The sequence below is a fragment of the Rutilus rutilus genome (genome assembly GCF_951802725.1).
Source record: "Rutilus rutilus genome assembly, chromosome: 6".
Lineage (NCBI taxonomy): Eukaryota > Metazoa > Chordata > Actinopteri > Cypriniformes > Leuciscidae > Rutilus > Rutilus rutilus.
In genome coordinates, this window is record NC_140214.1 from 50,072,559 (window position 1) to 50,144,647 (window position 72,089).

A 72,089-nucleotide genomic window follows, 5' to 3' on the forward strand; every position below is an offset into this window, starting at 1 on the left:
CCTTGATGGCAGTCTATAGCCGTTAGTGAAGCCTGAGTGACATATAGTGTAATCGGCATGGTCATGATTGCATGATCTTCATAAAAAATTATGATAGCCTAAAAAAAAAAATAAAAAAAAAAAAGGCTTTAAAAAAAATGCTTTACAACATTGGGTGGCTTGGAAATGCCAAAAAAAAGACAACCTAAAACTGTTTTTTAAACCTAAAAGCGCCAGGTAAATTCCGAATGACACAACAGACAGCACTTTCCATCAAGTTCTCCGCATCTCCAATAGTGTAAAGGAAAGAGCCACTCGCAAATAATCTTAGGGCAATGCAAACAGTTTGTGCTGTAGTTAAAGCCCGACTCCGACAAGTCGAAAATAAATGTGCGTTTCCAACAAATTAATAATGTAAACGACAATCTCACGAGTCACGAGAAAAAATATATCTCAGAAAGTGCACTATCGCGCTGCGCTGGACTTCCCGTATCAGCTCCGCTTATGAAGCTGCGGTCTAATCCTGTTTACATGAAATAAGCCTGCTCCCGAGCAGGTTTAAGATTGCGCACCTGTTGCTATGACAGCAAGTCCAGGATGAGCTTCGAAGAACCAAACAATCCAAGATCATGCCAAATCCCCAACAATCAAATCCAGCTAACTGAGTTAGCAACGTACGAAGAACGGGCCCCTGCACCACTGGCAGCCATGTTGGATTTAGGTCAGGCTGACTAATCTCAAAACATTTTAAACAAATCATGTGACCAGCATACTCAAGACAGACCAGGCTGTGATAAATGATAAAAGGATTTGATGAAAAAATCATTCTTACGCCCCAAAAAAGACAACAAAAACTATGTTACTCCCAGATCACATTGCCAGTTTTAGGGTTAAACCCTGTAGTGCAGCAATATAATATGGATCAAATACTCACTTCTAAATAATTACAATACTCTGAACTGATTTGAAACTTACTGTAGATAGCTTCAACTTTCAATTTATCAAGAGTCTGGCGTTGTGGCCCAGAATCCCTGGATGTTCCTCGAAGATTGCTCACAAGTAGCACATCAATTGGGAACACTGCAGTCAGGAGCGTTCTCACAAAACAGGAGGCAGAGTTTGCATTTTGGGCCACAGCCCAAGCCAATCTATCAACAAATACATTGGATCCAGGAGAAATTTCCACCTGTTTTTATGAAGAGTATGAAAACAATTAATTATGCAGTGTTGCAATAGTTTTATATAGATACTGATTACCAAATGGTTTATTGAAAAGTGCAGTCTTTATTGTCCAGAATAAACTACTACACTACCTGTTCTGTAGACACTGCTTTCGGTGGGAAGGGCTCTGCATTACTCTGTGGCAAACATTGTCCACCTTCAAGGTCAGAGCTGACTGATGACGACATTGATGAACACTGAGACTTCAGGGCCATTTTCACGTCATTTATCATATTTGGTAGCTCTAGCAAAAAAAAAAAAAAAAAGATATGATAAAGAAATAGCTTATACCGATTTACCTACTCAACTAACTCCTACTGTATGTGTACATATGCTCATGCATGTTACAGAGGTTGAATGTTTCAGGTTTCTTGTCATATAAATATAATTATGAACTATTACCAGTTATTATTATTTTTGTCTTAACTGTACATACCAAGTTAAATAATAACATTGAAACAGAATGGTAGTTCAACAATAATTTAAAGTCTTAAAGGTGGTATCAGTGATTTCAGGCCCAAAAATATTTTTATCACATTCATCTAATCTTTCCTAACGATCCGCTAGCTGCCCGTCCCATAAGCATGCCGTCAAAAAAACGCGTCTCTGTAGGCAGCCTAGGCTCTGAGATCTGCACACAAAAACAAATGGTTTCACCAACCACTCAAAACCAAAACAAATAGTGTTCCAACCAATCACCGACAGGGGGAGGGTGTTGTGAGGTTTTGTGCTCGTGCACGGCTGCACACGAAGTCAGAGCTGAAGAAGAAGCTGGCTCAAAACCTCACAACACCCTCAACGTTAGTTGTGATAAAATAACACGATTAAAATATTTTAACTCAATTAGCCCACCTGCCCCTGACCGATAGGTAGATTTGTGTAATTAAATAGATTCAAAACTTAATCGCTTGACAGCCCTAAGGTTAGAAATAATATAAAAAAGTAAAAGTCGTCTAATGTTAATGGTATAGCCTAATACCAATTCAACATAAACCAAAAATACATCCAGTTAACGTTACCATACACGAAGAAAGGGCAATTTCAAAGTTGTTGCTGGCTGTTAGCTCCTAGCAACGTTAAGTTAACCTTAAAGGGACACTTCACCCATTTGCATTAAGCTTTGCATTGTTAGAAACCCAGTCATACTATTGAATGGTTGTGCAACACTCTCTCATTTTCCCCTGAGACGGGAGAAATCCGTTATTTACCTCTTACACTTCCTCCTACAATGACGCAAAAATCGTCATTTTGCGTCATTGTAGGAGGAAGTGTAAGAGGGGGGGATTTCTGTTGAGACTACAAGCACTCGTTCCTCATCTTTCCCAGGGGGCGGGACCCGCTCACGCTACAGACCTATTACAGATCAGTGGGTGGGACTTTACTCTCTGAAACTGAAAGCAATATCCTCCATCTTGTTTGAAGCTAAGCTAACAGGCGCTGTGGAGACAGATGTAAAGTTATGACAATAGCGGAGGAGAGTGCTCAATATGATATAGAAGAAGAGGATTTCGGAAGTCTGATGCTTGAATCAGGTGTTTGTGGCTACCTTTACAAGCCGCATTATAGCGAAGAGCCGCCGAGGCAGAAGACCTGCCTGCCGCGGACGAGGAGCCCGGACTGGCTCGGGTTAGGGCGGACTGGTGGCGCCGGTGATCTCACTATGCAACTACGAACCGCTACGAACACAGAGATAGAGTCCGTCTGTGGCAAAGAATTTCAACGATGACAATTTCTCCTGGACGAAATCTCTGAATCAGACGAGGACACGGACGTTTGTGTTGAGAACTATCCTAGTTTCGCACCGCATATGTTCTGACTGAACATCCAGGTACCATGCAATAATTCACCTTTTCGAAAGAAATACAAACGAGGAGTAATGCACTAATGAGTTCGCCAACTAACTAGACATTTTGTGTGAATGTGAAATGAATTTCAAGCTCTGGTGGTAGCTAGCCTTGTAGACGGAAGAGTGATTTCTCTTATAGGCAGATATGCGCTTTCTGGATTAGTGGGAGTGGCTTGCGGAGCTGTGCAATGTGGTGCATTGTGGGAGTTGTTGTCTTTCATACAAATGCGTCCTAAAGTTATTTTTTGTCTTTCCTCGGTCACAAAGGCACCAAATTCAAAATTTCTTTTACATTTCGACTACATATATGACCCACTTTAAATAAAAAACAATGTTCAAATGGGTGAAATGCCCCTTTAACTCTTGCAAGTCTTATAGGCTAACAAATTTGAACAAACCAACTTGTTACTTTGCTTAGAAATTACTAAATGAACCAACCTGAATCAACACAAATCACTGAGTAATAACTTACTTGTGTAGTAGGCCTATGTCTTCGGGTGACGCTAGAAATCCACATTTACTTGATCTAAAAACTCTGTTGAAACTTGAGCAATGGCCCGTTTTAACGCTCTCTGGGAGCTTAAATTAATCAGTGATCTGGATTTCTATTGGATCCCGCGCAGCAGTTCAAACATCAACCAATCGGCATATTTTACCGATTCACATGGACCTAATTCACTTGCCTGTTCAGAAAATAGGCTAATGCAAAATGCCGAAACGAAAATTGTATTGCTTTAACAGCCACGGAGGAGAAGAAAGAATGATTCCTATTCGTACTCGGACCAGGTGGAAAAGAAGGTAAAACTTGTTTTTCCATCAAAGTTTTTTCCCTATAAATGTGTGTATTAAATATGATATAATATATTCATAAATATGCATTATGCTTATTGTTTAACATAATTGTACAAATAATGTTTAGTTATGTTATAGTTTTAAGGTTCTTTGATTAAAATGTTGTAACATTTATTGTTGATTATTATTACAGGCATTCTATAAATTAGCAGCCTAGCATTAGTACTGTCAGTAAATTATTATGCACGGCTAATAATTTTATGTCATAATAATATATTCATCTGTAGCCTATGAAGATGGTTTCCATCTCAAGACAACAATATAACTTTAAGCACAACAGCAATGCTAAAATCTAATTTATTATTCTGTCAGTAAAAGTGAAAGGAGCATACAGGTAAATGGTGGGTTGGGTTGTGAACACTAGCCTTAATCTGATTATCATTCTCAGGGGTTGTTACTCAAAAAAGGTTGAGAACCACAGATCTAGACTAACAATAAGTAGTGTAGAGTTGTAAAGCTGTCTCTCTTATATTATGTTGTGTCTGAAACTGTACAGGAACATTGAAAACTGTCTGCATGACTTGGAGGAGGTACATTTCCAGAGTGCCAATAATGATGTAAGTACTAAGTCAGAAAATAAATCAGACATTACAAGTGAGGCTACAATTAAAAAAAAATGGGGGGAATTGTAAATTGATGCAAGTTTTATTAGGCACAATTAAATTTAAGGGTTTCTCATCTTTTTAAAAGAAATAAGTCAACTTCATCCGCATTTAAATTGATTTTAATTCCTCTTTTGTATATTTCCTTCTGCCCTATATTAGGATGATGTTTCACATTCACCAAAAGGGACTGAAGAATCCAGCCTCACATATATAGATCTACAGGTAGAAATGATTGGAGTAAATTACATTAATCTATTGATATGGGCCTATTGTTTTTTCTTTCACATAAATGAATAATGTTTTCTCCTCTTTCAGGACCATATATTATTACAAGCAGAGACCACAAGAGATTTGCCATCCATAGAAAAACAGGTGAGGAAAAGTTTTGTTTAAATGTCCTCCAGCTGTCAGTAAGGCATATGGATACTGAGGATGACCAAAGGCTATTCTTTTGATTTTTATGAGTTGATTTATTGTCTTCTTTTAGGAAATGTTACCCCTCCCAGAAAGGAAAGAACAGTCACAATCACCAGACACTAATGTAAGATTTCTTCCTTTGAAAATAACTCTTAATACTTCAAATGGTTTTTCTTAATGAACCTTCTCTTTCACATACACATTTATTAGTTAATTTTGTCATTTAGTTCATCCAGGTCAATGTACCGCTGAGGACAGGGCAGGTTATGTCCAAAGAAATACAGGTAAACATGGCCTATTTCTTTTTTAGTTCAATTTCTATTCATTTTTATTGCTATATTTACTATTGATAGTTCAAATTATATATATATATTAAAAATTCTTGATCTTTTTAGGATGACAGCCCTATGTCACATTCACCAGAGACTGCAGAAGAGGGAACCTCTTCAGAAATACTGGTAAATGAGTCATTTACCCCAGACTATATGTAAATAAGGAATGGTGTATGTCATTTTGGTTTAAATTGTGTTGCGTACATGTGTATAACAATTGTCCCTAAATGTGTAGAGACAGCTGAATTTGAGATCAGATGCTTAAATCAGTACGTAGCATAATTCATTGTTGATAACAGTTTCGATTTTTTAATCATTCGCAGGATATGAATTATTGATATCAACAATTACATTTTCAATAGTAAAAATGCTCATTCTTGATATCAGTAATTAGATTTCAACTAGAAAATTTGTAATTCTTGATATCAGCTATGACGTCATTACTCGCAGAAATACAAGTTCTAGATATCAAGACTAGAATTGCAAATAGTAAAAACTATAATTCTTGATATGTTCAATTGAATTTTCACTAGTTAAATGTCACCATAGGCTGCCATTCAAAATCAGTTGTTGATATCAATTATTGATTCCAATTTCACATATCCGAAATGCAATTGTAATAAAAAATGTATAGTGATACTTTGTTACTAGTAAATATATATATTTCTGTTATCAATAACTCAATTTCACTAGTTGAAATGTTAATTCTTGATACCTGTAAATGTATTTTAACATGTTACATTAGCTAGTGTCAGTAAAATATTATGCATGGATAATAATCGTATGTAATAATACAATATTCCTCTGTGGCCTATGGAGGTGGCTTCTCAGAAAAAGTAATGTTATACCAACTTAAGACACCAATATAAATCTAAGCCCTACAGCAATGCTAAAATGTAATGTATTATTCTGTCTGTAAAAGTGAAAGGAGCATACAAGCAGATGTTCGGGTGGGTTGTGACCACTAGATTTAATCTTGATGAACATCCTGGGTATTAATAAAAGTCAAAACAGCTTGCCATATTGTTGAACAAGAATATCAACATTTAGAGTAAAACATGTTTCTTTTGGTACACACTTCGCTTATGATCACTCATATTTGGATTATTTCTTATTTGTTACAGAATACCAACCAATCGAACCATGCGTCTTCAGGTCCCTCGAATGACCATGTCACAGATGCCAGTTGGCTGAACATCCTCGCATTTTCCATGAAGCACAATGTAACAGGCGCTTTAATGGAGGACCTACTGAAGCTGTTAAGGTTATGTAGTGAGGACCCTCTAAGCATCCCAAGTAGCAAATACATGCTAGAGAAGGAGTTTAAAGATTATGTAGACAAATCAGAATACCATCATTATTGTGGTATTTGCAGCTCTTACATTGGCCTCTCAGTGTCAAAGGACGGTGAATTAAAATGTCAGATTTGCTCATCAACCCAAACTGTGAGACAAAGTTTAGAGTTGGGTAATTTTTTTATTTGTATACCTTTGAGGCATCAACTTAAAGCTCTTTTGGAGAATGAGGCTATTCCAAATATTTACAATGACCAAAACAGAGATGGAATAACAGATATTTCAGATGGGAAGTTGTACAAATATCTGAACTCAGTTAGTGATCCATTCTTTCCCCTGTCATTCAATTGTGACGGAGTGCCAGTGTTCCAGTCATCTAAATACAGCATATGGCCCTTACTATGCTCTGTTAATGAATTACCCCCAGATGAAAGAGATAAAAATGTCATACTATGTGCCTTGTGGTTTGGGTCATCAAAACCACAAATGACTAGCTTCCTCAAACCTTTTGTGGAGGAATGCAAAAGTCTTGGACAAACAGGTCTTCAGTGGCAGGATCCAGTAGATCACTCAATCAAAATGACAAAGGTCTATGCATTATGTGCCATATGTGATGCTGTTGCACGACCTTTACTGCAAAATTTCAAACAGTTTAATGGAGAGTATGGGTGTGGGCACTGTCTTCATCCAGGTGTTCAAGTGAGAAAAGGCAATGGGACTGTGCGAGTGTATCCTTGTTTAGAGGAGATGCCAGACCTTAGAGATCATGACACAACTGTGCAAATAGGTGAGATTACCAAAAATAATGAACAGAGCATTTTGGGCATAAAAGGGCCATCTCCAATTTTGGACTTGCCAGATTTTGACCTTTTGCTAGGTTCAGACATTAGCCAAGAGGATATTGACCATGCTCATGAGGCTCTTTAGCTTTATGTTAAATCAGTACAGTCTTTGTACGGTGAAGATCAGATGACCTACAATATGCATTCACTTCTGCATTTGACTAAGACTGTGGAGAATTTGGGTCCTCTCTGGGCCCAGTCTGCTTTCATGTTTGAGAGCTATAATGGCTACTTGCTCAAGCAAGTCAAAAGCAGTAATGCAGTGCCTCAGCAGCTTTGCAAAAGAGTAGCATGGTCTCGGGCATTGCCACGCATAGCTAAAGCCTGCTTATCCAATGATGTCTCACCTGAAATTAAATCTTTCTACACTGAAATGACCTCTGGTAAACGTCATGTAAGGAACTATGCTACATATGATAGCGTGACTGCACTTGGAGTGCCAAAGATCAGGCAAGTGTCTGAAAATGATATGAATGCATTGCATGCATTGCTAGATGTACCTGAGACCTCTATTGGCAGGTACTACAACAGAATAGTTGTCAACGGAGAGGTCATTCACAGCCAAACATACACAAAGACAAAGAAAAGGAACAACTCGGTTGTGATATTGAAAGATGGCAGTATTTTCAAGGTTTCACACTTTCTCTGTGTCAGTGATGACCAACATCACTTGTATGCAGTTGGCAAATTTGGAAATTGTACAGTGCAGAAGCTGGTTCGAGGATCTGCTGTCAAAATATCACTGACCTTTATGCGGACTGTTCATTTTCCTACAGGATTTGAAAGAGCAGTTGACAGCAATGACATTGTGAGGCCGTGTATTTACATAAACTGTGAACAGTTTGGGTCTGTTATTTGTGAACCAATCAGAACATATTATTGCAAATGAATTGAGTCAAATATGTTTCATGAATCGTGATTAAAATGTTTAAAATTGGCTGGAATAAATTGTTGTATATGTGACATGTACTGGTGGTGATATGCATAACCCCCAATTTCCACCGGCTGCGTTACGGCTGCGTTACGGCTCCGGCACGGCAGCGGAGTCAATAGGTTTCCATTAAAGTCAATGAGTGTATTTCCACTGAATGCGGTACAGCTGCGTTCCGACTCCGGCGATCCGCAGCCCTCCGGAGCAGATACGCAGAGCTTCTATTTTTGCCGGATGCCGGAGAGCTACGCAGCACTACAGGGCAGAATGCGCAGGACAGGAAGTCGAGCAAAAAAACAGAACAAACCAAAACAAAATAAAAGATCCGGTTAATTTTCTAAATAAAATACACCGTGATCATGGCGGATCATATTTCCCTACACTACACCTTGAAAACGTCATAATATGCCATTCCTCATAACGTTCTGTTTATAGAAACTATATATCGCGCGATCATACGTGAATTAGCGAGATCTCGTGGGTCCTCGTGACTTCAGCTGTCAGTCATGGACGCAGCCGTTCCGCAACAAATACGGACCTGGTGGGTATTGACGGACGACGGAACACGGAGCTGTCACGCAGCGGAGCCGTTCCGCAGCCGTTCCGCATCTGGTGGAAATTGGGGGTAATAATCACTTCACATTTTGGAAAGATTTATGTTTGTAGGTTAAGAATAGAACTGTTGTAACGTAACTTAGTAATTAGTACTAAAGTTTAGAGAAATTGTGACAAATGAACATAAAAAATCTGGTGATGCAAGATTTAAAATGAAAACTGTTGATATATGAAATATGAAACTGTAGAATACACTAATAAATAATTTTCTAATTAAAATGTGTGCTTGTGTGTAGTTTAAATGTGTTTTATCTAAGATAGATACAGTATATGACCATGTTTAATTATAGGGGCTCAATTTAGGACATGAGCATGAGTTAAGTACAGCCTTATACTGCTAAACTGCACTGTTTTATACAAGTCTTAATACGCTGGACATTCATATTAAATTTGCATTATTTTCCTATGTTTTTACTTCATGAAAAACTATGGCTTTAGTTGTATGTAGGACATATATGATTAAACATACATTAATATTATGCAATTTATATATGCTTTTTTTTGCAGCATATATGTCCCTTACAATATTCTGTTGGAACATATAAGAATCACACGTTTTTGGGTGTTTCAGGTCATACTTTAGACTTAGCCGAAGATTCAAATGTTCATTTATATCTTACCTTGATGCGATTTTGTAGGCTAGTGTATTATTTTTATTATGCACATAAATGGACCATTATAAATATATTTACACAGGTTTTTAACCCCATTTGAATATAAAACCCAACTGAATATAAAAAGTCCAGTGCGAATGTTACTCCCGCTCTTCATCGGCAGCTGTCAGTCACTGTTGCTAGGCGACAAGAACAATCCTCCGTAGGCTAGACCGGTCCGAGCGCTTCAGATGCGCCCTTTGATATGGGACGCTGTAGTTAGGAACAATTTGTTAATATTGTGACAATAGGCCTACATTTTGTTACTTTAATTGTCAAAATAACCAGTGGTGATATGTAAGGAACTACACCGTTAATACTCAAAGTAATTTTCCCACACGGGACAGCAACACTACAAAATTGTTATTTTACAATATGATGCATTGTTTTACATTAAACTACACACAAGTATATAGTTTAAATGTATCAACCTTGAAAATATTCAGAAGTAAAATGCCACATATGCAGTAATATAAAAGCAGAACCATCATAAAAACCCTGACAAGGTTTTTTTCCTCCAGAATTCCTTTACTTTTACTCTTGATAACCTTAAGCACATTAGAGTATGCAAGATCATTTTGCTTAACTAAGGTTTAAAATATATGACTAGTAGTTTTTCCCCAATGCGGTATTAGTGGTTATTAAAAGTACTTTAGTGTAATAAAGTATCTCAATATTTATTCCATGAGTCAGCCCTGCAAACCTGTTGGTAGACAGCTTAGTGGATAGTGGAAATATGCTGTCAAACACTCCCAGAGAGCATCCCAGATGATGTCCCACCAGCAGGAGGCCTTACCAGGGTCTCTATTGTGGAGCCCATCCCGGTCCAGCAGCACACCAGAGTCTCCCATTCAGCTGAATACAAGTCTACATCTTTTTTCTTATTTTATGTACTGTAAATTTAAATGTTTATGTTGAATTTGAGATGTTTAACGTATGTTGTAAATAGTTGGGGGCAAAAAGGTATAGACTTTAAACTTCACATAATTCTGTATTTGAGTAGACACGCTGACTACATTAAAACAAAAGCCGCGAGTGAAAATTAATATTGCAGTCTAATTTGCACTTAAGCCTTATTTGCTCTCACCAGTTTCGATTCGGCACATTGTCACGTTATTTGACTTAATTGCCCGAGCGAAACAGCTGTACTCACTCAAGCGGTGAAGCATTATCTGTATAACTATGTAATTTGCGCGCTGTCGCGGAAGCGTCAGCGGAAGCGTTCAGCCTCCTCGTGTTAAGACCGACTCGGGTAAAGACCAGCGACTCTACCTGCGTGACTCCACCGAGCAGGGACACCAGAAAGGCATTTAAGTATCTCCTTTTCCCCTCTCCTTCCCTCTCTTATCTTATTTTTTTCTTTACATTAATCAACATGTGCTTTCAACACATTACTGTGATCTCTCGCCAACGCCCCTTCATCGCGCGCAAAAGACAACGCAATACTGCCAATCTGCGTCCAATTCTCTCATCCTCACACACTCCACTCTCTCTTTCCGTGGGTCTATGGAATTGTCAGTCAGCAGTCAATAAAGCTGACTTCATTCCAGCCTTCGCATCTCATTCTACTCTTAGTATCTTGGGCTTGACTGAGACCTGGATTCGTCCAGAAGACTCAGAAACCCCTGCTGCTCTCTCTAGCAACTTCTCCTTCTCTCACTCCCCTCGCCAGTCTGGGAGAGGTGGGGGAACAGGGCTCCTCGTTTCTAACAATTACAAATACTCCGCGCTCTCTTCTCTATGCAACAACAACTCATTTGAATATCATGCTATTACACTTACAACTCCCATTAAGATCCATATTGTAGTCATTTATCGTCCCCCTGGTCAGCTGGGAAACTTTGTAGATGAGCTGGATGTGCTGCTGTCCACTTTCCCTGAGGACGGCACCCCACTTCTAGTCTTTGGTGACTTCAACATCCATCTCGAAAAGCCGCATGCAACAGACTTCACCTCTCTCCTAGCCTCTTTCGATCTCAAACGACTCATCACCACAGGTACTCACAAATCAGGCAACCAACTGGACCTGGTTTACACACGCAATTGCATCACAGACAACATCCTGGTGAGACCTCTCCATGTTTCAGATCATTTCCTCATTACTTTCAGTCTACATCTCTCTACCCCTTCACCACCAACACCCCCACCAGTCACTTTCAGGCGAAACCTGCGCTCACTTTCTCCCTCCCATCTTTCCTCTGCCGTGTCATCTTCTCTTCCCCCACCCTCACAATTCTCATCTCTGGATGTGAACACAGCAACGGACACCTTATGCTCCACTCTAACCTCTTCTCTAGACATTATCTGCCCTCTCTCCTCCAGGCCAGCACGTGCTACTCCCCCTAACCCCTGGTTATCTGAGGTTCTTCGGGAACACCGGACTGAACTTAGGGCAGCAGAGAGGAAATGGCACAAATCAAAAGACGCATCTGACCTGAGTATGTATAAATCTCTCCTCTCTTCCTTTTCTGCTGATGTTCATGCTGCAAAATCTTCATACTTCCACAACAAGATCAACAGCTCCTCCAACACACGTTCACTCTTCAAGACATTCAACTCTCTCCTCTGCCCACCTCCACCACCACCCGCCTCCTCCTTAACTGCTGACGATTTTGCAAACTTCTTCACCAACAAAACAACATCTATCAGCAGTCAGTTTTCAGCTCCACACACACAGGAACCCAGACCGACCCCTTCCACAGCCAATATCCCACTGTTCTCCTTCTCCTCGCTAACCGAGGAAGAAGTATCTACACTTCTCCTCTCCAGTCATCCTACCACCTGCCCTCTAGACCCCATCCCCTCACACCTTCTACAAGCCATCTCTCCCACACTTCTACCATCACTCACACACATAATCAACTCATCCCTCCAGACTGGCACCTTCCCTACAGCATTCAAGCAGGCTCGGGTCACTCCACTGCTTAAAAAACCAACACTAAACACATCATCTGTAGAGAATTACAGACCTATCTCTCTCCTACCATTCATTGCGAAGACACTTGAAAGAGCTGTTTTCAACCAAATAACATCCTTTTTGTCTCTAAACAACCAGCTGGATGTCAACCAATCTGGCTTCAAGAAAGGGCATTCAACAGAAACTGCATTACTGTCAGTCACAGAAGCCCTACGGATCGCTAAAGCTGCTTCCAAGTCCTCAGTCCTCATTCTCCTGGATCTGTCTGCTGCCTTCGACACTGTGAATCATCAGATCCTTATGTCCAGCCTCTCATCACTGGGCATCACAGGAACTTCACTCCACTGGTTTGAGTCCTATCTCACAGGTAGGTCCTTCAAGGTCGCATGGAGAGGTGAGGTATCCAGAGCACATCAACTGACCACAGGGGTTCCCCAGGGTTCAGTTCTTGGTCCCCTCCTCTTCTCCATCTACACTACATCACTGGGACACATCATACAGGCACACGGCTTCTCCTACCACTGCTATGCTGATGACACACAGCTCTTCCTCTCGTTTCAACCAGATGATCCCACAGTAGCTGCACGGGTCTCAAGCTGTCTGGCGGACATCTCCACATGGATGAAGGAACATCACCTGCAGCTCAACCTGGCAAAGACTGAGCTTCTCGTCCTCCCTGCCAATCCGTCTATACAACACGACTTCACCATCCAGCTAGAGTCATCATCAATCACCCCATCAAGGTCGGTCAGAAATCTCGGAGTAACGCTTGATGACCAGCTGTCCTTCACAGATCACATTTCAAAGACAGCTCGATCATGCAGGTTTGCACTGCACAACATCAGGAAGATCAGGCCTTTCCTAACTGAGCATGCAACACAACTTCTGGTCCAGGCCCTGGTCATTTCTAGGCTTGACTACTGTAATGCTCTTTTGGCCGGACTTCCAGCATGTGCAACAAAACCTCTACAGATGATCCAAAATGCTGCAGCTCGTCTTGTCTTCAACGAGCCCAAGAGGGCCCACGTCACTCCTCTGTTCATCTCTCTGCACTGGCTACCTCTCGCTGCTCGCATCAAATTCAAGGCATTGACGCTTGCTTACAGATCTATCACAGGCTCAGCTCCCTCCTACTTTCACTCACTCCTACGAGCCTACATCCCTACCAGACGCCTACGATCGATCAACGAGCGACGTCTCGTGGTTCCATCACAGAGAGCCACAAAATCACTTTCCAGAACATTCTCATTCACAGCTCCATGCTGGTGGAACGCTCTCCCCGGCCTCATCCGGAATGCAGAATCACTGGCAACATTCAAAAAACAGCTGAAAACCCATCTCTTCCGTGAGCACTTAACCTTATAAAAAAATAAAATAAAATAAAAAAAAACCTTCGAAACATCACTTATCAGGCTTATGCTACTCTGAATAATGCCTGAACTTTGTATTCTGAGCACTTCTTACGTTGTTGTTGTTTTTGCCTCTTCATGATGACTCGCTTAATTTAGTCCTAATTTGTAAGTCGCTTTGGATAAAAGCGTCTGCTAAATGACTAAATGTAAATGTAAATGTATAGAAGAATTTGTTTCATGCAGAAATTATGACTGTCATTACAAAAATAAACAATGTCCAGAGCAATGAATTCTCTTTTATTTACACATTTAAAGTTGCATAAAAATAAATAAATGTACAGATTTTTTTTTCCTTTTAAAAAATATAGGTGAAAAAAAGTTAAACAAGAATATATACTGTATATATATATATATTTCTCAATAATTCTTTCAAGAAGAGAAAACAGCCTGTCCATTCTCTCCCTAATCTCCTGTGCTCTCCTCGCCTCTGCAGTCCCATGTCTTCTCTAATCAAGTCCAAAAACCCGTCCTCTCTGTCTCGCCTTCTTCGTGGGGCTGGTGCTGGTGCGGGTGCTGGTGCTGGTGCTGGTCCTGGTGCTGGTGCTGTAGCTGGTGCTGGTGCTGGTGCGGGTGCGGGTGCTGGTGCTGTAGCTGGTGCTGTAGCTGGTGCTGGTGCTGGTGCGGGTGCTGGTCCTGGTGCTGGTGCTGGTGCGGGTGCGGGTGCCGGTGCCGGTGCGGGTGCTGGTGCGGGAGCTGGTGCTGGTGCTGGTGCGGGTGCGGGTGCGGGTGCGGGAGCTGGTGCGGGTGCGGGTTGCGGGAGCTGGTGCGGGAGCTGGTGCTGGTGCGGGTGCTGGTGCGGGTGCGGGAGCTGGTGCTGGTGCGGGTGCGGGAGCTGGTGCGGTTGCGGGTGCGGGAGCTGGTGCGGGAGCTGGTGCTGGTGCGGGTGCTGGTGCGGGTGCGGGAGCGGGAGCTGGTGCTGGTGCAGGTGCTGGTGCGGGTGCGGGTGCGGGTGCGGGTGCGGGAGCGGGAGCTGGTGCTGGTGCGGGTGCGGGTGCGGGTGCGGGTGCTGGTGCTGGTGCTGGTGCTGGTGCGGGTGCGGGAGCTGGTGCGGGAGCTGGTGCGGGTGCTGGTGCGGGTGCGGGTGCGGGTGCGGGTGCTGGTGCTGGTGCTGGTGCTGCGGGTGCGGGTGCGGGAGCTGGTGCTGGTGCGGGTGCGGGAGCTGGTGCGGGAGCTGGTGCGGGTGCTGGTGCGGGTGCTGGTGCTGCTGGTGCGGGTGCGGGAGCTGGTGCTGGTGCGGGAGCTGGTGCTGGTGCGGGAGCTGGTGCTGGTGCGGGTGCTGGTGCTGGTGCGGGAGCTGGTGCTGGTGCGGGAGCTGGTGCTGGTGCGGGAGCTGGTGCTGGTGCGGGAGCTGGTGCTGGTGCTGGTGCGGGTGCTGGTGCGGGTGCTGGTGCGGGAGCTGGTGCGGGTGCTGGTGCTGCTGGTGCGGGAGCTGGTGCTGGTGCGGGTGCTGGTGCGGGAGCTGGTGCGGGAGCTGGTGCGGGTGCGGGTGCTGGTGCTGCTGGTGCGGGTGCTGGTGCGGGTGCGGGTGCTGGTGCTGCTGGTGCGGGTGCTGGTGCGGGAGCTGGTGCGGGTGCTGGTGCTGCTGGTGCGGGAGCTGGTGCTGGTGCGGGTGCTGGTGCGGGTGCTGGTGCGGGAGCTGGTGCGGGTGCGGGTGCGGGTGCGGGTGCTGGTGCTGCTGGTGCGGAAGCTGGTGCGGGTGCGGGTGCTGGTGCTGCTGGTGCGGGTGCTGGTGCGGGAGCTGGTGCGGGAGCTGGTGCGGGTGCTGGTGCTGCTGGTGCGGGTGCTGGTGCGGGTGCTGGGGCTGGTGCGGGTGCTGGTGCTGGTGCTGCTGGTGCTGGTGCGGGTGCTGGGGCGGGTGCGGGTGCTGGGGCTGGTGCTGGTGCTGGTGCTGGTGCTGCTGGTGCGGGTGCTGGGGCTGGTGCGGGTGCGGGGGCTGGTGCTGCTGGTGCAGGTGCGGGTGCTGGGGCTGGTGTGGGTGCGGGGGCTGGTGCTGCGGGTGCTGGTGCGGGTGCGGGTGCTGGGGCTGGGGCTGGTGCGGGTGTTGGGGCTGGGGCTGGTGCGGGTGCTGGTGCGGGTGCGGGTGTTGGGGCTGGGGCTGGTGCGGGTGCGGGTGCGGGTGCGGGTGCTGGTGCGGGTGCGGGTGCGGGTGCTGGTGTTGCCCCTGGCTCCTCCTCTTCTTGGTCACACACTGCTGAACTCGGCCCTGGTGTGTCCTCAGGGATTGAGGCGATGAGGACAGGGGGGTTGGTGCAATGCCTCTGTCCCAACATCTCATCCATGAGGACAAACCAGGGCCAAGTTTCAGCAGTGGTTTCCCACTCACACCCTCTCCTGTCCCAGGACACGTGCAATCCTAAGGCAGAACAAATTAACCATTGCTTGTTAACAACAACAGCACAATACATTTCAGCAAAGATGTGTGTATTAATTTTCTTATATATATATATATATATATATTATTTTGTGCCTGTATGGGAGTTCCGTTCCCCAGACCCATTTTTCCCTGAATTGTTCTAAAAAAACAGAAAAGGGTACTTAACACGGGGTGCAATCTTAAGTGCATTGTTAACACTGCAAAATATGACACATCAAGACATGCAAAATATACTTAATATTTCTGTATACTCAAATTTGGTTAAAAACACATAGCTTGAATGACAGCACTACAAAAACACATACAAGTGAAACCCCATTGCCTTATCTACTGCTTTTCTTATTGTTGTGGGCTTTATTGGGTGAGTGGTATTTCTTATAATACACAAGCGAGATTAATATTACAATATTAATATTGCAAATATTACAAATAGGTCGTTAAACTAATAACGTTATTACCACAAGTTTTGCCTCAAACTACTTGACAAATGAAGCCATGCAATGGTGAGGAAGGAGTTAATATGAAGTTTATAATAAACTTTAACTCTGGTTTCATTAGCTATTTGACTAAATGAAAACATAATACTTACATTTAAATGTGAATTTGCTGTCCACCACCGATCTCTAGTCTTGGCCGCCTTTAAAAATAAATAAATGCTGTCGTCACCGGCGCGCAATGACTTATGGGGTAGAATAGGCCTGTATCCTTCCTTTCACGGGGAAACGAAGGGCGCTTATTGTGTATGAAATATATGAGACTGTATACAGACTGCAACATATTAATGCAGCGGTCAGATTTTTGTGGATTCCGGCTCATAGGGGGATTGAGGGAAATGAGACAGCAGATATGTTGGCTAAGCAAGCTTTGAAACTCGACAGAATTACAAAAGTGGCACTAAGTAAAGCTGAAGTTAAAGTAAAAATAAAGGAAAATATTATGAAGACATGGCAGAGACAATGGGATGAAGGGAAGAAAGGGCGACATCTATACAATATTATGCAAGTAGTAGGGAAAAGGAAATCTATAGATCGATGTACTAGAGAAAGTAGCATTATTTCGAGGTTGAGATTAGGACATACTGGATTAAATAAAACTATGTATTTATTGAAAAAGCACCCTTCAGGTTTGTGTGATTGTGGAAGGGGAGAGGAATCAGCTGAACATGTGATTAGTGAATGTGTCAAATATGAAAATCAAAGGATAAAATTAAAAGAGGAATTACTGAAATTTGGGGAAAATATGTTGAACCTTAAAAATCTTTTTAAAATTGGAGAGCAGATAATGGGAGCTTTGTTTAACTTTTTGAAAGAAACTGGTTTAATGAAAAGGATTTAAATTGATCGGTGAAGTTATTATAAAGGTAGAAAGAAGGTAAAGTAAAGGTTGTATTTTTATTTTATTTTTTTTTTATTTTTTTTTATCTATCTTGATAAGATGCTTACATTTCTGGCCCACACTCCAGCACAGTAGGTGGCGGATATGCACCTTAAATGCCGGTTGCCACCCGCCATTAAAAAGAAAGAAGAAGAAGAAGAACGAAGGGCGCATTTGGCGTCGCTTTTGAATCAGGGAAGCCTTCGTTGCGGCGCGATGACGCAACCGTCCTTCTAATACGGCCTTCGGAGGATGCAGAACTGAATTGGGACAGCCTTCATCGAGCCGCGGTGACGCAATCGGCCTTCGGAGGATGCAGCCTTCACATTGGGACACAGCTCCTGTATGCGCGCAGACTCACGTCATTTGAACGTGAACGCACCCTAAATTCTTAGTATCTCTAGCTCTCTAATTTAAGTATCTTAGATGATCAGCTTCAGCTGCTCCAGCACACATCCTCATCATGGCTGAGGAGTGTTACAAGCGTGGGATCCGGTTATTCGTGCTCTCAGCACTCACAGGTACCTGTTCAATAACAACAGCAGCAGCATTGTATGTGATGATAATAATTTGTGTTTATCTTACACGTTTCTTTTTGACTATTTTAAACGGTTGTCGAGTCACTCATTTCCCCTTACTTTCGCAATATTGCTGGAAACGTTCTTGCAGGGTATTATAATTCAAGCGAAAAGCCCAAAACATGAGCACAAGTCAACTTTAATACGGGGCAAGTGACGTACTTCAACAGATACTAATGAAACAAGGTATACCTTACACTTGTCTGGAGATACAAACAAAATGTATTGTACAAATCGTTTACATTGCAATGCTGCACAGATGAGTGCTTCCAACCTGAGTCATGAAACATGGGTTGTGTCGCAGTATATAATTTAAAGGCCATGTTGCAGGTTTTTTTTTTTCATCGAATTTGTGCAGTTTACTTGTTGGTAATAAACATTTAAACTGTTATCCATTGTATTTTATGTTGTTGGGTATCACAAAACGCAATATAATACGAAAAAGTAGGCTATCTTACAGCGGTTTGCAACGATTCTCCTTTCCGCCACAATGCATTCCATTACGTCACGTTGGGGAGAGAATATTCCAAAGCCCGCCTTGAGAGCGTTGAGAGTGACTAGAGACGAGTAGACGAGAGTATTCAGATAGCGCAGATTATACAACACATCTCTAGTCACCTATAACTGTTTAAGCTGGTTCATAAGACGACTTCGTGTAAAAAAAAAATGGTAAAGTAAACAAACAATTAACATACTCTTGCGTGCCGGCTTGAAGGGGACCATGATCCTGCATGAAATGGGTTTATGCTATCTTTAGCACAAACGGATTCAGGCAGCATGCAAATCCTGGATGCTGAGTGAGGCACGTCACATCTGGTCGCGGGGTGAGCTCCTCGACCAGCGACCAAAACGCACTTACAGCACAAGCTTTCCAACGCAGTTTCCATGGGACGGCACCGCCGGCGCCCACACAAGCACCTGCCAAACAGCGACAGACACGCGGCGGCTGTGTTTGCAACATTTTCACCGGAGGAAGAGGTAAACGCTTAGAAACACTTGGCAATGATGCTGTTACTGGAGCTAGTAGGCTACCATCAAAACGTGGGATAACTAATCATTAATGTGTTTACCACGATGGGGGAAAGACTTAATTAGGGATTATCTGGAGGGGGTGGATAACAGGTGGGACTGGCAAATTAGCCCATAGCTAGCATGATGCCTTCTATTTCTAGATGAAGACAAAGTTTACCGGTACTTATCTGAACTAATGTCATGATCACTGCCACTAGATATAAAGAAAACGTTGATTTTTCACTCATTTTTCCCAGTCAGTCGCCATAGTTCTAATACAAACTGTATTGGCTGAGGCTACCTTTCCTCCGCTTCTCCCCAACGTGACGTCATCACCGAATTGCGTAAAAAAAAACGTTCATCCCAAAAAACGTAAAAAACTGGTCTTTAAGACCATTTTTGAGACATTTTAAAAATGGTATACATATCTTGAGTGATTAAAGGCAGGGTAGGTAGGAATTTTATAAAATACTTTTTTCCAAATTTGTTTAAACTTTCTATATATATCAATACATAATTAAAATGTAAGTACTCTGAAAAAAAGAGTATAAAAATCGAGTGACTCTAGACCGTTTAATCTGTGTTAAACACAGCTCATTATTTCCATTCGGGACGAAACAAAGGATTGGCTTAGGCAACTGTCACTCTCTCTCGCAACCATAGCAACCACCCTTTTGCCACGGGATCTGCCCACTTGCGCGCGCACGTTTGATTTGAGGAATTCAAAAGGCACGGAACCTAGGAGCAAAACAATGGCAGAGAAAGAGCAATCAAAATTCACATTACCAGCAAACAAGGCTAAAAAAGGAAGACAAAAGGTTTTAAAGAAAGGCTTTGTGCTTTCTGTTTTGAGGTCTCTGTGAAAGTTTGAAAGTCTTTTAGTGCACTTTCAGAGCGCTCGCGTCCATAATGGAGAACTGTCACGTAATATTGTTTTTCCTCATAAATGCAAGACTTTTTTAAAAAGACAAACCATACATTTTTGAAAAAATAAAAAAGATGGATTTATAGCGTTTTGGGGAAAAAAATGGATGGATTTATAGCGTTTTGAAAATATATATATTTTTTTTTACTTTGAATTGATCATCAACAATATTGTTGTTTGATTTAATAATCACTGTTGCAAGAGATACCTAGTTCCGTTTTTCTTTTCTTTTTTAGTGAGTGGAAAAAGTAGGGGCTACCTCAGATTCTGTTTAGTTAGCTCGGATCCTTTATTGTTTTTTATTTTTCTAAAGCCTACAATAATATAGGTCAAATGCAGCAAGTCAAAAGACCAACTGGACCTTCTTTGCCAGTTTGCTCACATTTCTTTGAAGGATGGCAAAAATATCGCCTGAATATCGATATCGAGATATTGGGAAAAAATATCGAGATATTCATTTTTGTCAATATCTCCCACCCCTACATGCAGAACACCATGTTATGAATCTTACACGAAATTCATCTTCATCACAATGTAACTGATGGTAATGGAAAAACGTGTATCAATGCAACCTGTTTTTAGCTTTGCCTTATAGATATAACTACCTCGTTAGCGAATCAAAAAATATATATTTTAAACTTTACCAATATCAATATGCTAGCTTGATAGTGAGTACTAAAATACATCTTATTTGTTTATATTCATAATGATAAAGTTAGATTTTTTTATTACATGTGATTCGGACATGATGTCACTACATGCACTGTGCTCCTTCCTCTCCGCTCGTCTCAGGTAAATAATGCGTCTTCCAGCTCAGCGGTCGGAGTCGCACGTTCATGTGTTTTGGGGGCGTGGCTTTGGAAGGAGCCCAGAAGGGAGGGGGTGGAGTGAATGGAAATAATGAGCTGTCTTTAAAACAGTTGTGAGAGGTCTACAGACACTCGATTTTTATACTTTCTTTTTCAGAGTACTTACATTTTAATTATGTATTGATATATAAATAAAGTTTAAACAAATTTGGAAAAGAAGTTTTTTAGACAATTCCTACCTACCCTACCTTTAATGTACCCATTGATCAACAGTGGTGGTTAACCTGCAACATGGCCTTTAAAGTGCTTAAAAAAATTATTACTTTTGTTATTTGAAAGCGAAATCGAATGTCTTTAATCACTGCATGCCGAACATGGACATTGTAACTAACCTCTTAGGTACGTTTAATTGTTTTAGACGCCCTCTTGAAAGATTACACAAGTTAAGATGGAGATGGAAGCGTCGTGACGTAGAACGAGCGTGACAGCGCAGCCAGAGAGCAGAGCAAAACAAAACTCTACGTTCGTTCTACGTCACGACGCTTCCTACGCTACGTCCTACGTCATATGCCAGCATCCATCTCCATGAACGCGCGTCGACCGCCACCGGAAGCCAGTTATTTTCGTTTATAAAGTTTTAAATATGTATATTTTTACGACAAAACCGCACGGATTACCCTCAGAAGGCCTTCGTTTATCCCTCTGGAGCCGGATGGATTACTTTTGTGAAGGATGCATGCACAGTTTGCGACTTGGAGCAGCTGGACCCCATTGCTTCACATTATAACCACTGAAAGATCTAAGACATTTTCTAAAATAACTGAAAATGTGTTCGTCTGAAAAAAGATTGACATATGCATCTCGAACGGCTTGAGGGTGAGTAAATCATGGGTTAAATATCATTTTTGGGCGAACTATCCCTATAAATACTTGTCCGCGGTAGCTCTTGGTTTCAATCTGTCTCGGACATTACAAGGCATATTCCGCATATATCCCGGTCGGGAAGTTATGAACAGATTTAGCCGTGCACTTGTTCTTCGATGCCAGTGATCTATTAGGGAGCAGCATTTAATGTCAGACCCGAGGGCTGTGACTCAGTGTCTAGTCGTCACGTACACAGCAGTGTTGCCAGATCACACAAAGAAACCTCATCTGTCTAAGGTAGAAAAAACCTCTAGATTTGGACTGGAACCCTCCAGATTTTTTATGAACAACTAGTAGTCAGCATTCCCTACTGTATTTAACACATTTCAATAATATGCAAATAAGCATACCTGTGATTGGCTGTAACAATGTTCATTGTCCAAAGACATGCTGTTCAGGTTGATTGGTTACTCTAAATTGCCCTCTGTGTGTGTGTGTGTGTGTGTGTGTGTGGTGCCCTGTGATGGACTGGTGTCCCATCCAGGGTGTAGTCTCGCCTTGCGCCCTGTGTCTGCCGGGTTAGGCTCCGGCTCACCGCAACCTTGTAAAGGATTAAGCGCTTAATGCTAATGGATGGATTTCTTCATAACCCGCAATTTTTTTTTTTTTTTTTTAAATCAACATAATAAGGGATAATGATGGTAAATTTGGCAGAATGTTGAGTCTTTGAGTATGTGAGGTAAGTGTACCGTACCCCATTGTTCTGTAAACCATGCAGGCCAAAATGTGGTAAAGGCTTAGGCCTGTTAGCCCCCCCCCCCCCGCCCCGGCTGGGATTGAAGCGTTTTTTCCCATATTGGCACGTCATACTTCTACCACTACGTCTGCCATATATTTGTAAAGGGAATGTTTGGGAGGGGTTTAAGTCATCTTAAATTTGAGCATTTTTAATTAAGAAAAAAATTAAATGGGTGGGGTCACGGTGGGGTCACGGTGGGGTCACGGTGGGTCGTTTATACGTTGAGAAACTGCCAGCTTCCAGGTTGTGCTATGTGACAGGATATGGAGCATTTCTGCTGATTTTATTCTGGCACAGTAATTTAGAGCTTGAATAAAGTCAGTGTTTTTTGTCCATTCTGTGCATGTGGCTGTAGATCAGGGGTTTATAATTCTTGCCAGGAGGCCCACGCCCGTTGTGTTTACGCTTCCAAAATCCTTTACAGTCCATCTCGGAGCATCCAAACAAAAAAAGACTTGTCTCATAAGGCCCGGTGTGTCCACACACATCATTAGCTCACATAAGTTAGATCACCACATGTTGCACTGTTTTTTTGCAACCTCGCGCAGATTGAGCCGATCAGATCTAGAAAATAGTCTCTCTAATATCCCTCGTTTTCTTACGTGTTATTATGGCTCGTTTCTCCAAGTCCACACATTTTTAAAAGAATGTTAAAGTTTTTGTAACACGCCTTGAACATGGTAAAAAAACTAAACAAAAAAAAGAATATTAACTATAATAAGTATAATAGGTTTCTGGATTTAATTCCTTCTTGCTCTCTCACCAGGAGTTTTTCCTTCCAGTGCCAAGTTTCTGGCTAACAGGTTTGATGCCAGATAAACCTCTTTTACAGATGTCAATCAGAATAGGGTAATTGCAAGAGATCCAGCTGTTTCCAAGGAATTATCACATATAATCCATTCTCAGCAAGAGAGGAAAATTAGAATGGGAATTAGAATTAACAAGGAACACACTAAGAACTCATCTCTTATTAATAATTTCAGTCCATAACTGAAGTAATATGGTAGTATCGACTTATAGCTGCACACCTATTGAACATGATAACAAAAAAAAAAGAACGTGATGGAATGTAAATGTGTGTCTTCAGCTATAATAAGGGGTTTCATCTTCCGGCTTTAACTCTTAGTGTTCTGTCTGCCCTTTAAGCTTGATCTAGATTTTGAAACCACCTCATTTTTATTAATTAAATGAATTAGAGTTTCTAATGTCACCTCTACTCTGAATTAGGTGGGACAGACTTTAGTGTGAGACTTTGCTCCTCTGTTCTGGTCTCATGACTCAGGTGTTCTGCAGGCCTCCTGTACACATCATAGATACTACGGCATTGATTACCTGTTTCATATCAATCCTCTGCCTGCCACAGTTAGAGAGTCTTCAACCGTTTGCATGAAAAGGGTGATCAGAAAAAGACGCTATAGTTTTAATTCATAACTAATTTGAACTGGAGCATTTTTTTTTTTTTCTGAACCTCCTCGGTGGTTATTGTTAATAGATTGTTACTTTTCCGAATTCAAATTTCTCCTTTCAGTAATTAAGTACAAAACATTAATTAATAAGCCTACATCAGAAGAAAACAATCTTGTTCTTTTATTCTCCCCTTGCACTAATCCCAGAGTGCACACAGCGCACAGTGAAACTACCGGCTGCTCGCCTCCCGCTATTTATTTATTTTATTTTATTTAACCTTTATTTAACCAGGTAGGCACATAGAGGACTCATTCTCATTAAAAACGGCGACCTGGCCAAGATAAAGCGTCATGATGCAGACAACATAAAGTTACACATAAAGACAAGACAGTGTAATATAAATTACAGACAGTTGTTCAGTCAAAGTGCATTGTGCAAAAATACATCAAAATTCAATAACTAGGACGTATTCCTAGTTAATAAATAATAAGAGCATACTTAATAGCCATCTGTATATTATTATATTCAGTACATATCTAGCTGTAAACTCTGTTCACAGTAATAGTTATCTGTATATTATATTCATAGGACAATCTATCTGTAAATTTTTGTTTATAATAGTATTCAACTCTATATTTATTCAGTACATATCCATGTTCTGCACTTATGGAACCACTGTATATCCTGCACTTGCTGCTATTGCACTTCTGGTTAGACCTAAACTGCATTTCGTTGCCTTGTACCTGTACTTGTGTAATGACAATAAAGTTGAATCTAATCTAATCTAATCTAATAAGTTAAGCGATGTATAAAACTAGGCTATGTATAAAATAAAGTGCGATATGCAGTATTAAATTATAATACAAAAGTAGCAGACAACAAAGTAATTGCACTAATTTGCACAAGGGAGAAGATGGTAGCGCTAACATGCACAATGGTGTGACAGTAGGTTAGATATCAATTGTTTGAAAGCGGATAACGATACAGTTGTTTTGAGCCTTAAAGATTTTTGCAGTTCGTTCCAGTCGTTAGCGGCAGAAAACTGAAAAGAAAAACGGCCAAAGGAAGTACGAACATTAGTAGTAGTTAGTAAGATAAACCTACTTGATCGCAGGTTACGAGAGGGAGAAGCTACTGAAATTAGATTTCTCAAGTAGGTAGGGCCTTTACCTAGTATAATTTTATAAATGAAGTAAAACCAGTGTCTTTGTCGTCGGATGTGGAGAGAAGGCCAACCAATGAGTGTGTAAAGATTACAATGATGAGTGCTAAATGGGGCGTTGGTAGCGAAGCGTATAGCACTATGATATAATGCATCTAACTTTTTAAGAAGAGTGTTAGAGGCAGATCTGTAGACCACATCACCAAAGTCTAAGATGGGAAGGATGGTCATATTCACAAGTGCATGTTTGGCAGGGATGGTGAAAGAGGCCCTATTACGAAAAAGAAAACCGATCCTGGATTTTATTTTAGATTGAAGTTTGTTAATGTGGGTGTGGAAGGAGAGTGAAGAATCTAACCAAATTCCTAAGTATTTATAAGTGTCGACAATTTCCAATACAGAACCATCCAAAGTGAAAATATTTTTTGTATAGGAAGGTGCAGAGAGGGATCGATTGAAGATCATACACTTGGTTTTACTAGAGTTTAAAGTTAGTTGGAGACCACGCAATGAATGTTGTATGCTATTGAAGCTCACTTGGAGGTTGTCTAACACATTATTCATAGTTGGGCCGGAGGTGTAGAGAATAGTATCATCTGCGTATAGATGTATCAGAGAGTCACCTGCGGCCGTGGCCACATCGTTAATATAGACCGAGAATAGTATCGGGCCAAGAATTGAACCCTGTGGCACCCCCGTAGATACAGCCTGTGGGCTAGATAGCAAGCCCTCTGATTTGACATGCTGAAATCTATCTGAGAAATAATTAGTGAACCAGGCGAGGCAGTGATTCGAGAGACCCAGACTCTTTAGCCTATCAATAAGGATGGTATGGTTGACAGAGTCGAAAGCCTTGGCCAAGTCTATAAAAACTGCTGCACAGTAATGTTTGCGGTCAGTAGCAGAAATGATATCGTTTATGACTTTCAGTGTGGCTGAGGTGCACCCTCGGCCAGCTCGAAAGCCCGATTGCATATCCGTGAGGCTGTGATTTAATTCAAAATAGTTAGTAATCTGTTTGCTGACGAAGCGTTCAAAAACCTTAGAGAGACAGGGCAGAATAGAAATTGGTCTGTAGCAGTTAGGGTCTAAATTATCTCCCCCTTTGAAAATAGGGATTACCGCAGCGACTTTCCAGTCTTTCGGAATATATGAGGTGTCAAGAGAAAGATTAAAAATGGCAGTGATAGGTGTGGCAATAATAGGAGCAGCCAATTTTAAAAATACGGGATCTAAATTGTCCAGCCCAGCCGATTTGAATGGGACAAGATTTTGCAGTTCCGTCAAAACATCGACTGTCTGGATATGGGCAAAGGAAAAGAGTGTTTGACTGACTGAGGGCACTATGGACAGAGGTGAATTTAAAGTTATTACAGAAGCTGTCGTTTGGAAAGCATGCCCAGCCCTTACAAAATGTTTGTTGAGGTTCTCTATGATAGAGAATTTATTAGTGGAAATAGTATTTTCAAATCTTAAAGCGGTAGGTAGGTGGACAGAAGTATTTTTACTTTCCATGGACTTTATAGTGTCCCAGAATTTTTTATTGTTCGTACCACAGTGAGCAAATTTTTGTTTAAAAAAACTAGATTTAGCATTCCTAACTGCCTGTGTATACTTGTTCCTTGCCTCCTTAAATAATTGCAGGTCATGAGGATGTGTCGACGCTAATGCAGTCCGCCACAAGTTGTTTTTATGTTGGCTTAGGTTAGTTAGGTCTGGGGTATACCAAGGACTGTATCTATGCTTAGTTCTTACTTTTTTGAATGGGGCATGTTTATTTAGACTGGCAAGGAATGCGTTTTTGAAAAAGAACCAAGCATCCTCCACTGTAGGGATAAGTTCAATGTCCTTCCAGGGCACCCGAGCTAAATCAAATAAAAAAGCTTGCTCACTAAAATGTTTTAAGCAGCGTTTATATGTGATAAGTGGAGGACTTTTAATAACAGATCCATTGTGCATGCATGCAATAAGGCAATGATCGCTAATGTCCTGACTAAAAACAGCAGACGAGAATTTAGAGGGTAAATTAGTTAGGGCGATATCAATGAGAGTGCCTTTGACTGCCGATTTCATGTTATATCTAGTAGGTTCGTTGATTATCTGCGTAAGATTTAAGGCATCCAGCTTAGATAATAGGGTATTTGAAGGGGTAAGCATATCATAGTTCAGATCACCTAACAGTAGAAACTCTGAAGATAAGTGTGGAGCAATTAATTCGCAGACGATATCAAGGGCACAACTGGGAGCGGAGGGGGGCCTGTAACAGGCAGCTACAGTGAGAGATTTGTTTTTAGAGAGACAGATCTTTAACAACAAAAGCTCAAATTTTTTTGGAATGGACTTAGATAAAAGGACAGTGCATTGTAAGTGCTCCCTACAGTAGAGCATAACTCCACCTCCTTTCGATGACCTGTCTTGCCTGTAAATATTATAATTGGGAATAGATACGTCTGAATCTTTGGTGGAGTTTCTGAGCCAAGATTCTGAAACGGCTAGTATGTCGGGATTAGCTGCATGCACAATAGCAGTGAATAAATCTAACTTCGGAAGAAGGCTTCTAATGTTAATGTGCATGAATCCAAGATTTTTACGATTGCAGAAGTCTGCATAGGAGAACCCATTAGGAATAGGAACAGCAGTGTTGACTGACGGTCCAGGGTTAGATTCAATATCACCAGAAGAACTAAGTAAAATTAAGATTAATATACGGCAAAAACTGTTAAGAATCGGGCGTCTGGAGCGATTGGCACCATGAATAGATAAGGGGAGCAACTTTACAGTATGTTAAAAGCACTGTGAGTAGACAAGGGGATTATAAAGTGAATATACTCGGAAGGTGGACCTAACCATTGGGTAATAAAGAAGGAAGTGTCATCTCTATGAATAAGTGAATCAGTCCGGGTTGTTGAAAAAGTGGGTGGAGGGATAAAGGGATTAGATAAAGTATGCTGAGCTGAAATAAAAAAGTTACAATATAACAAAACAATACAAATTAACACAATTGAACGTGAATGGCTCATATTGTCAAAAATGAGTTGTAAAAAAAAATTTTTTTAATAATTATTAAGAGTAGATAAATATCCACAAATATAAAATGATAATGTAGTATAATAAATTGATATAAAGTGACAAAGTACTAAAATGAAGTACTAAAATAGATAACAGAAAAATACATGTACCAGTTTAATGAAACATGACGCTGCACAGCCTCTGTTTCCGTTATAGAAAGAAAATCAAACATACAGAAATACCGTGAGATCCAGTGTAGGCCTGATGGCTGTGGGTAAAAGACCGTATAGTGAACAGATCTCGTAACGGATGCGGACAGTCTAAAACAAAGATAAAATAAACAGACCCGTCTCTTGCATAGCTAAGTACCCAGATAGCTGTTAGCAATGTGAGGCGAAATTGGCAGCCTCCAATCCTGATGAGCGCTACGTAGACAAAGGCCCCGGCTAGCCGAAAGTCAAGCTAGATCCAGTGCTAGCTCGTACTGACCAATGTCGACAGCCGCTAGTTCAAGCGATGTTATGAGCAGTCCAGTCCAGTGTGCAATCGGCGATCAAGAACGAAGCAAGTCCGTGCAAAGCTGAAGAATAACAATCTAGTCGTCCAGAGAGACCGTGAATGGCGTAGAGGATGGTGTAGAGGATCCGGGCCCACCCTGCAGCTCGGCCGAGCGAAGCACTGTTAGCAGATAGACCATAAGGTGGGACCCTTTCGTTCAGGACGTTCACTAGTTCGGAGGCAGAAGTAATGAGACCCAGATGCTCTCAGACACAGGTCTGTTCCTAACGCCAGTTCCAATAGCAGTGTGAAACAGAGCTGGCAGCTTCCAGTTCTGATGAGTACTACGTAAACAAAGGTCCCTGCTAACTTTAGCCGGAAGGCAAGCTCACTCCGATTCTAGCTTGTGCAGAGCGATGTCAACAACCGTTAACTCATTCGGTGTTAAAAGCAATCCAGTCCAGTGTTACTGTTAGTGCAGAGTTCAAAACAACGGTCTATTGTTCCAGTAAGACCGTAGAAGGTATGAGGGACCCAGGCACTACTCGCAGCTTAGCCGGATGAAATGCAGCTAGCACAGATCAGCTCCCAGCGCCGATACTGCTCACCGTCACAGCTGGGCCAGAAGTAAATAAACCCAATAAGGTCGGCTACTTAGTGCATAAACACAAATGGACGAGGCAACGCAAAATAAAAATAAAAAGACTGAACAAAAGGGAAAAGAACAGTGTGTAAAATATATACGAGGTATAACACAGAACGGTAACAAACACGTCTGCAGCTCATTCCGCCATCTTGGATTAACTCCAGATTAACTTGTCAGGAGAACAAGGAATAGCAAGCTAAACGAATGAAAGACCAAAGCAAAGGGAATAAACCTCGTCAAACCATGGAAACTCTTGAATCGTAATTGACCACGTTGTTAAAAAGGAGTCCGATTTTCTTCTTTATTTATTTCAGTGCTTTATCCGGGGGGGGGTATTTTAATGTGGTCTGATAACTACATTAGTGCTGACGACAGCTGTTTCGAAGCAGATTCTTAAAGTGACAGGAAAAGAAACCGTCAATCGCAAGTTAATTTTACAGATTACTAAAATAAACCCTTCTAACATCAGCTCGAGTCTCATGTTTCCAAAATGAGTCCGCTAACCATTTTGAAATTTGGGCAGAAAGACAAACCTGTAAAATACCTAAATAAAGTTGGTGCCTGTTTGCCTTGCCAGTTCCTTGTTCCTCTCGTTGTCTTTGCACCATGCACTCTGGACTTTTCAGACTTTTTCTTTAGTTTTATTCACAGCGCTGTGCAAAGCAGATGAATTTCTGGTGTATGGAGAGAGGCAGTCTTCTGTAATTGTTCCCGGATTCAGTGGTTTGGAAACGAGTGGACGTTTAAACTGGCAATTCTCCAGCCGTAAGACCAGCGCGGCTATTCTGGATTATGTCATTGGAAGTGCGGAAGCCAACATCAGTCCCGTGTATAAGAACCGGATTCAGTTTTTCCCCTCCAACGCATCAGTGCTCATTAAGGTCTTACAGTACAGTGACGAAGGCAACTACAGCTTGACAGTGCAGGGCGCTGTAACCAAGACAAGAACCATCCTCCTGCAAGTCCTGGGTAAGTAGCACCGATGATGTCCGTTTTTGTTTACGGTTGTTGAGTTTTGAAATTTTCAACCCTTTGGAAACGGAATTTTGCGTATTCGATTAGTATTTTTTTGGGAGAACAACACTGAGGGGATTGAGGAACGGCTGCAGGACTTGGTGTGTTGGGGGGGGGGGGGGGGGGGTTATAAGCAGCAAGAAAACCAGAATCAAACAATGTAACAAATGCTGCTTCAACCTTTTAACTTTTCCTTTTGCTCTTTCTTTGGACCAGGACCACTGTCCGACCCACTGATTTTCAGTTATGAGCGCAACTCCTCTGTGGAGCTCAGGTGCTCTGTGGTTTCGGGGTCATTGTTGACGTTCAGCTGGGATAGAGGGGGCTCCACTCTGCATAACGACACCAAGTACCAGCTGATGGAGGACTACAGCACTCTCACTTTCACCCTCACAATACGCAACCTACAGAAGTCCGACTGTGGGAGCTACAAATGCAGAGTGTCAAACCCGGTATCTGTGAAGGAAAGTTCTTATGACTTGTCCAGTGGTAAGTGTCTGGTTTTTACTAGCTGTATGCGGTTAACCGAATTAAAAAAAAGAAAAAAAACCAGTAGCACCTCAATGCAGTACACAAGATCCGGGGGGAGGAGTCGGATCTTGTATAAGGGGTGTAGATTGGTAGGTTTAGGGGTGGGTTTAGGGATCAGGGGGTGGAGATTGGTAGGTTTAGGGGTGGGTTTAGGGATCAGGGGGTGGAGATTGGTAGGTTTAGGTATGTAAGGTGGGAGGAGTTGGATCTGGATCTGACTCCTCCCCGTGGATTTCATGTTCTGCATTGAGGACCATCTCAAAAAAACGACACCGAACTGGAGCCTTAACTATAACAGTTTTTATTTTTTTATTTATTTTTTTTTATTCCAGACAAGTCATTCGCAAAAATTCGCCAGCGCACCTAAAGCCGAGGGGACACTAGTCTACATGTTGCTAGAAATATGTAGAAAGGGAGATTTTATCAAAGGACTTTTGATTTTGTAGAAGCAAGAGGAGGCGTTGTGCCTCCCTCAACTAGGGCTAAGACCGCCGTTTTGTAGTATTTGACCCGCGCTGACAAATGTTTCTGCATTTGTAAACTGTGCTTCAATAAAGTGAGTGCCAATCATGGCAATACCAGCAATTTAAGGAGACATTGACAGGCAAAACACAAGACTCAGTCAGTCACATCATGTAATAGTCACCATTAACCTTCTGGTTGTAACTTCTCCTCTTCTGATCACAGCAGATCACTGTCAGGAAATGTGAAACCGCTGATAGGCGTCAACATTCGATTTAAAAAAGGTTATGGAATAGTTTATGCGTTCATTTCTTTCAGGAGCAATTTACCCATCTTATATTAAAATTTCCCAGATTAAAAACGAATGTGTTGAAATTCTGCACAAAATGGGTCAATAATAGGCTCCTGAAACATGTTGTGTAGCTTTTTGCATTGTCTGTGTGGTGTACTGTGCACCGCATCTTTGAAATATTTCTTTTGTATTTTATTCCTCTTTGAAAGTGTCGGTAATGCCGAATTTGTGTTAAATCCTTTGAGTATAGAGCCCACTGTTGATTAATTTGACAGCCTGCGTGGAGGTCTATAGCCTTCAAAATAAATAAATAATGCAAAACCAAATTTGTGGAAAAAGCTTTGAGTGTAGAGCCCACTGTGTGTCTCAAACATTCCAATACAGAGTCTGTGCTATAATGAATTATATAATAATATAGCTGTGCAAAGTTAGGTGGTTTGAAGTTGAATACTGTGTATAACCCCTCGTTGTTTTTGTTAACCTGCAAGCATGTCTTGCATGCTGCTACCAATAATATAATAAAACATGTCTCAACATAATAATACATTTTACATTACAGATCTACTGATAGTATCCAGTGTTTTCTCACTAAATGTTGCTATATACATGTAAATAACAAATATTTTCCTACCAGATAGTGTTTTTTTTTTTTTAACTGAAAACTGAACCGACAACCGAGTTTTTAAAAGTAAAACCGAACCATAACCGAACCGAACTGAAATTGCCAAACCTGCACACCCCTAGTTTTTAGCCAGGACACCGGGGTTAGTCCCTCCTACTCTTTCCGAAATGTGACATGGGATCTTTAATGACCACAGAGAGTCAGGACCTCTGTTAAACATTTGATCCAGAAGACGGCGCCTCCTACATTTCTCATTTGTCCTCCTACAGGACAGTGTCCCTCTGTCACTGTACTGCACTGGGGCATTGGTTTGCTGTTTTCAGTCCAGTGGGAAGACTGCACCCTACTGGTCCACGAGTATATCGCAGTAACTATGGTCAAGTTCACATTTCTAAAGAGCCAACACACCAAGATTCTTGAAAAAGTAAATGGGACTTTCAATTGAAATGTGAAAATGTGAATTTCTTTTTCAGGAATTATGCAAAACTAAACCTATTGCATAACACAGAAGTTTTTTTCTTTTTGTTTCTTATACAGTCAAATGAAAAAGAAAGAAGGTATTAATCGATATACATATGGCAGATAAGAGGAACGGTCATAAATCAAAGCAATTCCAAGAACAATAATACAGTATATCGGTTTTGTTTTTATGCTTGTGCGAAATTTATTTTAATCTTAAATACGCTTCATTCTCAGGATAAGGAAGTTATTAATGTGGAATTAGCGCTCGGTCTCCTAGACAACTAATTTATTGAGCATTTGAAGCCTGTATAATAAGCTGTGTATACCATTATGCAGAGGGGGAAAAAAAGGTATGTCATGCTTAAATTGAAGAAATATCCTATGTTCTCAAGCGTTAATGCAGATTCTATAGTGAAGGATAGGATTCTGAGAGAATGGTAGGTGGAATTATGGCGTCTGTAAGAGAAATGATATTGACGGGCTTTTGTCTAGGATGTTGTGTGTGTTTTTTTCCCCAGGTGAAGTGTGTAGGCAGGAAGTGTACCTGCAGTGGTTGGTGCCTGTCTGTGCCCTTGTGCCTTGCGGGCTGTTCCTCATCGGCTCAGGGATTTGTTGTGAGTGCTGAATCTTCACAACCTTGTAATCAGTATACTAAAACCAATCATCCTCAGTCCTGGCCCTTGAGCCCCAGTCTAGCAGGTTTCTTGCCGTTTCTTCAACATTCCAACTGAGCTCTCAAATACACAAACCCGTAATTGAAGTAATAAAGTGATTAACTAGAGAGTTTTTTTTGTTTGTTTTCAGTAACCAAAACATTTGTTGAGAGTTTGGTTCAGTGGTTCAGTTAAGCACCTCAAAAACCAGCAGACGCAGTGGGGCGCCAGGAACAGGGCTGATAAACGCTGGAGTATTCTCTCTTTGGAGGGAATTAAATCCGACCGCTAATCACAAATTATAAATCTGTACTTAATAGCAGTTTGATAGTTTGTAAGAAGTCACCTTTCTACTATTCATCAAACCAACCGCTATTAAAGTCTGAGTTGCTATTAGCGGGTGGGTCAAAATGTTGATTTAATCTGGCCCTTTGTTCAGAGGTTTTTTTTGTTGTTTTTTCAGATTTCATTAAGAAGAAGAAGAAGAAGATGAGAGAGAGTCATGAAATGAGCGAGGTAAACACCGTTGTGTGAAATGTGTTCCTGCACCAAAAGGTATTTGGGTAGCATCCATCGTGACACAGTAGCGGTCTCTTCTGGCATTCTTTGTCGTTTTGCCGGTTGTGATGCACATAAGGGGGGTTAACATCTTGGAGTAGAGTGACCTCGCTGTCATGTCTCTCACAAATATTACTGACATTCGGGGTAAAAAAAATGACACGGCTTGAAATGAACTTTTCCTTACACATGGCAAAATCCACTGGTCCCTTAAGCCCACCACCCACTGGCCCCGCGGACCCTCCACCCAATGGTGCCGCAGACTTTTCACTGGCCTGGTATAATGTTGGTTGATAGTTAAGTCTCAGCAATCTGTACATTTATCACTTTCTGCTCTTCAGCCCTTCGAGGGTTGTTTTGAACGACTGAAAATCGTTGTGTGAACAGCCATTACCAAGAAAGAAAAAAATCTTGTTTCTTTTTTACAAGTTTCAAAACCAGTGTATTCCACAGGTGTAATGCATCGCGACTTTAATCCCAGTGTATTTCTCTCCTCACTACCTGCCACATTGTGTGATCAACGTCATTTAAAAATCTCCATTTCTGGCAAAGCAAAGTGAAAGATTCCTTTAGTTATACAATCGATAAACCGAACCGATCGCCTTTAATAATTTCCAAAACAGTCAATCTGTCCAGAGAAGCCCACTTGTTTAAAGGAGATATTGGACTGGAGTCAAATTTAAAGCAAATAACAGGTCCCGATGTAGATATTTATATTCTGAATGCATTCCTATTGTTTACAATTAAACAACGCTTTGCAATTAGATATATTAAACAGTGTACTAATTCATGACATTATCGCATGTTGACCTTGCATTCGAGCCAGGTACCGGATGTTAGTCGACTTTGAATTCCGGAACTACGTAATCATTGTACAGCCGGGTTTGTGCTCCGGTTTACGGCAAGCTGCGTTACAAATACCTGACGGTAGATGGTACTGTAGAATACCTTGCAAGCATGTATCATGTTACGTTTCTGTAATCATTTTAATACAGCGTTCTATGGAGGATCATTTGTGCCAAAATTAAAAAACAAATAAATAAATAAAATTAGAAATAAATAATTAAATACATACATAAATAAATAAATAAATACAAAACGAAATAAATACATACAAATATCAATAAATACATAAATATAAAACAAAATAAATACATAAAGTAGAAACTGAAATATATTTAATAATTTATCTATTTATTTATTTTTTTACATATTTCGTTTTTTATTTATTTACTTATATATTCCGTCTTTTATTTCGCTTTTTATTTAGTTTTTTATCTGTATTTCGTTTTTTATTTCTTTATTTATTTCGTCTTTTCATTTTGGCACAATCTTTGAGCTACCGTCAATCATGCTCGATGGGCGGGACAATAAGTGAGTCGGTGATCTACTAGCTTTGCCTGGTGGTAGTGCGGAGAGGTGTGCAGTCACGGCTGCAGCGTCGTTGTTGTACAGTTTCAATGCTGTGAATATTCCATACGTTACAGATGTGTGCAATATGACTTGTATGAGTCTTATCCTAGAAGATTAGGGAGCTTTTAATTCAAGTTAAATGTGGGTCGGTAAATGACGACTTTATTTTGAGTCGAGTAGATTGGCTGTTGGAAAGTCCCAATATATTTTTACCAAGGGAGCCCTCTCCACACTAGTGATGTGCAGTTCGCGAACAAATCGTTCTTTTTGAAGGACTCACTCAGGTGAACGATGGGAATCGGATCAGAGTCCCATTGAATCGGTTGTTTTGATTCACCCTGTGAACAAGCTGCGTGGCAGACAGGAGTCGAGTTACCAGCCTATCAAAACTCATGAAGTGATTCTTTACCTCTGGAGTCTGGCTGATTTGTTGAGTGTTATGAAACTGAAGACCGTATGTGCCATGTTGGATCCAAATTCCCGCTTACTTAGTGCATGATAAGAACTCTGTGTGAGCCAAAATGGCGTCAGTTACAGCCTCCAGACCACAGCTATATATCTCTGATCCAGACATGTGTACTTTCTAGAGAGCTGCTTCACGCTGTAAGGAACTCAGATTACAAGTTTGTGCACCAGGATTTCTTATAGTTCTTCTTAGTTTACTGTATTTATTTAGTTTTTTATTTATTTAATTATTTATTTCGAATTTTACTTATTTATTTTTAATTTTGGCACAAATTTTTCTCCATAGCATTTGTCATTGCCTTGTAACCTTTGCACAAGTTATAATCCAAAATTGTTGTCTGGTCCTCCATATTTGAGTGTTAAATGTAACTCCTCAAATAGATCATCGACTTAATCTGTTTGGATGTTAAATCGTATAGTTGCTATTTAAAACAGCATTGAATATTTGTGTTTAAAAATACAAGACTGCATTTGTGACAGTTCCTATATCAAGTGTTTAGCATTCTCACACACATACCTGTTTTTTTAGGTGTATAATGTGACAAAGCAGCATGAGCTGGGAGTTGCTTTGACACTTGTGTACCGCGAACCACGTACTGTGTATAAATATAATGATCCCAGGCTCATGTTAGTTATTCTCACCTAGTTATACAGAGTATTAGACATTTTCGATTAAGCTAAAAATAAATAAGACCAAAATAATACGTGCGCTGATCAGAAGGGCTTTCGAAAACAGAGCTACCCCAGGAATGCTAAACGCAATGAATATGTAACGAACTTAAAATAAGTATTGTTATCTTAACGTAAAACATGAACATATAGAACTTTATTAAACAACTTACCACTATTTTTTTAAAACTACTGTGTGTTTGAGATACTTTCCCACATGTAGATTTGATTAAACTTTTCCTATGAAAAGAAAAAAAACTATTGGGAAAGTATAAAATTAACCAGGATCTTAGTTTAAGGAGCGAACATAAATTACACAGGCTGTACTAATACAGTAACGTTAGCTAGTTATGACTGGAAAGATGCTACTGAAATACAGTTTGGTACACACACAATTATACTAACAATACTTTACTATTTTACAATACTAAAAAAATACATTGTAATTGTCAAAGTCATTCGAAGAAAGGCATTCACTCAGGATTAATCTGGGACAAAGCTACCGTCATTGCAGCGCAAATAAATGATTATTATTATCATGGTAGATCTAATTCTGTTTTTTTTTTAAATACAAATTCCTGCTTCTGCTTGTTATTTAATAACATTTTGCATGCCTCTTGTCTAACAGTCAATATAATCGCCGGTCTCCAATATGCGCCGGGTCTGCTGGCAAATATTGTAAATTAAGGGCGTGGGCGTTTTAATATTGTTTAATATGTTTTACGGTAGATATTTTACAGACCGTAGACTGCTTTCGTAGAAGACCTGACACCGTAACCATTTTCGTATCGGAACTAGTGTTACAAAGCACTGTTTCCACACGGCATATATAGGGTGAGACACACACGACTTAAAGACTGGACGCGGGATAGACCAGCCTTTTTAGGCACCTTCATGTAGGTGATTTTGAAATACATATTTTGATATTTTGCAGAGGATTTGAAATAAATTAATAGCATGAGATGGACACACTTTGTTCAGAAATCATGCTGAGGTACAAGGTGTTTTATTTTGACTAATCTCAGCTGTGGCCTTTAAGTCAGCAGAGAGCACAAGATGAAGATTGGGTTAAGAAACAGTTGAGGACTGATTTACATGTTTGCATTAAAGAAAGTGCTAGTGAATTTATAACTCTAATCTGTTGATTCCGATGATGAAGGCTGAGTTTGCGGCCAAAACATCGGTTCCCTTTCGTCCTGGGAACTCCGACGTGTCTTCGAGAAGTTAACAACGAGCCAATGGACATTGGCATGCAAGTTTTGCATTCCGAGACCCGCCTACCGGCGCGGGTATAAAGGCGGAAGTAAACATTGCGTCATTGCCTTTCGCTTCGGAGCCATCACAGTCACATTGAAACTGTTGACAAGCCTGAAGCCTTTTGAGAAGAAAAGCAGCACGGAGAGCAGTACACAGAGAGAGTGTTCATCGCTGGATCTACGGCGCTCGGCAGCGATCTCCGCCTCTATTGCGGCTTGTGGGTTGCAGTTTTCCCCCACTGTCTGCAGCGGTGCTCCCTCGGCGCTTCGGCGTGTATTCTCTCTCTCTCTCTCTCTCTCTCTCTCTCTCTCTCTCGCTTTCTTTTTCTCTCTCTTTCTTTCTAAAAGAGCTGGCGGGTGTTTTGCGTCCTTTTCAGGATGTCGACTCACCCGTGCGTTTCTGGATGCGGTCGATATCTCCCTCAGGAAGATGGCCATGAACACTGCCTCTCGTGTATGGGCTTAAGACACGCTGAGGCAGCGTTTATGGATGAGTCATGTTTGCACTGTGCAAACATGACCATGGCGATGCTGCGTTCGAGACTGAGATCCCTGAAATATGGGGGAGTCCCTTCAGTGAATGTCCGATCTAGTTCGGCTGCTGGTTCAGTTCAGCAGGCGGCTACTTCGGCCATTCCTGTTGGTGAGCGGATGAGGATCACAGTAAGGAATGCTCCGTGCGGTGAAAGATCTTCACGGGCTTCCCACTCCTCTAGTAGCTCGTTTCCATTGGTGCTTCCGGCAGGGCCTCCGGGGCTGTCCCGTACGGTTCCGGTGGTCTCTTTCGGGGCACCGCCTGAGGATCAGATGTCGATCGCGGCATCGGAGGAGGAGCGGTCATCTTCTAGTGATGACTCAAGGGCTCTGCCCCCTTCCGGTGTGGTGGTTGCGGTTGAGCCGGATCCGGATCCGGAAATGGCCGCTATGCTCGAAAGGGCGGCCGCGAATGTCGGGCTCGTGTGGAACCCTCCACCCACTCCCGAACCTTCGCGGCTTGATGATTGGTCAGTCGGAGCGGGCCGTGTGGCTGCCCCACAGTCCGCTCCGGTGCCTTTCTTCCCGGAAGTGCATGAGGAGTTGAGGAAGTCTTGGCTGACGCCTCTGGCGTCCAGACGTAGACCCACTCGCCCCTCCCTCCTCACCACCCTTGACGGCGGAGGGGCGCACAGGTGCGAGGGTATCCCACCGGTGGAGCGGTCTCTTGCGATGCACTTGTGTCCAAAGACCGCTTCTACTTGCTCGCCCCCTCGCTCCCCTCCCGCGCCTGTAGGTTTTCCTCTGGTCTGACCGGGGATGTCTACAGAGTGTGTGGAGACGCCGCTTCCGCTCTGCATGCCATGGCGTTGCTGCAGGTCACCCAGGCCAAGGCACTCCATGACTTGCAGGGGGGTGTTCCCGACCCAGCTCTGCTGCAGGAGCTGCGTACGGTGACCAACTTCGCCCTCCGGGCGACGAAAGTCACCGCACGTTCCCTGGGTCGGGCGATGTCCACACTCGCGGTCCAGGAATGCCACCTCTGGCTTAACCTTGCGGATATGAGGGACGTTGAGAGAAACAAGCTTCTCAACTTCCCCATATCCCAAGGTGGCCTCTTCGGCGACGCGGTGGAGAACTTAGCCCAGGAGTTCTCCGACGCCCAGAAGCAGTCAGAGGCTATGCGGCATGTCCTGCACAGGCGAAGGGCTGCTGCTGGCCCGCCGCCTGTTGCCGCACAGCCTCCGACTGCTCGTCGCCGAGGACGCCCTCCTGCCGCCGCTTCACCTCCAGGTCAGCAGCCACAACCTGGGGGAAGGAGGTCTGGCCGCAAGAGGGCGACCCAGCCCGCTCAGACGCCGCCGGCCCCGCCCAGGAAGAGGAGAGGGAAGCGTTCCTGAGACGGGCAACCTGGACGAGGATGTGACTGCTCTTCGGGAGGGTGCCTCTGCACACCTCCTTCCCCCGGGGGAGGGCCGGGTGGAGAATTTTTTGTTTGTTCCGCCGCTGACCCAGTCAGGGGCATCCCACTTTTTCAATAAAAGAGCAGTTTCTACCTCCTCTTCCAGGTCATCCACGGCCGAGACTGATGGGCACCCAGTCTCCCCCGTCCCAGAGGGTCAGAGTAGCAGTGCGTGTCGTCAAAGAGCGGCACGACTCCTACTCCCCTCTCCCCAGCCTGAGGGTAGCAGTGACGCAGCCCCGGTTGCGTCACTCCTCCCTGCGGCTGGGCCCGGAGGCGCTGAGACCAGGTCACGAGGAGTCAGGGCCTCGTTCCTCGTCTCTATCCCTCCCCTCGCCACGGGGCAGCCCGCAGCAGAAAGCCCTCGTGCTCTCTCTGCCGTCTGCCCCCCGGTGGGAGCAGGTAGGTGTCAGTTCCTGCACCCAGATCCCACTCTTTGGCGCCAAGACGCCACCAGAGCCGGATCCCTGCCCTCCACCTCGCTGCCCCTCCGCGGGTACGCCGGTGGTCCGGGTGGGCTCGTTGGGACGGTTCCTGGAAGCCTGGCTAGCGCTTTCGGCTCCGTCTTGATGGCTCATTCGCACCATTCGGCTCGGCTATGCAATTCAGTCTGCTCGCCGGCCTCCCAAGTTCAGGGGCGTCCACTTCACCCGTGCGCGGTCACTGGATGCCCCTGTCTTGCGGAAAGAGATCGACGTCCTGCTGGCGAAAGACGCGATTGAGCCGGTCCCTCCTGCCGAGATGAGGTCCGGGTTTTACAGCCCCTACTTCATTGTACCCAAGAAAACCGGTGGGTTACGGCCAATCCTGGACCTGCGTGTCTTGAATCGGGCCCTGCACAAACTCCCGTTCAAGATGCTCACGCAGAAGCGCATTTTCGAGTGCATCCGTCCCCAGGATTGGCTTGCAGCGATCGACCTGAAGGACGCCTACTTTCAACGTCTCGATTCTTCCTCGTCACAGACCGTTTCTTCGGTTTGCTTTCGAGGGTCGAGCGTATCAGTACAAAGTCCTACCCTTCGGGCTGGCCCTGTCCCCCCGCGTCTTCACGAAAGTCGCGGAGGCGGCCATTGCTCCCATGAGAGAGCAAGGCGTTCGCATCCTCAACTATCTCGACGACTGGCTCATCATAGTTCACTCTCGAGATGTGTTGTGCGATCACAGGGACATGGTGCTCCGGCACCTCAGTCAGTTGGGGCTTCAGGTCAACTGGGACAAGAGCAAACTCTGCCCCATGCAGAGGATCTCTTATCTCGGTATGGAACTGGACTCGGTCGCCCAGACTGCGCGCCTCACAGAGGAGCGCGTCCAGTCGGTGCTCACCTGCCTCAGGTCTTTTCGAGGCAGGACAGCAGTTCCACTGAAACAATTTCAGAGGCTCCTGGGGCATATGGCAGCCGCAGTTACGCCGCTCGGTTTGTTACATATGAGACTGCTACAGCACGATCGAGTCCCGAGATGGGCGTGGCAGAGCGGCACGTTCCGGGTCAAAGTAACCCCGCACTGTCGCCAAACCTTTTCCCCATGGTCAGATCCTGCGTTTCTTCGGGCCGGAGTGCCCCTGATCCAGGTTTCCAGGCATGCTGTGGTTTTCACAGATGCCTCTGCCATGGGATGGGGGGCCACGTACAAAGGGCATGCAGTCTCGGGTCTGTGGACGGGGCCCCAGCTGCATTGGCACATCAACTGCCTAGAGTTGCAAGCAGTACGCCTTGCTTTGTGTCGCCTCAAGAGGTTTCTCAGACACCAGCACGTACTGGTCCGTACGGACAGCACTGCGACCGTTGCGTACATCAACCGTCAAGGTGGTCTACGCTCCCGTCGTATGTCGCGACTCGCCTCCCATCTCCTCCAATGGAGTCAGAAGCATCTGAGGTCGCTTCGTGCTATTCACTTTCCAGGGGCGCTCAACCGTGTGGCCGACGAGCTCTCACGGTTGCCTCCCCTGCCCGGAGAATGGCGACTCCATCCCCAGGCGGTCCAGCTGATTTGGAGTGTCTGAGTCGCACAGGTAGACCTGTTTGCCTCTCTGGACACGACCCGTTGCCAGTGGTTTTACTCCCTGTCCGAGGGGACCCTCGGCACGGACGCCCTGGCTCACAGCTGGCCCCGGGACCTACGCAAGTATGCGTTCCCCCCAGTGAGCCTTCTTGCACAGACCCTGTGCAAAGTCAGGGAGGACGAGGAGCAGGTCCTCTTAGTGGCCCCGTATTGGCCCCTCAGTTCACAGAACTCACGCTCCTCGCGACAGCCCCTCCCTGGCCCATTTCTCTGAGGAAGGACCTTCTTTCTAAGAGACGGGGCACTCTATGGCACCCGCGTCCAGACCTCTGGAAACTCCATGTCTGGTCCCTGGACGGGACGCGGAGGTTCTGAGTGGTCTGCCACAGGCAGTGGTAGACACTATCGCTTCCGCTAGAGCCCCCTCTACGCGTTGAAGTGAAACCTGTTCGTCGATTGGTGTTCCTCCCATCAGGAGGACCCCCGAACTTGCCCGATCAGAGTCGTGCTCTCTTTCCTACAAGATGGGTTGGAGCGTAGGCTGTCTCCCTCCACCCTCAAAGTGTATGTTGCTGCAATAGCAGCTCATCACGATGCAGTAGATGGTAAGTCCGTAGGGAAGCACTACCTGGTCATCAGATTCCTTAAGGGTGCTAGGAGGTTGAATCCACCTCGCGTTTCACACCCGGTACCCTTTTGGGACTTGGCTCTGGTGCTAAGAGCTCTTCAGAGTCCTCCCTTTGAGCCTTTGCCAAAAGTCGAACTTAATATCCTGTCCATAAAGACAGCGCTCCTGTTGGCATTGGCCTCTTTCAAGAGGGTCAGGGATCTGCAAGCTTTTCGGTCGACGAATCGTGCCTAGAGTTCGGGCCTGGCCTCTCTCACGTTGTGCTGAGACCCCGGCTCGGATATGTGCCCAAGGTTCCTACCACCCCCTTCGTGGACCAGGTAGTGAACCTGCAAGCGCTGCCCCAGGAGGAGGCAGACCCAGCCCTGGCTTTTCTCTGTCCCGTTCGCTCATTGCGGCTTTATGTAGACAGAACGCAAAGCTTCAGAACCTCAGATCAGCTCTTTGTCTGTTATGGAGGCCAGCAGAAGGGGAAGGCCGTCTCCAAGCAGAGGTTGGCCCACTGGTTAGTGGATGCCATCACTCGAGCCTATGAGTCTCAGGGTGAGCCTTGTTCCCCCAGGTTGCGTGCTCACTCTACTAGAGGTGTTGCCGCCTCCTGGGCGTTGGCTCAAGGCGCCTCGCTGACAGACATCTGCAGAGCTGCGGGCTGGGCGACACCTAACACGTTCGCTAGATTCTATAGCCTTCGTGTGGAACCGGTTTCCTCCCGTGTTCTGGCTACGGCCAGGGAGTCGAGGGAATAGGTTGTGTCGGCTTGCACGCCACTCCGTGCCTCGGCCGGATAAGTGCGTCTTTTTGCTCCGTTGGCGCCCTAAGTCGGTGAGCCTCGTGAGTTCCTCCATCACCCCCTCCGGTGCCAGGCGTGCGGACCGCCCGGCGCCAGGTCTGCTACCTCTAGTAAGAGTTCCTAGTGGACTGGGTGTTCAGTGGTCTCAGTTACCCTTATTTTGCCACGTGCAGTTCAGCCGTGTCTTCCCCTGACGGGCCCGTTCCGTCGCCCCTGATTGAGTGCGCTCCCACTTCCATTGGTTTGGGACCACCTCGGGGGCTCCATATGTCTGCAGCGTCTCCTCCCCCCTCTGGGGTTGTGGCACGCTTCCCAGTGTTATCCAATGCATCCTCTGTGTGGGTCTTGCGGAACAGCAGTGGATTCCCTAGCTAGCCCCCCGCTTATTCAAAAACTGCTGCGGGGCGGCTTAGCTGGGCGCTGGAAGGGGCCAGCACCATGGCGTTTTATTAGGGATCCCAATTCGTCAGAGAACTCCCTGACGACACGTCGGAGTTCCCAGGACGAAAGGGAACGTCTCGGTTACGTATGTAACCCTCGTTCCCTGAGTACAGGGAATGGAGACGTGTCGTCCCCTCGCCACGTTGCTGTACCTTCGCTGGGGTCCGTGACTGTTCGGCTCCTCAGCGAAAAGCAATGACGCAATGTTTACTTCCGCCTTTATACCCGCGCTGGTAGGCGGGTCTTGGAATGCAAAACTTGCATGCCAATGTCCATTGGCTCGTTGTTAACTTCTCGAAGGCAATTGGCTCCCTAGCGTGATCCCAATTCGTCAGGGAACTCCCCGACGTCACGTCTCCGTTCCCTGTACTCAGGGAACGAGGGTTACATACGTAACCGAGATGATTTTTTTTTTACCGTTTAACTAATAGATTTTTTATTTATTTTATTGCTATGAGCGAGACGTAACCTTTTTTTTCCCTTTTGTATGAAAAATACAACTACCAGAAATGAGAGCGAGGCTGTCTGAGTACGTTGGACAGAGTAATCCAACAGCTACAGTTACATGAAAAGAAAAAATATATATATTATTGGTGAACAAGAAAAATAGCATGGGAACGGGGATGAGTCGTACACACAAAAAAACAGAGCTGAAAACAACAGCAAAACTAAATCGGAAATTGTAATTCGGCTTTGGAGTAGTAAAATTAGAAAAATAGAAAAAATGTGTTTGAAATGCAATGGAAATAAGTGACATGAAAAAAGTATTAAGGCTTTACATATGAGGGGTACATATGCAGCATGTACAAAAAAAAAAAAAAAAAAGATCAAGAGGCTAAGAGAAAGACCACCCCAGGAAACATTTTAATCAGGTCTATAAAGTTTCTTGGAATAATGAAATACAAAGTGAAGTTGTCGTCTCCTTTGGCTTAACCTGCTTGGCTGGAGGGAGGACTACCTGGCCGTAGGGACGAGGTAGTTGGGATCCCCCCACACAGACTGATGAGTCTTCCAAAGGGGGTGATGGGGTGGTGGAGGGATGCAGATGAACGAAAGCTGGGGAAGAAGGGGAAAAGCCGTGGTATTTATCCCCTATCCGGGAGCGAACGTCAGTTAAACTCCATAAAACGTCCTCACATTCAGAGATTCCACTAAAACGGATCCAGCTTTGAGAAAACTTTGCATTCTTAAAGTTAGCAGCACCTATTATTTCAACCCCATTGCCATACTTAAACAATCTTTCAATTCAAACAGCCGAAATTCCAGAAGTTTGTAAATCTGCTGTCGTTCAGACTCTTTTTAAAGGGGGTGACCTATCAGATCCCAGTTGCTATAGGCCAATTTCTGTGTTACCTCTACGTAACTAAAGTAATGGAAATATTTTTTGACCAAAAATATTTTTGAGATAGTAACAATATATTATCGAATGTGGAGTCTGGTTTTCGTTCAGGTCATGGGTGTATGGCAGCTGCTCTAAACGTTTTGAATGACATAGTAACAGTTTCAGCTGCTGTCTTTCGTAGAGAAGGTTCCTCTATCTCCTCATGCTAGATTCAAGTTAATTTTGACAATGTACTGCAGGCTTTTTTCTGATTTACACCTTCTTTTGAATCCCAGTAAAATCAATTAAGTGTTTAATAAGAAAGATTCCACTTGATTATGGTGATGTCATCTGTAAACTGCTTTTGGAAAATGACCCAGTTTCTGAAGTTGCTATGCACTGTTTCTTTGTTTTTATACAGGAAACAGACCACATCAACCCCTGAAGCTGATGATACGGTGTGTTGACTTTTGATACGACCAGGGCAGACACTTCAAACAGTTTTAATCAGACCCTTTCGTATCCAATCGGTGAAATGAGGTGTGATTAAAGGAGCCTTCACACTGGCAACCTGGGTCAAATTTCCTGCTAGTGTGAAAGTACATATCCAGGGTAGCAATGGATAGCAATGTCAAGCTCCTCAGAAATGTCAAGCGCAACACCTGGGTCAGGAAAGGCAAATTGTACAATGCACACAGGTTCCAGTTCCAGAGAGGGCAGACATAAGAGGCCATTAAAAGACAATGTCATCATTCTATGGAGCCGATTGTTCTTTGGAGAAACTTTTGTGTGACCCGCATGAAATTTAAATAATTAAAGGAGAGGTGGTTTCATGTAAATGTTGCTCCTTTCTGTACAATTATGTTTGTGCGTTGTGTGCAACCTGCTTGTTCAAGCTGATGTGTGAATAGCAGAATACACACGCTATGACCAAGGAGGCTGAATGTTGAATGTTAGGGGAAAGGCCCTTGAAACCAGGACCGTCCTGCTTCAAACTCCAGCTCTGTCCCTGACTCACTATAAGTTTGACCTTTCACAACTTGTTTCACTTCCTTGTGCTTGGCCCTTTGGGTGTGATTTAGTCATGTTCTTAGTGACTCTGCAGCAGCTGCTGTTGATGTGCGATTTCTGCAATCTGCTAAATGACAAAATAAAAATGAAAAAAGAAGCAGGAGATTAGCAGCCAGACACACAGATCGAATACTTTAGCCCTTTTATACTGTTCTATTTACAAATGTAGAAGCTACGCAGTTGAGGGCCAGAAGTTAACAAAACAGGTTTGTTTTTACACTGGCTTTGTCGAAAGAAGACAGACATGATCTGAGTAGGGGTATCCAGTCTTTATTGACGATGAATCTGTCTTGTGAAAACTAAGGTCATGGTTGATAACCTAACAATGTTTGTGTTGGTTTTGTTCCAGATAGCTTCCTGCATTGCTTTCACTGATTCAAAAGCCTTGTTCAAGTGAAGGACTTCCCCTCCCATTGGATCACTCCAGCAAATAACAGAGATAAACGCAGAGTTGCCTTGTGCCACCCAGAAGGAAGAATTGTTTTGTTTGTTTTTCTTCTTCAGTGTTTCCAGTTGATTTACGCTTTAAAGTTGGCATACCCAATTGTCTTCTCATTGCATTATTTTCTTAAAGGGATTGTGATTACCATTTCATGAAAATATAATTATCAGTACTAACCACTCCATTTCATTATTGGTATTAAGATCATGTACCGTTTTTATTGTGTGTGTTTGCATTCTGGAGCTCAAATTTAAAGATAAAAAAATATGAAAATGCCCAGCGCCTGGAGAGCTCATTCAAGTCTCTCATGCCAGGCTTCTCGAGTGACGTCACGGTACCAGAAGCTCAAGAAGCTGCTACCACAAACGCAATGCACTGTTTCCCGGGGTGCTTTGTAAAAGTTCGTCATCCAAGTAGATGGAGATATAGTTGAAAAGCTCCAAGCGGTCGCTTCAGTCTTAGCAGTATACATTTGTATTTTTTAATCTTTAAATTTGAGCTCCAGAACAAATGGTACAGGGTCTTAATGCTACTAAGGAAATTATATATATATATATATATATATATATATATATATATATATATATATATATATATATATATATATATATATATATATGTGTGTATATATATATATAGGTAACGCTTTAGAATACTGTATCTTACTTACTGCATAACTAATAAGTAATTATTGAAGAACTAATAGGTAATTATTCATTAACTACTTCTTCACTACTGTTAACTACTAAGGAAGATGTGTTAACTAATCAGTATGTAATATATTTTTATGATTGTGTTAAGTAACAGTTAGTTAATCAATAAATAATGAATTCTGTCATAACTCTTGAAGAACTACTACTAATTATCTACTAATTAAGGTTCAAGAAAAATAACTAAGAAGTAACTACTAATGAACAGTCATACAAAACTAACCTCAGATTAGTTTTTATATTTTATATACAGTACTGTGTGTGTCTGTTTTCCTCAGCATAGAATGCCATTGAGTAAACTCATGTTTGAGGCAATGACTGAGGGAAACTGAAAATATAGGGAACTTATTAGTAATTCATAACCTGAAACAGTATTCTAAAGTGAACATATAAGGAAATTAATTGGTAATTAACAAATAATTATTAGATAATTCTTCAGGAATTACTTGGAACCTGGAACAGTATTCTAAAGTGAGAATATAGGGAACTCATTAGTAATTAATACAGAATTACCACATACTTCTGACTCAAATAAAACTTACTGTAAAAAACACATTATTAACGGTATTATCTAAACCTTTGTAAAATAGATAAGTTATCATACATTATGATACATTTTGCTAATTAAATAAAAAGTTTGCTTATTTGCAGATCAATATATAGCCTAGTAAATGTCTGCACTTATCTTTCTTATTAGTGCTGAAGAATGACTAAAACTGGCTAGAAAATAAAATAAAAAACATTGATCAGTGCTTTTTACTTTTCAAGTAATTACCTTTGTACTTTTACTAAGGTAATTTTGAAAATGAATAGGCCAATAGTTTATCATTTTACTGGAGTAATATTTTATTGGGTTATCTGTACTTTTACTCAAGTACTTGATTTGTGTACTTCATCCACCACTCCACTGCTAAAATAAAACGGCTTATTGTAGTAACCACTGTGTATGACTGTTCATTAGTAGTTACTTCTTAGTTATTTTTCTTGCACATTAATTAATAGATAATTAATAATAGTTCTTCAAGAGTTATGACATAATTCATTAGTTATTGATTAACTAACTGAAACTTAACACAATCATACAATTCTATTACATAGTAATTAGTTAACACATCTTCCTTAGTAGTTAACAGTAGTGACTTAAGTGTTAATAAATAATTATCTATTAGTTCCTCAATAATTCCTTATTAGTTATGCAGTAAGTAAGATACAGTATTCTAAAGTGTTACCAAAACACTGAAACTCAAAATCAATTATTGTAAGGTGACATTTGTTTTATGTTGGGAAATATTTAAGAAAAATAAAAAAATCAAATATAAAGTAAAAAGAAAAAAAAAGCTGAAGCCGGATGAAGCAATAATCATAGCAGTCACTTGCACTGCATCACTGTGCTTGCATCACTAGCTTTGCTTATCAAAACAAACACACAGCGTTTCCCCAAATCACAGCAACCCTCCAAACCCCCGACTAAGCCGGTAGCTTTTTGGGGGTTTGTAAGTGAAGATTATACAACCTACATATTCACAGCAAAAAAAAGTATGCTCAATAACTCCAATGATTCTTTTGAGTGAATTCTCTTAAGCATATCTGGTTTCAGCTGTCAGCAATAACAGTCGTACAAATGTCAGCACAGGGTGGAATTTGCCAACCGTCGGCTGTCAACTATTTGCCAATGTTCTATCAACGCCATCTATATCCTGGTTCTACAATCAACAAAGGTCAACTTGTGGCACTGCTGCTTGCATATCTCTGTCATGGAGTTTCTGGGAAAGGCTTGAAGGACTTGTTAGACTTGCTTAACATAGTTCCGGGATGTGTTCCTCATTCTAAACATTTTCTTAACAAGTCATTTTTTTTATTTCTCAAACACGTCTCAAAAACATCACTACTGCCAAGAGTGTCTGAGCTATCAATCTTCCGCTCCTACTATGTACAGTATTTGCAGAACCAAAGCACTGTTGCTGGAAACTCAACTGAAGCACTAACCTTGCACTAACACTACTTTTGTCTTTGTATACAAAAATTGTTTTAAATCCTAACTTCTTATTGTATTACTGTAAATGTATTGTATCTAAACATTACTCTTGGTTTGTATTGCCCTGTAACACTTGTAAGTCGCCTTGGATAAAGGCTACAGATTCACCTGCTTGCCAAAACTGCAACTAAGGGATTTAAAGTGTGCTTCTTATTGCCTTACTAAGTTTGTGGTACAAGTTGAAGATCTTTATGAAAAGATGCTGATATCCTATAACATACATTGCTAACCTCAATTTTTTTTTAAACAAACCCTACTACCAGCACAGGAACACAATAAAACACTGTCAATACCAACACAAACCTACCACCAGTACATGAACCCAATAAAACAGTGAATACTGCAAGAGGAGATTCTTACGTGTTAAGTCAGGACTCGTTCACTGTCTACTTTGTGCCTAAAACAGTAGATTTCCACCCAGGAATAGTTTAAACCAGGACAGTACCTGGATATTTTATTTGCAAGGTTTTCACAAATAAAAAACAAATAAAAAAATCAAACTCAAACAAAACCTAGCTCAATATCCAAGCCTAAACTAAACAGTTGTAGTTTCCCTTAAATACATACTGGACAGCTAGGCTGCTTGCCAGGAGAAAAACATATAACCCACAACTTGCACTTTCAACCCAAACTTAATCCAAATATAAAGAATACCTTCTAGTTCACAGTCTCGGTCCTTTCCACCACAAAGCCTTCAGACAATACCATCAGGGTTTCCCTTGCTTTTATCTAGGGGCTCAGACCCAGGTGCTTCAACTGCCTCTTGGTACAGTGAATGCTGGTAAATGTAGTCCTGGTCTTTAAGTAGGTCCCCAGGACTACATTTCCCTCTGCCTCCAGTTAAAAGGGGAAACCCAACGAGACGAGCAACCTCCAAACAAACAAAAAAAAAACAGTTTTAGGTTGACCTTTTCCCCCCGGTGGGGTAATGATATCATGTAGGGATGAGAATACCTCTTTGTTTTGACTAATAAATTCACTGTCACTACCAAAAGAAACAAACTCTCCCACCAGCACATGAACCCTACAAAACACTCACTACCAAAAGAAACAAACTCTCCCACCGGCACATGAACCCTACAAAACACTGTCCCTACCAAAAGAAACAAACTCTCCCACCAGCACATGAACCCTACAAAACACTCACTACCAAAAGAAACAAACTCTCCCACCAGCACATGAACCCTATAAAACACTGTCACTACCAAAAGAAACAAACTCTCCCACCAGCACATGAACCCTATAAAACACTGTCCCTACCAAAAGAAACAAACTCTCCCACCAGCACATGAACCCTACAAAACACTCACTACCAAAAGAAACAAACTCTCCCACCAGCACATGAACCCTACAAAACACTGTCACTACCAAAAGAAACAAACTCTCCCACCAGCACATGAACCCTACAAAACACTCACTACCAAAAGAAACAAACTCTCCCACCGGCACATGAACCCTACAAAACACTCACTACCAAAAGAAACAAACTCTCCCACCAGCACATGAACCCTACAAAACACTGTCACTACCAAAAGAAACAAACTCTCCCACCAGCACATGAACCCTATAAAACACTGTCACTACCAAAAGAAACAAACTCTCCCACCGGCACATGAACCCTACAAAACACTCACTACCAAAAGAAACAAACTCTCCCACCAGCACATGAACCCTACAAAACACTCACTACCAAAAGAAACAAACTCTCCCACCGGCACATGAACCCTACAAAACACTCACTACCAAAAGAAACAAACTCTCCCACCAGCACATGAACCCTACAAAACACTCACTACCAAAAGAAACAAACTCTCCCACCAGCACATGAACCCTACAAAACACTCACTACCAAAAGAAACAAACTCTCCCACCAGCACATGAACCCTACAAAACACTCACTACCAAAAGAAACAAACTCTCCCACCGGCACATGAACCCTATAAAACACTCACTACCAAAAGAAACAAACTCTCCCACTGGCACATGAACCCTACAAAACACTGTCCCTACCAAAAGAAACAAACTCTCCCACTGGCACATGAACCCTACAAAACACTGTCACTACCAAAAGAAACAAACTCTCCCACCGGCACATGAACCCTACAAAACACTGTCCCTACCAAAAGAAACAAACTCTCCCACCAGCACATGAACCCTATAAAACACTGTCCCTACCAAAAGAAACAAACTCTCCCACCGGCACATGAACCCTATAAAACACTGTCACTACCAAAAGAAACAAACTCTCCCACCGGCACATGAACCCTACAAAACACTCACTACCAAAAGAAACAAACTCTCCCACCGGCACATGAACCCTACAAAACACTCACTACCAAAAGAAACAAACTCTCCCACCAGCACATGAACCCTACAAAACAGTCACTACCAAAAGAAACAAACTCTCCCACCAGCACATGAACCCTACAAAACACTCACTACCAAAAGAAACAAACTCTCCCACCAGCACATGAACCCTACAAAACACTCACTACCAAAAGAAACAAACTCTCCCACCAGCACATGAACCCTACAAAACACTCACTACCAAAAGAAACAAACTCTCCCACCGGCACATGAACCCTACAAAACACTCACTACCAAAAGAAACAAACTCTCCCACCGGCACATGAACCCTACAAAACACTCACTACCAAAAGAAACAAACTCTCCCACCAGCACATGAACCCTACAAAACACTCACTACCAAAAGAAACAAACTCTCCCACCAGCACATGAACCCTACAAAACACTCACTACCAAAAGAAACAAACTCTCCCACCAGCACATGAACCCTATAAAACACTCACTACCAAAAGAAACAAACTCTCCCACCAGCACATGAACCCTATAAAACACTGTCACTACCAAAAGAAACAAACTCTCCCACCGGCACATGAACCCTACAAAACACTCACTACCAAAAGAAACAAACTCTCCCACCAGCACATGAACCCTACAAAACACTCACTACCAAAAGAAACAAACTCTCCCACCGGCACATGAACCCTACAAAACACTCACTACCAAAAGAAACAAACTCTCCCACCAGCACATGAACCCTACAAAACACTCACTACCAAAAGAAACAAACTCTCCCACCAGCACATGAACCCTACAAAACACTCACTACCAAAAGAAACAAACTCTCCCACCAGCACATGAACCCTACAAAACACTCACTACCAAAAGAAACAAACTCTCCCACCGGCACATGAACCCTATAAAACACTCACTACCAAAAGAAACAAACTCTCCCACTGGCACATGAACCCTACAAAACACTGTCCCTACCAAAAGAAACAAACTCTCCCACTGGCACATGAACCCTACAAAACACTGTCACTACCAAAAGAAACAAACTCTCCCACCGGCACATGAACCCTACAAAACACTGTCCCTACCAAAAGAAACAAACTCTCCCACCAGCACATGAACCCTATAAAACACTGTCCCTACCAAAAGAAACAAACTCTCCCACCGGCACATGAACCCTATAAAACACTGTCACTACCAAAAGAAACAAACTCTCCCACCGGCACATGAACCCTACAAAACACTCACTACCAAAAGAAACAAACTCTCCCACCGGCACATGAACCCTACAAAACACTCACTACCAAAAGAAACAAACTCTCCCACCAGCACATGAACCCTACAAAACAGTCACTACCAAAAGAAACAAACTCTCCCACCAGCACATGAACCCTACAAAACACTCACTACCAAAAGAAACAAACTCTCCCACCAGCACATGAACCCTACAAAACACTCACTACCAAAAGAAACAAACTCTCCCACCAGCACATGAACCCTACAAAACACTCACTACCAAAAGAAACAAACTCTCCCACCGGCACATGAACCCTACAAAACACTCACTACCAAAAGAAACAAACTCTCCCACCGGCACATGAACCCTACAAAACACTCACTACCAAAAGAAACAAACTCTCCCACCAGCACATGAACCCTACAAAACACTCACTACCAAAAGAAACAAACTCTCCCACCAGCACATGAACCCTACAAAACACTCACTACCAAAAGAAACAAACTCTCCCACCAGCACATGAACCCTATAAAACACTCACTACCAAAAGAAACAAACTCTCCCACCAGCACATGAACCCTACAAAACACTCACTACCAAAAGAAACAAACTCTCCCACCGGCACATGAACCCTACAAAACACTCACTACCAAAAGAAACAAACTCTCCCACCGGCACATGAACCCTACAAAACACTCACTACCAAAAGAAACAAACTCTCCCACCAGCACATGAACCCTACAAAACACTCACTACCAAAAGAAACAAACTCTCCCACCAGCACATGAACCCTACAAAACACTCACTACCAAAAGAAACAAACTCTCCCACCGGCACATGAACCCTACAAAACACTCACTACCAAAAGAAACAAACTCTCCCACCGGCACATGAACCCTACAAAACACTCACTACCAAAAGAAACAAACTCTCCCACCGGCACATGAACCCTACAAAACACTCACTACCAAAAGAAACAAACTCTCCCACCAGCACATGAACCCTACAAAACACTCACTACCAAAAGAAACAAACTCTCCCACCAGCACATGAACCCTACAAAACACTCACTACCAAAAGAAACAAACTCTCCCACCAGCACATGAACCCTATAAAACACTCACTACCAAAAGAAACAAACTCTCCCACCAGCACATGAACCCTATAAAACACTGTCACTACCAAAAGAAACACACTCTCCCACCAGCACATGAACCCTACAAAACACTCACTACCAAAAGAAACAAACTCTCCCACCGGCACATGAACCCTATAAAACACTCACTACCAAAAGAAACAAACTCTCCCACCAGCACATGAACCCTACAAAACACTCACTACCAAAAGAAACAAACTCTCCCACCGGCACATGAACCCTATAAAACACTGTCCCTACCAAAAGAAACAAACTCTCCCACCGGCACATGAACCCTATAAAACAATCAATTATTGTAAGGTGACATTTGTTTTATGTTGGGAAATATTTAAGAAAAATAAAAAAATCAAATATAAAGTAAAAAGAAAAAAAAGCTGAAGCCGGATGAAGCAATAATCATAGCAGTCACTTGCACTGCATCACTGTGCTTGCATCACTAGCTTTGCTTATCAAAACAAACACACAGCGTTTCCCCAAATCACAGCAACCCTCCAAACCCCCGACTAAGCCGGTAGCTTTTTGGGGGTTTGTAAGTGAAGATTATACAACCTACATATTCACAGCAAAAAAAAGTATGCTCAATAACTCCAATGATTCTTTTGAGTGAATTCTCTTAAGCATATCTGGTTTCAGCTGTCAGCAATAACAGTCGTACAAATGTCAGCACAGGGTGGAATTTGCCAACCGTCGGCTGTCAACTATTTGCCAATGTTCTATCAACGCCATCTATATCCTGGTTCTACAATCAACAAAGGTCAACTTGTGGCACTGCTGCTTGCATATCTCTGTCATGGAGTTTCTGGGAAAGGCTTGAAGGACTTGTTAGACTTGCTTAACATAGTTCCGGGATGTGTTCCTCATTCTAAACATTTTCTTAACAAGTCATTTTTTTTATTTCTCAAACACGTCTCAAAAACATCACTACTGCCAAGAGTGTCTGAGCTATCAATCTTCCGCTCCTACTATGTACAGTATTTGCAGAACCAAAGCACTGTTGCTGGAAACTCAACTGAAGCACTAACCTTGCACTAACACTACTTTTGTCTTTGTATACAAAAATTGTTTTAAATCCTAACTTCTTATTGTATTACTGTAAATGTATTGTATCTAAACATTACTCTTGGTTTGTATTGCCCTGTAACACTTGTAAGTCGCCTTGGATAAAGGCTACAGATTCACCTGCTTGCCAAAACTGCAACTAAGGGATTTAAAGTGTGCTTCTTATTGCCTTACTAAGTTTGTGGTACAAGTTGAAGATCTTTATGAAAAGATGCTGATATCCTATAACATACATTGCTAACCTCAATTTTTTTTTAAACAAACCCTACTACCAGCACAGGAACACAATAAAACACTGTCAATACCAACACAAACCTACCACCAGTACATGAACCCAATAAAACAGTGAATACTGCAAGAGGAGATTCTTACGTGTTAAGTCAGGACTCGTTCACTGTCTACTTTGTGCCTAAAACAGTAGATTTCCACCCAGGAATAGTTTAAACCAGGACAGTACCTGGATATTTTATTTGCAAGGTTTTCACAAATAAAAAACAAATAAAAAAAATCAAACTCAAACAAAACCTAGCTCAATATCCAAGCCTAAACTAAACAGTTGTAGTTTCCCTTAAATACATACTGGACAGCTAGGCTGCTTGCCAGGAGAAAAACATATAACCCACAACTTGCACTTTCAACCCAAACTTAATCCAAATATAAAGAATACCTTCTAGTTCACAGTCTCGGTCCTTTCCACCACAAAGCCTTCAGACAATACCATCAGGGTTTCCCTTGCTTTTATCCAGGGGCTCAGACCCAGGTGCTTCAACTGCCTCTTGGTACAGTGAATGCTGGTAAATGTAGTCCTGGTCTTTAAGTAGGTCCCCAGGACTACATTTCCCTCTGCCTCCAGTTAAAAGGGGAAACCCAACGAGACGAGCAACCTCCAAAAAAAAAAAAAAAAAAACAGTTTTAGGTTGACCTTTTCCCCCCGGTGGGGTAATGATATCATGTAGGGATGAGAATACCTCTTTGTTTTGACTAATAAATTCACTGTCACTACCAAAAGAAACAAACTCTCCCACCAGCACATGAACCCTACAAAACACTCACTACCAAAAGAAACAAACTCTCCCACCAGAACATGAACCATACAAAACACTCACTACCAAAAGAAACAAACTCTCCCACCGGCACATGAACCCTACAAAACACTGTCCCTACCAAAAGAAACAAACTCTCCCACCAGCACATGAACCCTACAAAACACTCACTACCAAAAGAAACAAACTCTCCCACTGGCACATGAACCCTATAAAACACTGTCACTACCAAAAGAAACAAACTCTCCCACCAGCACATGAACCCTATAAAACACTGTCCCTACCAAAAGAAACAAACTCTCCCACCAGCACATGAACCCTACAAAACACTCACTACCAAAAGAAACAAACTCTCCCACCAGCACATGAACCCTACAAAACACTCACTACCAAAAGAAACAAACTCTCCCACCGGCACATGAACCCTACAAAACACTGTCACTACCAAAGGAAACAAACTCTCCCACCGGCACATGAACCCTATAAAACACTGTCACTACCAAAAGAAACAAACTCTCCCACCGGCACATGAACCCTACAAAACACTCACTACCAAAAGAAACAAACTCTCCCACCAGCACATGAACCCTATAAAACACTCACTACCAAAAGAAACAAACTCTCCCACTGGCACATGAACCCTACAAAACACTGTCACTACCAAAAGAAACAAACTCTCCCACCAGCACATGAACCCTACAAAACACTCACTACCAAAAGAAACAAACTCTCCCACTGCCACATGAACCCTATAAAACACTGTCACTACCAAAAGAAACAAACTCTCCCACCGGCACATGAACCCTATAAAACACTGTCACTACCAAAAGAAACAAACTCTCCCACCGGCACATGAACCCTACAAAACACTGTCACTACCAAAAGAAACAAACTCTCCCACCAGCACATGAACCCTACAAAACACTCACTACCAAAAGAAACAAACTCTCCCACCAGCACATGAACCCTATAAAACAGTCACTACCAAAAGAAACAAACTCTCCCACCAGCACATGAACCCTATAAAACAGTCACTACCAAAAGAAACAAACTCTCCCACCAGCACATGAACCCTACAAAACACTGTCCCTACCAAAAGAAACAAACTCTCCCACCGGCACATGAACCCTACAAAACACTCACTACCAAAAGAAACAAACTCTCCCACCGGCACATGAACCCTACAAAACACTCACTACCAAAAGAAACAAACTCTCCCACCGGCACATGAACCCTATAAAACACTCACTACCAAAAGAAACAAACTCTCCCACCAGCACATGAACTCTATAAAACACTGTCACTACCAAAAGAAACAAACTCTCCCACCAGCACATGAACCCTATAAAACACTCACTACCAAAAGAAACAAACTCTCCCACCGGCACATGAACCATACAAAACAGTCACTACCAAAAGAAACAAACTCTCCCACTGGCACATGAACCCTACAAAACACTCACTACCAAAAGAAACAAACTCTCCCACCAGCACATGAACCCTATGAAACACTCACTACCAAAAGAAACAAACTCTCCCACCGGCACATGGACCCTACAAAACACTCACTACCAAAAGAAACAAACTCTCCCACCAGCACATGAACCCTACAAAACACTCACTACCAAAAGAAACAAACTCTCCCACCAGCACATGAACCCTACAAAACACTCACTACCAAAAGAAACAAACTCTCCCACCAGCACATGAACTCTATAAAACACTGTCACTACCAAAAGAAACAAACTCTCCCACCAGCACATGAACCCTATAAAACACTGTCACTACCAAAAGAAACAAACTCTCCCACCGGCACATGAACCCTACAAAACACTCACTACCAAAAGAAACAAACTCTCCCACTGGCACATGAACCCTACAAAACACTGTCACTACCAAAAGAAACAAACTCTCCCACCTGCACATGAACTCTATAAAACACTGTCACTACCAAAAGAAACAAACTCTCCCACCAGCACATGAACCCTACAAAACACTCACTACCAAAAGAAACAAACTCTCCCACCAGCACATGAACCATACAAAACAGTCACTACCAAAAGAAACAAACTCTCCCACTGGCACATGAACCCTATAAAACACTCACTACCAAAAGAAACAAACTCTCCCACCAGCACATGAACCCTATAAAACACTGTCACTACCAAAAGAAACAAACTCTCCCACCGGCACATGAACCCTACAAAACACTCACTACCAAAAGAAACAAACTCTCCCACTGGCACATGAACCCTACAAAACACTGTCACTACCAAAAGAAACAAACTCTCCCACTGGCACATGAACCCTACAAAACACTGTCACTACCAAAAGAAACAAACTCTCCCACCAGCACATGAACCCTATAAAACACTGTCCCTACCAAAAGAAACAAACTCTCCCACTGGCACATGAACCCTATAAAACACTGTCACTACCAAAAGAAACAAACTCTCCCACTGGCACATGAACCCTATAAAACACTGTCCCTACCAAAAGAAACAAACTCTCCCACCAGCACATGAACCCTACAAAACACTCACTACCAAAAGAAACAAACTCTCCCACTGGCACATGAACCCTACAAAACACTGTCCCTACCAAAAGAAACAAACTCTCCCACTGGCACATGAACCCTATAAAACACTCACTACCAAAAGAAACAAACTCTCCCACCAGCACATGAACCCTATAAAACACTGTCCCTACCAAAAGAAACAAACTCTCCCACCAGCACATGAACCCTATAAAACACTGTCCCTACCAAAAGAAACAAACTCTCCCACTGGCACATGAACCCTATAAAACACTCACTACCAAAAGAAACAAACTCTCCCACCAGCACATGAACCCTATAAAACACTGTCCCTACCAAAAGAAACAAACTCTCCCACCAGCACATGAACCCTATAAAACACTGTCCCTACCAAAAGAAACAAACTCTCCCACTGGCACATGAACCCTATAAAACACTGTCCCTACCAAAAGAAACAAACTCTCCCACCAGCACATGAACCCTATAAAACACTGTCCCTACCAAAAGAAACAAACTCTCCCACCGGCACATGAACCCTATAAAACACTGTCCCTACCAAAAGAAACAAACTCTCCCACTGGCACATGAACCCTATAAAACACTCACTACCAAAAGAAACAAACTCTCCCACCAGCACATGAACCCTGTAAAACACTGTCCCTACCAAAAGAAACAAACTCTCCCACCAGCACATGAACCCTATAAAACACTGTCCCTACCAAAAGAAACAAACTCTCCCACCGGCACATGAACCCTATAAAACACTGTCCCTACCAAAAGAAACAAACTCTCCCACTGGCACATGAACCCTATAAAACACTCACTACCAAAAGAAACAAACTCTCCCACCAGCACATGAACCCTGTAAAACACTGTCCCTACCAAAAGAAACAAACTCTCCCACCAGCACATGAACCCTATAAAACACTGTCCCTACCAAAAGAAACAAAATCTCCCACCAGCACATGAACCCTATAAAACACTGTCCCTACCAAAAGAAACAAACTCTCCCACTGGCACATGAACCCTATAAAACACTCACTACCAAAAGAAACAAACTCTCCCACCAGCACATGAACCCTATAAAACACTGTCCCTACCAAAAGAAACAAACTCTCCCACCAGCACATGAACCCTATAAAACACTGTCCCTACCAAAAGAAACAAACTCTCCCACCGGCACATGAACCCTATAAAACACTGTCACTACCAAAAGAAACAAACTCTCCCACCAGCACATGAACCCTACAAAACACTCACTACCAAAAGAAACAAACTCTCCCACCGGCACATGAACCCTACAAAACACTCACTACCAAAAGAAACAAACTCTCCCACTGGCACATGAACCCTATAAAACACTCACTACCAAAAGAAACAAACTCTCCCACCAGCACATGAACCCTATAAAACACTGTCCCTACCAAAAGAAACAAACTCTCCCACCAGCACATGAACCCTATAAAACACTGTCCCTACCAAAAGAAACAAACTCTCCCACCGGCACATGAACCCTATAAAACACTGTCACTACCAAAAGAAACAAACTCTCCCACCAGCACATGAACCCTATAAAACACTCACTACCAAAAGAAACAAACTCTCCCACCAGCACATGAACCCTATAAAACACTGTCCCTACCAAAAGAAACAAACTCTCCCACCAGCACATGAACCCTATAAAACACTGTCCCTACCAAAAGAAACAAACTCTCCCACTGGCACATGAACCCTATAAAACACTGTCCCTACCAAAAGAAATAAACTCTCCCACCAGCACATGAACCCTATAAAACACTGTCCCTACCAAAAGAAACAAACTCTCCCACCAGCACATGAACCCTACAAAACACTCACTACCAAAAGAAACAAACTCTCCCACCAGCACATGAACCCTATAAAACACTGTCATTACCAAAAGAAACAAACTCTCCCACCGGCACATGAACCCTACAAAACACTCACTACCAAAAGAAACAAACTCTCCCACCAGAACATGAACCATACAAAACACTCACTACCAAAAGAAACAAACTCTCCCACCGGCACATGAACCCTACAAAACACTGTCCCTACCAAAAGAAACAAACTCTCCCACCAGCACATGAACCCTACAAAACACTCACTACCAAAAGAAACAAACTCTCCCACTGGCACATGAACCCTATAAAACACTGTCACTACCAAAAGAAACAAACTCTCCCACCAGCACATGAACCCTATAAAACACTGTCCCTACCAAAAGAAACAAACTCTCCCACCAGCACATGAACCCTATAAAACACTGTCACTACCAAAAGAAACAAACTCTCCCACCAGCACATGAACCCTATAAAACACTGTCACTACCAAAAGAAACAAACTCTCCCACCAGCACATGAACCCTACAAAACACTGTCCCTACCAAAAGAAACAAACTCTCCCACCAGCACATGAACCCTACAAAACACTCACTACCAAAAGAAACAAACTCTCCCACTGGCACATGAACCCTACAAAACACTGTCCCTACCAAAAGAAACAAACTCTCCCACTGGCACATGAACCCTATAAAACACTCACTACCAAAAGAAACAAACTCTCCCACCAGCACATGAACCCTATAAAACACTGTCCCTACCAAAAGAAACAAACTCTCCCACCAGCACATGAACCCTATAAAACACTGTCCCTACCAAAAGAAACAAACTCTCCCACTGGCACATGAACCCTATAAAACACTCACTACCAAAAGAAACAAACTCTCCCACCAGCACATGAACCCTATAAAACACTGTCCCTACCAAAAGAAACAAACTCTCCCACCAGCACATGAACCCTATAAAACACTGTCCCTACCAAAAGAAACAAACTCTCCCACCGGCACATGCACCCTATAAAACACTCACTACCAAAAGAAACAAACTCTCCCACCAGCACATGAACCCTATAAAACACTGTCCCTACCAAAAGAAACAAACTCTCCCACTGGCACATGAACCCTATAAAACACTGTCCCTACCAAAAGAAACAAACTCTCCCACCAGCACATGAACCCTATAAAACACTGTCCCTACCAAAAGAAACAAACTCTCCCACTGGCACATGAACCCTATAAAACACTCACTACCAAAAGAAACAAACTCTCCCACCAGCACATGAACCCTATAAAACACTGTCCCTACCAAAAGAAACAAACTCTCCCACCGGCACATGAACCCTATAAAACACTGTCCCTACCAAAAGAAACAAACTCTCCCACCAGCACATGAACCCTATAAAACACTGTCCCTACCAAAAGAAACAAACTCTCCCACTGGCACATGAACCCTATAAAACACTCACTACCAAAAGAAACAAACTCTCCCACCAGCACATGAACCCTATAAAACACTGTCCCTACCAAAAGAAACAAACTCTCCCACCAGCACATGAACCCTATAAAACACTGTCCCTACCAAAAGAAACAAACTCTCCCACCAGCACATGAACCCTACAAAACACTCACTACCAAAAGAAACAAACTCTCCCACCAGCACATGAACCCTATAAAACACTGTCACTACCAAAAGAAACAAACTCTCCCACCGGCACATGAACCCTATAAAACACTCACTACCAAAAGAAACAAACTCTCCCACTGGCACATGAACCCTACAAAACACTGTCACTACCAAAAGAAACAAACTCTCCCACTGGCACATGAACCCTACAAAACACTCACTACCAAAAGAAACAAACTCTCCCACCAGCACATGAACCCTATAAAACACTGTCACTACCAAAAGAAACAAACTCTCCCACCAGCACATGAACCCTATAAAACACTCACTACCAAAAGAAACAAACTCTCCCACCAGCACATGAACCCTATAAAACAGTCACTACCAAAAGAAACAAACTCTCCCACCAGCACATGAACCCTACAAAACACTCACTACCAAAAGAAACAAACTCTCCCACCGGCACATGAACCCTACAAAACAGTCACTACCAAAAGAAACAAACTCTCCCACCGGCACATGAACCCTACAAAACACTCACTACCAAAAGAAACAAACTCTCCCACCAGCACATGAACCCTACAAAACACTCACTACCAAAAGAAACAAACTCTCCCACCAGCACATGAACCCTATAAAACATTCACTACCAAAAGAAACAAACTCTCCCACCGGCACATGAACCCTACAAAACACTGTCCCTACCAAAAGAAACAAACTCTCCCACCAGCACATGAACCCTACAAAACACTCACTACCAAAAGAAACAAACTCTCCCACCGGCACATGAACCCTACAAAACACTCACTACCAAAAGAAACAAACTCTCCCACCAGCACATGAACCCTACAAAACACTCACTACCAAAAGAAACAAACTCTCCCACCAGCACATGAACCCTATAAAACATTCACTACCAAAAGAAACAAACTCTCCCACCGGCACATGAACCCTACAAAACACTGTCCCTACCAAAAGAAACAAACTCTCCCACCAGCACATGAACCCTACAAAACACTGTCCCTACCAAAAGAAACAAACTCTCCCACCAGCACATGAACCCTACAAAACACTCACTACCAAAAGAAACAAACTCTCCCACCGGCACATGAACCCTATAAAACACTGTCCCTACCAAAAGAAACAAACTCTCCCACCAGCACATGAACCCTACAAAACACTGTCCCTACCAAAAGAAACAAACTCTCCCACCAGCACATGAACCCTACAAAACACTGTCCCTACCAAAAGAAACAAACTCTCCCACCAGCACATGAACCCTACAAAACACTCACTACCAAAAGAAACAAACTCTCCCACCAGCACATGAACCCTATAAAACACTGTCCCTACCAAAAGAAACAAACTCTCCCACCAGCACATGAACCCTATAAAACACTGTCCCTACCAAAAGAAACAAACTCTGCCACCGGCACATGAACCCTACAAAACACTCACTACCAAAAGAAACAAACTCTCCCACCAGCACATGAACCCTATAAAACACTGTCATTACCAAAAGAAACAAACTCTCCCACCGGCACATGAACCCTACAAAACACTCACTACCAAAAGAAACAAACTCTCCCACCAGAACATGAACCATACAAAACACTCACTACCAAAAGAAACAAACTCTCCCACCGGCACATGAACCCTACAAAACACTGTCCCTACCAAAAGAAACAAACTCTCCCACCAGCACATGAACCCTACAAAACACTCACTACCAAAAGAAACAAACTCTCCCACTGGCACATGAACCCTATAAAACACTGTCACTACCAAAAGAAACAAACTCTCCCACCAGCACATGAACCCTATAAAACACTGTCCCTACCAAAAGAAACAAACTCTCCCACCAGCACATGAACCCTATAAAACACTGTCCCTACCAAAAGAAACAAACTCTCCCACCAGCACATGAACCCTACAAAACATTGTCACTACCAAAAGAAACAAACTCTCCCACCAGCACATGAACCCTATAAAACACTGTCCCTACCAAAAGAAACAAACTCTCCCACCAGCACATGAACCCTATAAAACACTGTCCCTACCAAAAGAAACAAACTCTCCCACTGGCACATGAACCCTATAAAACACTGTCCCTACCAAAAGAAACAAACTCTCCCACCAGCACATGAACCCTATAAAACACTGTCCCTACCAAAAGAAACAAACTCTCCCACCAGCACATGAACCCTACAAAACACTCACTACCAAAAGAAACAAACTCTCCCACCAGCACATGAACCCTATAAAACACTGTTATTACCAAAAGAAACAAACTCTCCCACCGGCACATGAGCCCTACAAAACACTCACTACCAAAAGAAACAAACTCTCCCACCAGAACATGAACCATACAAAACACTCACTACCAAAAGAAACAAACTCTCCCACCGGCACATGAACCCTACAAAACACTCACTACCAAAAGAAACAAACTCTCCCACCAGCACATGAACCCTACAAAACACTGTCCCTACCAAAAGAAACAAACTCTCCCACCAGCACATGAACCCTACAAAACACTCACTACCAAAAGAAACAAACTCTCCCACCAGCACATGAACCCTACAAAACACTCACTACCAAAAGAAACAAACTCTCCCACCGGCACATGAACCCTACAAAACACTCACTACCAAAAGAAACAAACTCTCCCACCAGCACATGAACCCTATAAAACACTGTCCCTACCAAAAGAAACAAACTCTCCCACCAGCACATGAACCCTACAAAACACTGTCCCTACCAAAGGAAACAAACTCTCCCACCAGCACATGAACCCTATAAAACACTGTCACTACCAAAAGAAACAAACTCTCCCACCGGCACATTAACCCTACAAAACACTGTCACTACCAAAAGAAACAAACTCTCCCACCAGCACATGAACCCTACAAAACACTGTCCCTACCAAAGGAAACAAACTCTCCCACCAGCACATGAACCCTATAAAACACTGTCCCTACCAAAAGAAACAAACTCTCCCACCAGCACATGAACCCTACAAAACACTCACTACCAAAAGAAACAAACTCTCCCACTGGCACATGAACCCTATAAAACACTGTCACTACCAAAAGAAACAAACTCTCCCACCAGCACATGAACCCTATAAAACACTGTCCCTACCAAAAGAAACAAACTCTCCCACCAGCACATGAACCCTATAAAACACTGTCCCTACCAAAAGAAACAAACTCTCCCACCAGCACATGAACCCTACAAAACACTGTCACTACCAAAAGAAACAAACTCTCCCACCAGCACATGAACCCTATAAAACACTGTCCCTACCAAAAGAAACAAACTCTCCCACCAGCACATGAACCCTATAAAACACTGTCACTACCAAAAGAAACAAACTCTCCCACCAGCACATGAACCCTACAAAACACTCACTACCAAAAGAAACAAACTCTCCCACTGCCACATGAACCCTATAAAACACTGTCACTACCAAAAGAAACAAACTCTCCCACCGGCACATGAACCCTATAAAACACTGTCACTACCAAAAGAAACAAACTCTCCCACTGGCACATGAACCCTACAAAACACTGTCACTACCAAAAGAAACAAACTCTCCCACCAGCACATGAACCCTATAAAACACTGTCCCTACCAAAAGAAACAAACTCTCCCACTAGCACATGAACCCTATAAAACACTGTCACTACCAAAAGAAACAAACTCTCCCACTGGTACATGAACCCTATAAAACACTGTCCCTACCAAAAGAAACAAACTCTCCCACCAGCACATGAACCCTACAAAACACTCACTACCAAAAGAAACAAACTCTCCCACTGGCACATGAACCCTACAAAACACTGTCCCTACCAAAAGAAACAAACTCTCCCACTGGCACATGAACCCTATAAAACACTCACTACCAAAAGAAACAAACTCTCCCACCAGCACATGAACCCTATAAAACACTGTCCCTACCAAAAGAAACAAACTCTCCCACCAGCACATGAACCCTATAAAACACTGTCCCTACCAAAAGAAACAAACTCTCCCACTGGCACATGAACCCTATAAAACACTCACTACCAAAAGAAACAAACTCTCCCACCAGCACATGAACCCTATAAAACACTGTCCCTACCAAAAGAAACAAACTCTCCCACCTGCACATGAACCCTATAAAACACTGTCCCTACCAAAAGAAACAAACTCTCCCACTGGCACATGAACCCTATAAAACACTGTCCCTACCAAAAGAAACAAACTCTCCCACCAGCACATGAACCCTATAAAACACTGTCCCTACCAAAAGAAACAAACTCTCCCACCGGCACATGAACCCTATAAAACACTGTCCCTACCAAAAGAAACAAACTCTCCCACTGGCACATGAACCCTATAAAACACTCACTACCAAAAGAAACAAACTCTCCCACCAGCACATGAACCCTGTAAAACACTGTCCCTACCAAAAGAAACAAACTCTCCCACCAGCACATGAACCCTATAAAACACTGTCCCTACCAAAAGAAACAAACTCTCCCACCGGCACATGAACCCTATAAAACACTGTCCCTACCAAAAGAAACAAACTCTCCCACTGGCACATGAACCCTATAAAACACTCACTACCAAAAGAAACAAACTCTCCCACCAGCACATGAACCCTGTAAAACACTGTCCCTACCAAAAGAAACAAACTCTCCCACCAGCACATGAACCCTATAAAACACTGTCCCTACCAAAAGAAACAAAATCTCCCACCAGCACATGAACCCTATAAAACACTGTCCCTACCAAAAGAAACAAACTCTCCCACTGGCACATGAACCCTATAAAACACTCACTACCAAAAGAAACAAACTCTCCCACCAGCACATGAACCCTATAAAACACTGTCCCTACCAAAAGAAACAAACTCTCCCACCAGCACATGAACCCTATAAAACACTGTCCCTACCAAAAGAAACAAACTCTCCCACCGGCACATGAACCCTATAAAACACTGTCACTACCAAAAGAAACAAACTCTCCCACCAGCACATGAACCCTACAAAACACTCACTACCAAAAGAAACAAACTCTCCCACCGGCACATGAACCCTACAAAACACTCACTACCAAAAGAAACAAACTCTCCCACTGGCACATGAACCCTATAAAACACTCACTACCAAAAGAAACAAACTCTCCCACCAGCACATGAACCCTATAAAACACTGTCCCTACCAAAAGAAACAAACTCTCCCACCAGCACATGAACCCTATAAAACACTGTCCCTACCAAAAGAAACAAACTCTCCCACCGGCACATGAACCCTATAAAACACTGTCACTACCAAAAGAAACAAACTCTCCCACCAGCACATGAACCCTATAAAACACTCACTACCAAAAGAAACAAACTCTCCCACCAGCACATGAACCCTATAAAACACTGTCCCTACCAAAAGAAACAAACTCTCCCACCAGCACATGAACCCTATAAAACACTGTCCCTACCAAAAGAAACAAACTCTCCCACTGGCACATGAACCCTATAAAACACTGTCCCTACCAAAAGAAATAAACTCTCCCACCAGCACATGAACCCTATAAAACACTGTCCCTACCAAAAGAAACAAACTCTCCCACCAGCACATGAACCCTACAAAACACTCACTACCAAAAGAAACAAACTCTCCCACCAGCACATGAACCCTATAAAACACTGTCATTACCAAAAGAAACAAACTCTCCCACCGGCACATGAACCCTACAAAACACTCACTACCAAAAGAAACAAACTCTCCCACCAGAACATGAACCATACAAAACACTCACTACCAAAAGAAACAAACTCTCCCACCGGCACATGAACCCTACAAAACACTGTCCCTACCAAAAGAAACAAACTCTCCCACCAGCACATGAACCCTACAAAACACTCACTACCAAAAGAAACAAACTCTCCCACTGGCACATGAACCCTATAAAACACTGTCACTACCAAAAGAAACAAACTCTCCCACCAGCACATGAACCCTATAAAACACTGTCCCTACCAAAAGAAACAAACTCTCCCACCAGCACATGAACCCTATAAAACACTGTCACTACCAAAAGAAACAAACTCTCCCACCAGCACATGAACCCTATAAAACACTGTCACTACCAAAAGAAACAAACTCTCCCACCAGCACATGAACCCTACAAAACACTCACTACCAAAAGAAACAAACTCTCCCACTGGCACATGAACCCTACAAAACACTGTCCCTACCAAAAGAAACAAACTCTCCCACTGGCACATGAACCCTATAAAACACTCACTACCAAAAGAAACAAACTCTCCCACCAGCACATGAACCCTATAAAACACTGTCCCTACCAAAAGAAACAAACTCTCCCACCAGCACATGAACCCTATAAAACACTGTCCCTACCAAAAGAAACAAACTCTCCCACTGGCACATGAACCCTATAAAACACTCACTACCAAAAGAAACAAACTCTCCCACCAGCACATGAACCCTATAAAACACTGTCCCTACCAAAAGAAACAAACTCTCCCACCAGCACATGAACCCTATAAAACACTGTCACTACCAAAAGAAACAAACTCTCCCACCGGCACATGCACCCTATAAAACACTCACTACCAAAAGAAACAAACTCTCCCACCAGCACATGAACCCTATAAAACACTGTCCCTACCAAAAGAAACAAACTCTCCCACTGGCACATGAACCCTATAAAACACTGTCCCTACCAAAAGAAACAAACTCTCCCACCAGCACATGAACCCTATAAAACACTGTCCCTACCAAAAGAAACAAACTCTCCCACTGGCACATGAACCCTATAAAACACTCACTACCAAAAGAAACAAACTCTCCCACCAGCACATGAACCCTATAAAACACTGTCCCTACCAAAAGAAACAAACTCTCCCACCGGCACATGAACCCTATAAAACACTGTCCCTACCAAAAGAAACAAACTCTCCCACCAGCACATGAACCCTATAAAACACTGTCCCTACCAAAAGAAACAAACTCTCCCACTGGCACATGAACCCTATAAAACACTCACTACCAAAAGAAACAAACTCTCCCACCAGCACATGAACCCTATAAAACACTGTCCCTACCAAAAGAAACAAACTCTCCCACCAGCACATGAACCCTATAAAACACTGTCCCTACCAAAAGAAACAAACTCTCCCACCAGCACATGAACCCTACAAAACACTCACTACCAAAAGAAACAAACTCTCCCACCAGCACATGAACCCTATAAAACACTGTCACTACCAAAAGAAACAAACTCTCCCACCGGCACATGAACCCTATAAAACACTCACTACCAAAAGAAACAAACTCTCCCACTGGCACATGAACCCTACAAAACACTGTCACTACCAAAAGAAACAAACTCTCCCACTGGCACATGAACCCTACAAAACACTCACTACCAAAAGAAACAAACTCTCCCACCAGCACATGAACCCTATAAAACACTGTCACTACCAAAAGAAACAAACTCTCCCACCAGCACATGAACCCTATAAAACACTCACTACCAAAAGAAACAAACTCTCCCACCAGCACATGAACCCTATAAAACAGTCACTACCAAAAGAAACAAACTCTCCCACCAGCACATGAACCCTACAAAACACTCACTACCAAAAGAAACAAACTCTCCCACCGGCACATGAACCCTACAAAACAGTCACTACCAAAAGAAACAAACTCTCCCACCGGCACATGAACCCTACAAAACACTCACTACCAAAAGAAACAAACTCTCCCACCAGCACATGAACCCTACAAAACACTCACTACCAAAAGAAACAAACTCTCCCACCAGCACATGAACCCTATAAAACATTCACTACCAAAAGAAACAAACTCTCCCACCGGCACATGAACCCTACAAAACACTGTCCCTACCAAAAGAAACAAACTCTCCCACCAGCACATGAACCCTACAAAACACTCACTACCAAAAGAAACAAACTCTCCCACCGGCACATGAACCCTACAAAACACTCACTACCAAAAGAAACAAACTCTCCCACCAGCACATGAACCCTACAAAACACTCACTACCAAAAGAAACAAACTCTCCCACCAGCACATGAACCCTATAAAACATTCACTACCAAAAGAAACAAACTCTCCCACCGGCACATGAACCCTACAAAACACTGTCCCTACCAAAAGAAACAAACTCTCCCACCAGCACATGAACCCTACAAAACACTGTCCCTACCAAAAGAAACAAACTCTCCCACCAGCACATGAACCCTACAAAACACTCACTACCAAAAGAAACAAACTCTCCCACCGGCACATGAACCCTATAAAACACTGTCCCTACCAAAAGAAACAAACTCTCCCACCAGCACATGAACCCTACAAAACACTGTCCCTACCAAAAGAAACAAACTCTCCCACCAGCACATGAACCCTACAAAACACTGTCCCTACCAAAAGAAACAAACTCTCCCACCAGCACATGAACCCTACAAAACACTCACTACCAAAAGAAACAAACTCTCCCACCAGCACATGAACCCTATAAAACACTGTCCCTACCAAAAGAAACAAACTCTCCCACCAGCACATGAACCCTACAAAACACTGTCCCTACCAAAAGAAACAAACTCTGCCACCGGCACATGAACCCTACAAAACACTCACTACCAAAAGAAACAAACTCTCCCACCAGCACATGAACCCTATAAAACACTGTCATTACCAAAAGAAACAAACTCTCCCACCGGCACATGAACCCTACAAAACACTCACTACCAAAAGAAACAAACTCTCCCACCAGAACATGAACCATACAAAACACTCACTACCAAAAGAAACAAACTCTCCCACCGGCACATGAACCCTACAAAACACTGTCCCTACCAAAAGAAACAAACTCTCCCACCAGCACATGAACCCTACAAAACACTCACTACCAAAAGAAACAAACTCTCCCACTGGCACATGAACCCTATAAAACACTGTCACTACCAAAAGAAACAAACTCTCCCACCAGCACATGAACCCTATAAAACACTGTCCCTACCAAAAGAAACAAACTCTCCCACCAGCACATGAACCCTATAAAACACTGTCCCTACCAAAAGAAACAAACTCTCCCACCAGCACATGAACCCTACAAAACACTGTCACTACCAAAAGAAACAAACTCTCCCACCAGCACATGAACCCTATAAAACACTGTCCCTACCAAAAGAAACAAACTCTCCCACCAGCACATGAACCCTATAAAACACTGTCCCTACCAAAAGAAACAAACTCTCCCACCAGCACATGAACCCTATAAAACACTGTCCCTACCAAAAGAAACAAACTCTCCCACCAGCACATGAACCCTACAAAACACTCACTACCAAAAGAAACAAACTCTCCCACCAGCACATGAACCCTATAAAACACTGTTATTACCAAAAGAAACAAACTCTCCCACCGGCACATGAGCCCTACAAAACACTCACTACCAAAAGAAACAAACTCTCCCACCAGAACATGAACCATACAAAACACTCACTACCAAAAGAAACAAACTCTCCCACCGGCACATGAACCCTACAAAACACTCACTACCAAAAGAAACAAACTCTCCCACCAGCACATGAACCCTACAAAACACTGTCCCTACCAAAAGAAACAAACTCTCCCACCAGCACATGAACCCTACAAAACACTCACTACCAAAAGAAACAAACTCTCCCACCAGCACATGAACCCTACAAAACACTCACTACCAAAAGAAACAAACTCTCCCACCGGCACATGAACCCTACAAAACACTCACTACCAAAAGAAACAAACTCTCCCACCAGCACATGAACCCTATAAAACACTGTCCCTACCAAAAGAAACAAACTCTCCCACCAGCACATGAACCCTACAAAACACTGTCCCTACCAAAGGAAACAAACTCTCCCACCAGCACATGAACCCTATAAAACACTGTCACTACCAAAAGAAACAAACTCTCCCACCGGCACATTAACCCTACAAAACACTGTCACTACCAAAAGAAACAAACTCTCCCACCAGCACATGAACCCTACAAAACACTGTCCCTACCAAAGGAAACAAACTCTCCCACCAGCA

At 42.8% G+C, this 72,089-nt stretch overlaps 1 protein-coding gene across 7 annotated transcripts; it reads left to right on the forward strand.

Annotated features, from left to right (window-relative positions):
* Positions 1-17,106: 17,106 nt before the first annotated feature.
* LOC311292902 (HEPACAM family member 2-like) lies at positions 17,107-46,871 on the forward strand. 7 transcript variants are annotated; one of them, XM_084412737.1, is made up of 7 exons: positions 17,107-18,186; positions 30,013-30,342; positions 30,604-30,876; positions 33,275-33,370; positions 33,873-33,964; positions 45,309-45,345; positions 46,312-46,871. In XM_084412737.1, exons 1-5 carry the CDS (start codon positions 18,129-18,131, stop codon positions 33,941-33,943), a joined length of 828 nt encoding a protein of 275 aa, XP_084268863.1. In that variant the 5' UTR covers positions 17,107-18,128; the 3' UTR covers positions 33,944-33,964; positions 45,309-45,345; positions 46,312-46,871. The 7 variants fall into 7 exon arrangements, with proteins under 7 accessions (XP_084268863.1, XP_084268865.1, XP_084268864.1 ...); XM_084412739.1 differs by lacking the exon at positions 33,873-33,964 and having other exon boundaries at positions 46,308-46,871; XM_084412738.1 differs by lacking the exon at positions 33,873-33,964.
* Positions 46,872-72,089: the final 25,218 nt, after the last annotated feature.

Coding starts and splice junctions, on each gene's coding strand:
- LOC311292902 (XM_084412736.1), top strand. CDS start 18,129: ATGGCTGAGGAGTGTTACAAGCGTGGGATCCGGTTATTCGTGCTCTCA. Junction 18,187..30,012: donor CGTGCTCTCAGCACTCACAG/GTACCTGTTCAA, acceptor CTTTTTCTTTAG/TTTTATTCACAGCGCTGTGC. Junction 30,343..30,603: donor CATCCTCCTGCAAGTCCTGG/GTAAGTAGCACC, acceptor TCTTTGGACCAG/GACCACTGTCCGACCCACTG.